General features: G+C 50.0%; 2 protein-coding genes and 1 long non-coding RNA gene across 4 annotated transcripts in view; 2 read left to right on the top strand and 1 right to left on the bottom strand.

Moving 5' to 3' along the window:
- Scn4b (sodium voltage-gated channel beta subunit 4) overlaps positions 1–4,690 on the top strand; it is a 13,329-nt gene extending 8,639 nt beyond the window's left edge. The window contains exons 2-5 of the mRNA XM_028866426.2: positions 1–147; positions 899–1,127; positions 2,698–2,827; positions 3,878–4,690. The exon at positions 1–147 is cut by the window's left edge and continues 26 nt beyond it. Coding sequence (XP_028722259.1) covers positions 1–147; positions 899–1,127; positions 2,698–2,827; positions 3,878–3,971 — 600 coding nt within the window. The 3' untranslated portion in view covers positions 3,972–4,690. The remainder of the gene's footprint in view (positions 148–898; positions 1,128–2,697; positions 2,828–3,877) is intronic.
- A 15,171-nt stretch (positions 4,691–19,861) lies between these two features.
- LOC119088326 lies at positions 19,862–20,924 on the top strand. Its single transcript, XR_005091963.1, has 3 exons — positions 19,862–19,989; positions 20,177–20,306; positions 20,400–20,924. It is a non-coding gene; the product is annotated as an uncharacterized LOC119088326 (long non-coding RNA).
- Positions 20,925–22,111: 1,187 nt separating this feature from the next.
- On the bottom strand, positions 22,112–55,246 carry Tmprss4 (transmembrane serine protease 4). 2 transcript variants are annotated; one of them, XM_037207542.1, is made up of 13 exons: positions 54,916–55,246; positions 40,000–40,033; positions 35,439–35,552; positions 33,728–33,880; positions 32,723–32,852; positions 30,095–30,196; positions 28,610–28,644; positions 26,880–27,039; positions 25,710–25,876; positions 24,754–24,852; positions 24,403–24,545; positions 23,112–23,261; positions 22,112–22,673 (listed from the first exon to the last, which is right to left on the bottom strand). In XM_037207542.1, the coding sequence occupies exons 1-13, from the start codon at positions 54,916–54,918 to the stop codon at positions 22,662–22,664; spliced, it is 1,302 nt and encodes a 433-aa protein (XP_037063437.1). In that variant the 5' UTR covers positions 54,919–55,246; the 3' UTR covers positions 22,112–22,661. The 2 variants fall into 2 exon arrangements, with proteins under 2 accessions (XP_037063437.1, XP_037063438.1); XM_037207543.1 differs by lacking the exons at positions 35,439–35,552; positions 40,000–40,033; positions 54,916–55,246 and having other exon boundaries at positions 32,723–32,820; positions 33,728–33,791.
- Positions 55,247–70,050: the final 14,804 nt, after the last annotated feature.

Genomic DNA, 70,050 nt, shown 5'->3' with positions numbered 1-70,050 from the left:
CCGTTGGAGGTGTCTGTGGGAAAGGCTACCACCATTTACGCTATCAACGGCTCAGCGATCCTGCTGCCCTGCACCTTCTCCAGCTGTTTTGGCTTCGAGAATCTCTACTTCAGATGGTCCTACAATAACACCGAGACGCACAGGATTGTGAGTGGGATGCTCATGTCCCCCTGCCCCCTTGTCTGTTTCTTACTGGTGGATGCCTTCAAGCCCTGGCTCTGGTCCCTTCTGAGATAAGCTCCACCATGAGGATCCCAAGAACCTACCCTTTGTTGCTCTTTCTGTTAGAGTCCAGGCAGGAAGATTGTTCCCATGGTGATGCCAGAATTTGGGGTCTGTTGGTAATTTTGGCTAGACTTGGTTGTCCTGTCCAGAGGAAAACTTGCGACTTGTATATTTGCAGAAGATTTAATAGTTTAGCAATCAGGAGGAAGAAACTGTTGGAACGAGCAATGGCCGAGGGCTGTGCTTGGAAGGGCAGAAGAGGGAGCCAGAAAGGGTGAGCCGATCGCAGATGTGGGTGGAGTTCTTTGCAGCCTGCAGGGGTTCTTCTCCCAGGGTAACTGGGGAAGTCCCAAAAGTGCAGCCTTAGAGGGTGCCCATGGAGAGAGCTGTGGCATTAATCCAGGTCCTGGCTGAAGGACAAAGGTTCAGTGGGGTAGAGGGTATAGTGTAAGTAAAGGCTGGGTGGGATATGCAGAGAGAAGTGTGTGTGTGTGTGTGTGTGTGTGTGTGTGTGTGTAAGGACACAGGTTTGAACGAGGCAGAATTCAGGTCAGGCAGAGCTATGGCCACTGGCAGAGAGAACGGAGGAAAATGAGGGGTCTTTCTGGGCACGGACAGGGTTGACGCTCAAGGGAGGGTGACATTTGACCACGCCGATCTTTTCCTGCCCCAGCTCATAGACGGCATTGTGAAGAATGAGAAGTCTGACCCAAAGGTGAAGGTGAAGAGTGATGACCGCATTACCCTGGAGGGCTCCACGAAGGAGAAGATGAACAACATCTCCATCCTGCTGAGTGACCTGGAGTTCAGTGATACGGGCAAATACACCTGCTTCGTGAGGAACCCCAAAGAGAAGGACCTCAACAGCTCTGCCACCATCTTCCTCCAAGTGGTTGATAAACGTATGGAGTGGGGCGGGGTGAGGGTGGTAGGGTAGGAAGGACGGGGGGTGCCCATCTCAGTGTGGCATCGAAATGGCAAAATGGGCCATGCTGGTGATTTCTGTCTCTTCACAATTGCAAGAGTTACGGGAGTTACATATGGAAGCCAGAACAAGTCAGCTATGGAGTGGCTTGGGAATGGCACTGACCGTCTTTGAGCCCTGATATCCTAGTCCATAAAATGGACATATGGCTGCCTTCTGCCAGGGTGGCTGTGAAGGCCAGAGGAGCTAGTTGGGAGTGGTCAGCAGCATTAGGCTCTCTCCATGTAGGTGATTTTTGCCTCTTTGTGGACTGTGTTAGCAAGTGTTGGGTGGCCGTCAGGTGTTGTAGTATAAAGGATGCTGTGACTAGTACACAGTATTCTTTTTTTTTTTTTTTGAGAAGTGTGTAGTTCAGACAAGCAGATGATAGCCCCAGATGGATAGCAGTGGTACAGATGCTTCCCAAAGAGATAGAATGAGGTGTGGTCCTTCCCCGGTGGAACTGGATACAGGCAGGTCAATTAAACAGTGAATGGACTGAAGATAAGCAGCCAGGTAGCACCCGCCTCTACTCCATGGAGGTGGTCAGAGAAGCAAAAGGGGATAAATAGGTGAGAAGCTAGATTGGGCACCTAGCAGCTGAGGGTCCTAGAAGATAATGCCTTCTGCATGCCCCTACCCCATGACCATATCAAGGAGCCCCTGGAGATGGGCGAGCAGGAGTTGAATTTGGGCTATTCCAAGGGCAGAGCCTGAGGTCATCCAGCCGGTCTTTCCTGAGTCTGGGGTGACATCTGCAAAGAAAGTCACCTCTTCTGTATGTTTAGATTCCTTCACTCTGCTCTGTGCTTGGCCTTGGCAGGAGGAGAAGGAAAGGGGACCAGCAGTGACGGAGTGTTTCTGGGTGCCAGGCTGTGAGTTAGGCGACTCGTTTTAGCTCAGTGGCCCCTCCCAGGTGGCACCTGTCTATGTATAGGGTTTTTCAGCCATCCTTTTACATGGTGGAGGTGATTCGGGGTGCTGAGGGTCCAGTGTGACCAGGATGGGAGCTTTGCCTGCCCACCTCCCCACACCCTGTCCCCAGCTGAGGGAGTGATGCCCTTAAATGAAGAGTGGTGCCGCGTAGATAAGAACAGGGGAAGCCAGGGGGCTTACGGGGTGCCTAGGGAGGCTTGGCTGGGAACCGTGACAGAGAGGGGAATGTCTGAAGGCAGTGGGGGAGAGAGCAGAGATAGCTGAGGAACAAGTTTGTGACTTAAAGCTGGGAGCTGTGGGTCGCATTCTGATTTATTCCCCAACTCGTGTGTGTGTGTGTGTGTGTGTGTGTGTGTGTGTGTGTGTGTGTGTGTGTGTGTGTGTGTGTAGAGGTGCTGGGAAGGGTGAAAGGAACAGGCCCCATGGTGTGCAGAGCCGGAAAGGCACCGTGTTCTGGCCTCTCCTGTCTTGGCTGACCTGAGAGGGTCGTGGCCTGGAGGTAGGGCTGCCAGCTTCGGACTGTGTGTGGCGGCTTTACAGCTTCTCCCCTGCCTGCTCTGCCCCTCCTCCAGTGGAAGAAGTGGACAACACGGTGACGCTCATCATCCTGGCCGTGGTGGGTGGGGTCATTGGACTTCTGGTCTGCATCCTGCTGCTGAAGAAGCTCATCACCTTCATCCTCAAGAAGACCCGAGAGAAGAAGTGAGTGGACTCTCCGTCACTCCCACGCTCCATCATCCTGGCGTCCTGTCCCTCCACCTACCCCTGCCCCCGCCCGCCTGCGGTGCCAACTCCGTCTCTTCCTTCTCCACCCGCTTCTGATGCCAGCGCTGTCGTCCTCTGCTATCCCGACAGCCCTTGCCCCAATCCGGCTCGCTCCTGACCTCTCCATCTGCTCCTCCCCACCCAGTCCTCTTTCCTCTCCCTGTCCCATCAGTCTCTCTTCCACCATGCGTGCACGCTGAAGCCTACCGTAGGATTTAGGAAGCCTGTTTATTTTCTGAGTTAGACTTCCCGCTCTAGCTTTCTTTTCTTTTATCACAGAAAACGTGAGTTCATGTGTAGAGACTCTAGAATGGAAAGACGCTTTGGGGGAGATGAAAAATTCTGAGAATTCAAACAGGAGAGGCAGAAGCAAGGCCTGACAGCCGAGCACGGTGTGGCTCATGCCTGCAATCCCGGTAGTTGAGAGTCAGGCTTAGAAGGATCTCCTTGAGTTCAAGGCCAGCCTAGTCTACACCGTGAGGCCTTGTTTCAAAAGCCAAAGCTTTAGCTAAACTACACTATAATCTGAAATGGGGACTTGGCCTCCCACGAGGTCCTAGGGTAAGTTCAGTTATCAAAATAGACATCCAGGGTCAGGGATGTAGCTAAGTGGTGTAGTGCTTGCCTAGCATGTGTGAGGTCTTGGGTGGAAGATCTCCGCTGGAAGGAGGAGAAAGATGGGCAGGTGTAGAGGGTATGAGTCCAGGCACAGAATTTTCTGGAACAGTGTCAGGCTAGCTTTAAAGCAGCAGGTGAGGGATCTTGCAAAGTCAGAGCAAGAAAAAGTCATTACAAGGGGAGAGGCATTAGAAAGCTCTGTTCTAGGGAAGACAGGCAATGAGGTGGGCTACCCTGGAACAGAACAAAAAAACAAAAGGCCAGGGAGGGGGCACAGGACTGGGTACAGGGAGCCACGCCCCCACCCCTCCATCTCTTGTGCCTCTCACCAGCTTCTCCCCCCCCCCCCCCCACTTTCCTCCTCTCCAGGAAGGAATGTCTAGTGAGTTCCTCCGGGAACGACAACACAGAGAATGGTCTACCCGGCTCCAAGGCAGAGGAGAAGCCACCCACAAAAGTGTGAGGTCCTGCGGGGCCAAGCAGCGCAGGGAGCCTCACTTCCTGACGGCGGCGACACTGATGCTGGGGTCCCGTGTGTGGAACCCACCAACCGAGACGAGACGAGTGTGCTGCTTGGCCCAAACTGTCTCTTTCTGAGCAGGAAGGACCTGATCCTGCCCCGCCCAGCCTATGCTACCTTTCCCTCCCCAGCCAGGGCTTCCCAGGGGCAAGGGCTGGCTGGGGAAGGAAGCCTGCAGAGGTTGAAGAATGGGAAAGGAAGGGCTGGAGCAGCGTGGGAGAGCTGGCCCCTGGCACCCGGGAAAATGGGGTCTCCTTTAGACTTCCCACCGCTGTGAACCCTCACGTTCCCCTCACATTTTCTCCTGATCCTTCACCAGGATATTGAGGTGATCAGAGGGCTGCTCCCAAAGCTGGGGTTCAGAGATGGGTGGAGGGTGGGCCCTTGAGATGTTGGGAATGTGCTAGAACTCTGGGGGTGGGGCCAGTTCTGAGATGCAAGCTGGGCTTTGAAGGATATCAGGCTTCTGGAAGTTCCTTCCCAGGGAACTTTCTCTTTCCCCCACCCTGGAATACCTGCCCGCACTGTCCCAGCTCCCTGTCCAGCTTCCTGCTCTCAATTTGTAGACTCCTCAGCTAGGACTGGATGCCCTGGCCTTCAAGTGTCCCAGTCTATCTAGCCTGTCTTTGCTCTCTGAGCTGCCGCTGCTGAGGAGGCTTGGCTGGCGGGGGGTGGGGGGTTGGGGGAGTTGGGGGTGGGGGCGGGGGGGGGGCGCCCTCCATCCTTCCTGGAACACTGGAGTGCTATAGGCATCTTTTCCGGCTTTGCTCTGTGAGTTCCAGGGGTGGGAGAATGGTGTCTCCAACCTCCCAGCCTTTGGAATGTCTATCCCGGCCCTCCGCGACTGACAGCCCTTGTCCTTGGCATGGCTGGACCATGCCACCCCGGCACTCCTGGAGCTCAGTTCTTCCCACTTCTCCCCTTCTCTTAAAATAGCTAGTGTTGCCACCTTACTTGAGGGATGGCTTCTTAGGACCTCCCATCCTGTACCTTTGCTCCCCCGATGTCCCTCCAGCATGCCTGACCTTTCCCTGCCCCTCGGTCCCTCCACCCCCAGCCCTGGGCCTGCCTTTGCCTCAGGGACCCTTGTTTCCAAATGAGAAGGCCCTTGGCTTCTCCAGTCACTTTCTGCCCAGCTGGGCCAGCTCCTCTGCCAGCCTGAGGTTGAGGAGGAGCAGGGAGAGGGCACTTTCGCCTCCTCTCCACTTCCTGCAGAGCCGGTTAGCACACCCCTCGCGTGTGGGGCTAGATTGTGCCTTAGCTCCGTGAGTCCTGGTTCTCACCCCATTTCCCTTTGGCTCACACTTCCTGACTTAATTGCACAGTCTGGTGTGACAGTGGTGGAGGTCCCCAGCGCCCCTCCCCGAGGTCATGGAGGAGGCCATGAAGCTGGGAGTTGTGTTAACAATGGCCCTATGGCTGAGGGCAGTCTTGGAGACACCTGTGGGGTATCTCATATCCTTGTCTTTGACATGGAGATGGGATGGTATCAGATGTGGGACCCTCAGATGGGCTTGATTTTGGGGGGCCCCTGTGATATATGAGATGTGATAACAGGAGGTACCCCAACTCCCTCTTCCTCATCAGGTTTCTGATACTCTTGGGTCCCCGGAAGATGAAGACCTCTTTCCAGGGAGTGTGAGGACTTCTACCCAGGAGTAGCTGAAGGCTTACCCCAAATTGGAAGTGGGAGTGTAAGGGACAATAGGGCCTGTAGGGCGCCTGTGGCTATGACTAGTGTCTCTTGCCCAAGCCAAGGAGCTCACAGGTCCTGGCCTCCTCTCCTCCTGTCCTCCTTTACCCAGGACTCATTGTGGCTGGGGTAAAAGTTGCCCTTCTCCTGCTTCTTATTCATTTATTTGAGACAGAGTCTCATGTAGCCCAGGCTGGCCTCCGACTTCCTACATAGCCAAGACTGGCCTTGAACTCCCGATCTTCTGCCTCCATCACCCAGTGCTGGGATGACAGGTGTGACCCCACACCCGGCTCAGAGTAACCAGGCTCTGAGATCAAACACGGCACCAGAGCCTCCGGCCGTTCAGGAAACTTCCGGCTGCCTTCATGTAAAACTGCTTTCTTCCCCGACACTGGAAGAGGCGAAGTGCTGTGGGCTCTTCTTGCTTTTTCCGTGAGAGGAAGCCAAGGCATAGGGAACGGGAGAGGAAGGGTGTCACCCTGCCCCTCTCCCTGTCACGGCGGGCTTACAGGCGGCCCTTGCAGCTTCTCCCATCTACCCAAAGGGTGAAATAATACCTACCTCACAGGACTGTGGTGAGGCTTGGCGAGGTTTTATTGTTTTGTTTTGTTTTCGCTTGGCTTGGAAAGGCATTGGGAAACAAGGTTTATAACTGGAGGCGGTCCCACGTCTGTCATGTCCTCATCCCTCTAACACGCACACACCTCACACTCTTCCTCTTCCCGTTGTTACCGTCGGAACCGTGGCTCCAACTGATGCTAAGCATCTTGTCCACGGCATTGGTTTTTGTTTTTTTTTTGATGGAGGTGATTGCGACTATGGAGGTAATTTTCTATGGTTGTTATCCCAATGCCTGCCATTCTACTGGCATTGAATGGATAGGGATTAAGAGCACAAAACTTGGTCCTCTTCACAAGGGATGTCCGGTCCTAGTGCTAGCTTCACGCCTGTGCAGACATTGCCACGGATTGCATTAGAAATGTACGCTCACAAAGCCATTTCCCCCAGCCAGCCCCTCATGCAGGCTTGCTTTCAGTAGTGATCTCAGGGTGGCTGAGGCTGTTCCCTGCACCACTGGGCTACAGAACCTCTTACGCAGTTGACTTTGGGAAACCCGGATCCACGCTGGCAACGACGTCAGTGAGACCAAAGATGAAGCACAAGTCCCCCCTCATCCTTGACCTCCAAATAGACATGTGCATTCGAGGGTCCAGATCCCTCTGTGTAGAAACTGAGCAGAAGGCGACTGGAACCAGCCTGCCGTGCTGGAGGGCCCGCGAGAGGGATGGACTGGGAGGGGGCCAGAATTTCACACACCTGGCTGACCAGCTTTTGTGGAGCCTGGGAGGCAAGAGCATCCTTCAGATGGTGGGATTCGAGGGTGCACTCGTACGGAGTGGTTGTGGCCTGCGGTGTGTGGCAAGGTGTGCCTGGTCCGGCTGCAGAGGTGTGACTGAGTGGGTGGGCTGTGCATGCAAGGGGTGATGTGAGATGGGGGGGAGAGGGGCACTCTGCACTTTCCACAGCCTGAGCTGGAGGCTGGGGAAGGGTAAGAGACAGAAATGAACAGCCGTGCTCCTGGGTTCCACTGGGTGACTCCATCTCAGGGTCACAGTCAACTGCCATTGGAGGGCTGGGCAGGGATGCCAAGAAGAAGGATTTGTGGGGAGGTCCTCTAGCTTGCTGCACTTTACTCTGTCCCAGATTGGAGTCCCTGTTCTCCCATCCCCCACTGGGTATGCAGTGCTTCTGACTATCATATGCATGGTTTGTTCCTCTGGCTTGGATGGCAGTACCCATAGTCAATTTTCCTATATAACTTCATAGATCAAACAATATAGTGATGGGCTGTGGGTGCCTCAGGTCCACGGTGTCTCTATGAGGCCCCGACGTGCACAAGCCCACCGCTGACTTGTGTTTAAGCACAGATTGAATTCGATTAGGTTGTCTTGCCTCTACAACACGTTTTTGCATTGTAGAATTGGATTTAGCTTCGCTTTGGATGAAATAAAAATTATTTTTTAATTAATTTGGGACTTGAGATTTTTATTTTGGGTTGCCTCGGAGTTGAGCTCCAGCTTCATTTCCCCCAGCTGACCAGTTTACCTTCTCTGGCCTTTAGTCTACTTGTGTTGAAAATGTTACTTGCTCGGGTCAGATGGTACGTGTCAAATGCCCCGGGATTTCTGACCTACCTGAGACATTTGTGTTGTTTTAATCCTGGTCCTTTGGAAAGGAGTCCCTTTAACACTGGGATTCATGCCAGACTCTGTGAGCCGATGGCCTTAGAAACAATTCTGGAGCCACAGGACAGCATCCATCTGAAGTAGATTTTTACCTGGCTATAAAAGCTAACTGGGGGTGGGTGGGTGTTGCTAACATGTTGGTCTTGCAAGCATAAGGACCCCACTTAGGGTCCCAGAACACTCATCAACAAAAAAGGCCAGGTGTGGTGGTGCATTCTCACAATCCCAGCACCCAGGGGTTAGAGACAAGTGGACCCCTGGGGCTCACTGGCCAGCAAGCTCTAGGCCAGCGAGAGACCCTGTCTAGAAAAAAAAAAAAGATGCATGGCACCAAGGAACAACAGGCATTTGCCTTCTAGCCTCCACATGTGTGCTTGCACCCCTCCACACGTGTGCATCTGCACACGTACATACACACATATACACATGCATATGTGCACACACACAGGATTAACCATCGTGAGAGTACCTGTCTGGTATGTGCAAGGCCCAGCTTCAATCCGCATCCCACCCAAAAGATTTAACTGCCACAGTCATCGTTATGGTTTAGATAGAAAATGTCACCATAAACATATATTGAGTGCAGCGTTCAGAGGAGGGACTTTGGGAAGGAACTGGATCATGAGGGCTCTGACCCCATCAGTGGATTAATCCCTTAATGGGTTCATGGCTTGATGGAATTATTGGGAGGGGGTGGAGACCAGGAGGTGGGGCCCAGAGGAAGCGGGACAGTGGGGTGTGTCCTGGAATGCCCTACCTCATCTTTGACTGTTCCTTCCCTTCCTGGCCACCGCCATAAGGTATGTGGCTTTCCTATCATGCCCTTCTACCTACCATGATGTTTCTACCTTGTCATGGGTGAAAAACTCCAACACCTGAGCCAAAGGAAATTCTTCTCCCCTTAAGTTGATTGGCTCAAGTATTTTTGTCACAGCAACAAAAACTGACCAATACAAGCAACCGCCAGTGCAGTGTCCTGAAGACGCCAGCTCAGCCCTCTGTGCCTCAGTTCCCTTGCTTGCCGAGAGGGAGGGATTATGTCTATTTGGTGAGGAGCCTGTGAGATTATGAATAAGGCCACATGTAAGAAGCACTTCAGAAATGACCAAGTGTTGGCTGTAAAAATATAAGGAATGTCGGAGCCAGGAGACAGCTCTGCAAAGCGTCCAGGAAGAGCCTGAAGCTAAGGTCCCACCGAGGCCAAGCCAGCCAGAAGGGAGGCGAGCAGAGAAGAGGCCGAACTTACACCTCTTGCTCCTGGTCGGCAGGGGCGGTCAACTGTGTGAGGCAGAACTCATGTTAGGAAGTGACATGGTGACTGGTGTGGTTATGACAACAGTCCAAAACCAAGCTCATGATATCACCTCATTCTGAGGTGTTCATCCCCACTGTTTCCCACTCACCCAGTCCTCTAGGACAAAATGTCCGACTCCACCATGACACCTATTTTTCTCTCATTAACTCCTTAACTGCCCCCCTCCCCCACCCCTTTTGCAGGAACCCTCAGCTCTATGCCAAAAACATATTATGGATTCAGCTTCCCTTGGCATTGCCAGTCTTACAGTCACAGCCCAGGTAACAGCTTTTCATGTTCTTCCTTGTCTCCTATGAATGCCCACATATTGCCATTCATTCTAGTTGTGAACAATGTGAACAATTTCTGGTCCCATGCCAGCTCTGGGGATTTTTTTCCTCTAATACCCTCTAATTTGAAGTTGTTTCATACATGTTGCCTCATATAACCGTCATGGGGCTCTCACGATGTAGACACAACTACCCCCACCTTGCTGGTGAGGGAGGTGAGGGAGCCGAGGCACAGAGGGCTGAGCTGGCTTCTCAGGTTGGTTTTCTCAGCTTCAGGCATCCTTTACAGGTAGCCAAGTACTTCAGCGATTCCTATGGAGCTCTCTTCCTGTGATACTCTCATCTCTGTCTCTCTGTCTGCTGAACTTCATCTGCTTTGGCTTTGCTGACCTCCAGCTCTATCTCTGTGGTGGTTTAAATGAGAATGGCCCCATAGGTTCATCTGTTTGAATACTTGGTCCCCAGTTGGTGGACCTATTAGGAAAGGGTTAGGAGGTGCCTTGTTGGAGGAAGTGTGTTCATGGGGATGGGCTTTGAAACTTCAAAGGCCCACACCAGGCCCAGTCAGCTCTTTCTAACTCTAACTTTTGGATCAAGATAAAAGCTCTCAGCTACTGCTCTGGTGCATGCCTGGCTGATGCCATGCTCCCCGCCATGATGGTCATGGACTCACCCTCTGAAACTACAAACCCTAATAAACGATTTCTTCTATAAGTTGCCTTGGTCTTGGTGCTTTGTCACAGCAATTGAAAAGTGACTAGGACAGAAGTTCTCCTTATTTCCTGGAGGTTGTGGGACTCGGCCACAGAACACCCCCTGCACATGGCGATGATAAAACTCCCTTCCTCTGTTCTCCTCTCTCAGGCCTCACTGACTTGGGTTGTTCCATCTGTGTGTTAAAGATGTTGAGGTATTTCCCTAGTGTTTCAGTTGCTTCAGGGAGGTGGGGAAGCAGATCCCTTCCTTTCCCATCGCTCTATTCTTGTTGGAAGAAACTCATGAAAATATACATTCTTATAAAAACTCATTCAGAGGTGTTTTTAGACATTTTATTTTGTTATCATCCAAAGCAAGAAATAACATAAATGTCTTTGGACTGGTAAGTATATGTAACATGTTGTCTTGTGTTCCTATAACAAAACACCAGATGCTGACTAATATATAAAGAAAAGTGTCTTATTTAGCTCACAGTTCTGGAGGTCAGAGAGTATGACACTGGGATGTGCTGGATTCTGGCCAGGGCTTTCTGGTAGATGGCATTACAATGGTCAAAATATGTGTTGAAGAGACAAGCAGTGTGTGAAGAGAGGTTCGGGGGAGAAGCTAGTCTGGTTTAGAACAACCCACTCTTGAGGCACTCCCAAGCAGTATTATTAATCCATTCCTGAGGATGGAGCCTCCATGGCCTAATTACCTCCCGTGAGGCCCAACTGAAGTTCTATCACACTCCAACACTCCAACACTAGGGACGAAGTTTCCAGAACATGGACCTCTGGGGGACAAGTCAGCACTGGGTAAGCGTACTGTCACAGATGCTCACAATGAACATCCCTCAGGGAGAAACAGTGCCAGGGGCTGGCAAGGGCTGATCTCAAACAACAGTAAGCTAAGAGAAGGAGTTTGGATTCCAAGAGGGTCTCTACTTCATCAGTTGTGACCACTGTCTCACTCGGGTGAGGGACGTGGCTATCTAAGGAGGCTGTGTGTGTATGGAGAGGGTATAGGGGAAATTATTTTACACTCTGCTCAGTTTTTCTGTAAATCTAAAACTTCTCTAAAAACTAAAGTCTTAAAAAAATGGTGCTGATGCCGGGCGTGGTGGCGCACGCCTTTAATCCCAGCACTCGGGAGGCAGAGCCAGGCGGATCTCTGTGAGTTCGAGGCCAGCCTGGGCTACCAAGTGAGCTCCAGGAAAGGCGCAAAGCTACACAGAGAAACGCTGTCTCGAAAAAACCAAAAAAAAAAAAAAATGGTGCTGTATCATTCACTTTCTCACTGGGACAGAATTACTGACAAAAAACATCTGAAGGAAGGAAGGAAGGAAGGAAGGAAGGAAGGAAGGAAGGAAGGAAGGAAGGAAGGAAGGAAAAAAGGAAAGGTAGCTTGGCTCACAGTTCTAAGGGATACAGTCCCCTGCGTCAGGGAAGGCAAGGAAGCAGGAGCAAGGGACAGCTGGTCACACTGCATCCGCAGTCAGAAAGCTGAGTGTGATGGATGTTTCCCTTCAGCCTGCTTTTTCCTTTCATTCAGTCCTAGACTTCCATGTCAGGGGATGATGCTGCCCACGTTCAGGGTGGCTCTTCCCTCCTCCAGGAACCTAATCTTGATAACCAGGCAGAGACATTCCCAAGACTTGTTTCCATGGTGATCCTAAATTCCATCAAGCTGACAATGAAGTTTAACCGTCACCTATTACACAGTTCCGTTTCTATAATGTTCTAGAAAAGCAAACTACAGAGCCAGATGGATAACAGAACAGTGAGTGCCATGGGCTACAGATAGGGAAGAACTGGCGTGGAGACTTTTCGGGGGGGGGGGGGGGGGGGGGGGGTGGAGCCACTGGTGGCTGCTTGCCCATACGTGTTTGTCAACACTGGCAGAAGTGTGCACCGAAATAGTGACTATCATTGTAAGTGGATTATTACTTTGGGAAAACTATGAGGAATCCAGTGACATCACCCTCCGGCTCAGAACTTTCCAGTCTAACTTACTAGCCTAGCTCTGGCCCCAGTGCCTCTGATATTTTCCTTTTCTGATGCTATCCTGATGACTCATTCTTTTTCAGCCTTCCCTGGATACCTATGTTCTTTCTCTACGAGAATGACCTTCTACAGAAGTGCAAACAGATGATGCCAGTTTGAGGTCTTTGGGTCATTACAGGGATGCCCTCAAATGGGATTAAGGTACCTCTGCACCCTCCTCTTCCTCTTCTGCTATGTGTTTCTGTGTGATATGCTGCCTTACCATAGGCCCAAAGCGAAAAAACGGATTATGGACTTCCAAAATTGTGGGCCAAAAACTTCTTTTCTCTTTATAAGTTAATTACCTCAGGTATTATAATATAGTGATAAAAAACTGACCAATACAGTTGGTGTATTCTACCCAGCTCATTTATTTTCTCCTTATTTTTTATTAAGAAATTAAAATTACATTTGTGTGTGTGTCCGTCCAACTGAACTTATGTGTGGAAGTCAGAGGACAATTTGTGAGAGTCAGTTCTCTTATCACACCATATGGGTCCTGTTTTGTGTTAAAATAGCAAAATACCCAAGGTTGGATATTTTATAAAATAAAGAGGTTCATTTCAGTCATTGGATATTTTATAAAATAAAGAGGTTCATTTTAGCCTGGACGGTTCAACATGATGCCAGTGCCTTATTCAGGGACCACTGGCTTCCTTACAACATAGCAAGAATTAGGAAGGGGGTCAGCTCTGCACAAAGGGAGAGGTCGAGTGGCAAGACAGGAAGCGATTCAGAGACTGAACTTATTCCTTTTATACAAACTCCTTGTGGGAACTATCTGAGATGCCTTGAGAACTCCACCCTCAAGGGTGAGGGTTCCATATGCCCTCCACGGACCTGCCCTCTGTGGTCTAATTTCCTTCTACTAGGCTCCACCTTCTAAAGGCCTCGTAACAGACCAGGACCAAGTCTGCGACGCAAGGACGTTCAAGATTAAATTTATAGCAACTTCCCTCAAGGTTGGTTATCCCATTATCAATGGGTGAGGTTAACATTTATTATGATTATTGGTAACTTTCCAACCACCATTCTCAGTAAACAATGAATCCATTCTCTCTGTCCTTAGTGTTCCTTCCTCCTCCTTATTTTGAGATTGCTTGATTTTTTTGTTTTTTTTTTTAAACTGTTTCTTCTTTTATTGTTTTGGAAGTAAAAGACTTTTTCCCATTCTTTTGATAGTTAACCTTTGGCCACTTAGAGTGCACACATTCTATGGACCATAACTTGAGTCAATATTTAATATTTGAATATTGACTATTTGAATAACTTAAGAATGATAGATTATTTTAACTCCAGCTATCCCTCTGACACACATACTATTGCTATTCTATAGTTCAGTGGGCTTTTGGAAATTGATCCATGACCTTGCCTCCATTCCCTGGGGATTCTGCCTCTTGGTGCAGACCCAGGATCCCCCTAGTTCTTTCCCACCATCCCTTACAACCTTTCCTTCTAGCCCATCTCCATTCCTTTGTGTCAATGATGACCCACAGAAACACTTTATACCACTGTGGCCTCAGTGGCCACACTAGGTTGGGGCTCATATCACTGTGGCCACAGTGGACTCAGATCAGTGCCTTGATCAAGCCTCATCATCAAATCTTCTTCCTGACGTAGATGGGAATTAACATGAGACCCATGTGTGAACAATGAGCAGAGAAAGAGAGACTTTACAGTGCTCAGTCCTAAATGGGATGCCCCAAAGCCCAGGGATCTATGTAGAAGAAGAGGCAGAAAGATTCTAAGAGTCGGAGACCATGGATGACTCCAAGGACAGTGTCCTCTACACACAACAGGACCGATGCTTATAGGCATTCACAGAGACCGTGGAAACACACACACGAGACCTGCATATGTTCAAGTCAGATGGGGTCCCAGCTTGGAAAAAAGGATGTACACATGAGGTCCCACCCCTAACCAAGAAACTATCTGCAATTGATATCCACTGGCAAAGGGGAAAATGGAGTGCCGCTGGGTATATAAAGCACAATTTAGGGCAGGCCCCAGGAATAGTTGGCCAATACAAAACAGACTCCATTTGTGTGTGTGTGTTTTATTTTGACATTTTTACTGTTTTTTTTGTTTGTTTGTTTTTTGCTTATTTTGATTTTTGTTTTTGTGGGAGAGAGAGAGACAGACAGAGAGAGAGAGAGAGAGAGAGCATAAAGTTGGGTGGGTAAAGAGGTGGGGAGGATTTGGGAGGAGTTTGGGGAAGGGAAAACATGATCAAATATATTCTATGAAAACCTTTTTGAATGAAAATGGCCCTCATAGGCTAATCGAGAGTGGCACTATTTGAAAGGATTAGGGTGTGTGACCTTGTTGGAGGGAATGTGTCACTGGGGTTGGGTTTTGAGGTTTCAGATGCTCAAGTCAGGCCCAGTGTCTCTCTCTTCCTACTGCTGCCTGTGGATCCAGATGTAGAACTCTCGGCTCCTTCTCCAGCATCATGTCTGCCTGTGCGCCACCATGCTTCCCAGCATGACGCCATGGACTAAACCTCTAAACCTGTAAGGCAGCTCTAATTAAATGTTTTCCTTTATTCGAGTTGCTGTGGCCACGGTATCTCTTCACAGCAATAGAAACCCTAAGACAATAATACTTAGAAAGTATACTTCTATGTGATAGACACTACTCTAAGTGTATTGATTCATTTAACACTCACACAACCCTACAAGACATCATTTACTTAGTATTCTTATCTTCATGTTGTGGATATAGAAAAGGAAAACATTAAGGCACTGTTGTAGAATATTATTTTAAGATGTGTTACATTTGTTTATGCTGTGGAACATTTGTTTAATCATGTAAAGATGTGTTGTATTCCTTTATGTTGCGTTTGTTTAACTCTGTGAAGCTGTGTTACTTTGCCTGTATAAAACACCTGATTGGTCTAATAAAAAGCTGAATGGCCAATAGTGAGGCAGGAGAAGGGATAGGCGGGGCTGGTAGGCAGAAAGAATAAATAGGAAGAGCAATCCAGGGAGAGGGAGAAGAAGGAATGAGAAAAGGAGGAGAGGAGGACTCCAGGGGCCAGCCACATGACCACACAGCCAGACATGAAATAAGAAGGAAAGTTGGGAGCTGGGTGGTGGGCCCCCAAAAGAGTAATGAGTAAAATAAACAACTACAAGGCACAATAAGTTAAGAGCCTTACCTGAGGTTAGACCGGTACACGAGCATTCTGACTACAGAGCTCATGCTATCAGCTACCACACTCTTGGGCTACCACCACAATCACTGAAGACTTTGCTAGTAGCAGGGATTGAACCTGGGGCTCATGCATGCTAGGCAAATGCTCCATCATGTAACTGTAACTCTAGCTCTCCTTTCTTCAACCTTTGCTTTCAGACAAGGTCTCTCTATGCGTCTCAGGATAGTCTCTCAGACAAGCTCACTCTGTAGCCCAAGCTAGCCCTGAACCTGTTGTCCTCTTGCCTCAGTGTCCTAAGTAATTAGGACTACAGGCTTGTGCCGTCAGGCCTGGCTTTTATAAAGTGTAAACTGCACACACCAAATGACTGTTGTAGCCATTTAAAAACATGCTATGCGGTGGTGTGCTGTCAGCATCCCCGCCAGTCACCCAGGGAACTGTTGATCTTGTGAAACTAAAACTCTGAGCCAGGTGTGGAGACTCACACCTTTAATCCCAGCACTCGGGAGGCAGAGGCAGGAGGATCTTTGTGAGTTGGAGGCCAGCCTGGGACAAGCCAGGGCTACACAGAGAAATCCTGTGCGCGCGCGCGCACACACACACACACACACACACACACACACACACACACAATCCACCACCACCAACAAACTAAAACTCTGTGCTCAGTAGATAACTCTTCACTGCTTCCCCCTTCCAAGCCCATTGTTTTGATCATGTATCGCATGTAAGTGGAATCAAACAAGATGCGTCTTATAGCAGGCTTATTTCACTTAGCACAATGTCCTTGGTTCAGCTGTGCGGTCTTCATCCCGTGGGTGACAGCAGGCAGAGAGGAAGGAAGGGAGGACAATGGGAGAAACATGTGTGGGAACCACACTTGACCCACTCTGGCTTCCCCACTCAGCAGCCAGCAGATCGGGTTTCCCTGTCTCTGTTTGCTTCTGCCCACACTGAGAAGTAATTGCCTTCTTAAGATCTACTCACCCCAAGGTATGGTGTAGCTATTTCCTTCAGATTGAAACATCCTCTTCTGGAGAGAGGATGGGGCTGAAAAGAACCCAGAAGCTGGAGAACTGTGTCACCCCCAGGAAGCTCACAGCACAGCTTAGGAAGTTGTGGGACTCCTGAGTCCCCTTGCTGTGGTTATACAGGGGGTGAGCAATTGGGGGGGGGGGTTCAGTGCAGCTGCCTGCAGCTGTACAGGGAATTTAGTGTTGCAGCTTTAGTCAGTGGCCACCCATGCTGCATGGATGTTTTGGTGGTCCACTGCCTTTAAGCCACCACGTGACCCTACCAAATTCTTAGAGTTTACCAAGCTAGACTTGGTGGAATCATTTCTTTGATCTATTTTTGGGGCCATATATCTTTCTATCTATCTATCTATCTATCTATCTATCTATCTATCTATCTATCATCTATCTATCTACCTACCTATATGTGTGTTATATGTATACATCATATATACAATATAAGATATTGTTTTATATATAAATTATATATAGTTATTGAAATGAATGATAAATGGCACTGGTTACCATATGGAAAAGTCATGGTCATGACAGAACCCAGCATTAGTTTTAGAGCTTTATTAGGAGGAAGAGGGGTGCGGGAGAAGAACCAGACCTGGGAAAGGAGCACTTGTGGAGGGCAGAGAGAAAGATGGTGGCGGGGGAGAGAGAGCAGAGCAGAGAGAGAGAGAGAGAGAGAGAGAGAGAGAGAGGGTGGGGTCTGTGTCCAGCTTTTTAAGGGTTCCCGGTGAATACGCACAGGTGGACTTACAGAGCTATACCACGAATGCACTGATTGCATGACCACGCCGCGCAGACGTAGTTGCCAGCGCACACTGATGACATAAGACACAAGACCCTTTGCTTAACCCCTGAACTGCGCATGTGCGGTCATGCAGCTGGAGTCAGGGCAGAATTCTAACAGTTATAAATTAATATAATTGTATACTATTATACAATATGTGATATATTATGAATAGATATTTGTTCACTTATCCCCTGAGAAATGTACCCAATGAAGAATAGACAGAACACAAATGGTTTGGGTAGGAGCAGTCGCATGGATTCTGTGATTTACAAGCCTTTCTGCCAAGACCGATGCACCTGAGGGTGGAGCATCTCAGGCTTCCTTTGCACGTGGTATGGGACGGCATGCCTTTTTGATGTAGTGGCAGTTGTGTGTCCCCTGCTGTGGGCAATAAGCTATCCTAAGGTGGGGCATCCTGGGGCTGGGATGGGGTGGTCCAGGATGGCCGTCTCCCTCTATGTAATGTAGGGTGGTATTCTAAGACGCTGTCCTCTGGGCATGGCATGACCATGGCTGTCTTGAAATGGAAAGAGCTGTGATGACTTCCTCATAGGCTTGGGCCCACTAATATTCCATCATAAAGAGGCGGTAGGGCATGAGTAGTTTGAGAGAGTACAGTAGATACACGAGGCCGAATCCCTCTCTAAGATGAACTGTTGCTGATAGTTGAAGGGGAGACGTTTTCTTTAGTGGTAGGCCTGCTCATAAGTTGCCCTTACTGCTATGGGTAAGCTCTTACCTGTGCTAGACTAGGGTGGAAACATTTCTTTTGTTTATTGTTGATGCCTTATCTGAGTTCAATAAATGACGGATACAGCAATCTCCTAGAGCAGTTGTTTTGACCTGGGATTCTGAATCCATTGTGGCAACAGTTGTGTGACTTTGCTGTGGGTCATCAGACATGCAGCTGAGGGTGGGCTGTCTGTTCAGGAGAATTTGCCTGAATGAGAAGAATTGAGAGCAAAAGAGGCGATGATGTTATTGTCTTCACTAGCCTCATATTTGACAGAATAAGTGGAGGGTGAGGTGGAGGCATCACCCTGCTGTTTCTTACAGCTGGTGGGGGGGCAAGGAAAAGGTAATCTAAATTAGATCTATGCTGTAGCTTTTCCTGGAATCCCCAAACTTGAAACTCATGAGAAGCATCAGACAGCCGGGGACAGGGAGTGGCAAGAGTGAGGTAGAAATGATAGAAGCTACCCTATAGGTCCAATCACTAGGACAGAGGAGGAGAAAGCTCACTTTTCAACGTGCAGATGGGGACCTTCATAATGGCCTAGTATGGGAAGCCACGATGATCAGAGAATGTGACGCATCTGAGTTGTTTGGATTGGGAAGGACTTGTAAACAGGAAATGAAAGCGCCTTCACAGCCGGCTGGCTCATGAGCCTGTGGGACATGAGCCTGGGGTGAATGAGATCAGTCTGAGTGTTGTGGAAGCAGAAACAGTAGCATAACTACCCATTGCCCTTTAGACAGAGGCTGAATGATCTGGAATTAGTCTCTGATGGACTGGTTCTTATGAGCCATTAGGGACACAGGGTTAATGCGAGCCGAGATCCCCACAAATATCAAGGTCTGGGAGACAGCAAAGGAAAGGTAGGCATTACTGAGGGGCCTTGGTATGGATGAGCCATACCAAGCTCTCACTGAGCCAGATAGAAGCGGCCAGACGAAGCTAAGCAGCAGGGGTCTTAGGACCGGCGTGGGGCCGGGTGGTCCTGCTGAACCCCGTGGTGGGTCTTTACAATGCAGGCGCTGACAGATCTGAACGATTTAGACCGGCGTGTAAGTTGGGTTGATAAGGTCGAGTCATCAGGAACGTACGAACAAATAAGGAAAGCAGACCGTGGGGCCTGCCTGGGTCACCTGAATGCAAACGTGACAGGATTTGTGTTGAGCCTGGGCTAGGGGGGTGGGGATGACAGGAAGCTAAACACTATCCAGGTGAGCCCCAGAAAGGGTTTTAAACCTTGAACAGTACTTCACTAAAGGTGTGTGTGTGGTGGGTAGTGAATGAGGGCTGGACAGATAGCTCAGCTGGGGAGCCAGCACTGGTGACAGAAAGAACATGGCTTGGACACCCTGGGCTGGCCAAGCAGTGTAAGTCAGCCTTGTGGAACTCATTGGATACAGATGGATGCATAACGGCCCCACAGCGGAGGGGGGTGTGTGTGTGTAGCGGACACGGCAACGGACCCAGGATAAGGAGATGAAATGACTCGTTGAAAATTATGGTGGATTATTGTGGTTTGAATAAGAATGCCCCCCCCTCCCACTCCACGCTCTTATATTTGAATGCTTAGTCATCAGGGAGTGGCATTAACTTGAGAAAGATTATGAGTTGTGGCCTTGTTGGAATGGTTGGAGGAAGTGTGTCACTGGGGTGGGCTTTGGGATTTCAAAAGCCCAAACCAGGCCTAGTCTTTCTCTTTCTCTTCCTGTTGCCTGCAGATCGGATGTAAAATTTTCAGCTGCTTCTCCAGCACCCTGTCTGCCTGCACACCACTGTACTCCCCGTCATGACGATAATGGACTAAACTTCTGAAACCGTAAGCCAGCCCCAGTTAAATGCTTTCTTTTGTAGGAGTTGCGGTGGTCACAGTGTCTCCTCATAGCAATAGAATGCCGACTAAGATGATCATGGAGAGCTGGAGGAGATAGTGTTCCTCCATCCATACTGCTGTACCCAACACGGCTCATTGACATGACAACAGATGTAAGTGGTGACATCTTTCATGTGGCCTTGGGGCTTGCTAACGTTTTATTTTAACTGTGCCCTTGGCTGCTGACTCTCAAGACCAATTGGCACTTGTTTGGAACAGATGGTAGTGGGCCTTCAGAGCGGCTGTCTATCTTCTATAAAAAGTTTCATTATATAATGTGAAACCTTGAATATCTTACAGATTTGGAAAGGCATCTGGAAGAACCATAAAAAAAAAAAGCAGCAATTAAGGAGCTTGAGTGAAGACACTGTGGGCGGAAGAGGCACACCCAAAAGCCGTAAGGTTACTGAAGACAGTCTTAGTGCAAGAGGTTGGTTACTGCCCTATAAGTCATTGGCTGGGGAAGCCTCTGAGGCCCCTTAAGTCGTAAATGGCATTGCCACTGTGGTTGGTTGCCTTCCAGAACTGGATGGCAAGTTCTTATTGTTGAAGACGCCAAACACTTTGGCTGAAGGACAGAGAGAAGTGAGGATGGGCCTGATCTGGAAACTCACTCCCTGACTGCCAGGGGGGGGATTGTCGACAGTCCTGCCATTATTGACCCTGCAGGCTACGCTACCAAGATGCCGGGTAAGACGGGGTGCGACAGTGATGCAGCCTTTATGGGTGTGGCTCACTGCTTGCACAGGAGAGCACTCACTTTTAGTACTTTGTAAGTCAGGACAAAAACTTGTGGCCAGAGAAGCTCCTGGCTCTAAGGTCTGGGGAAGCTATTGCTGCTGTTAAATGCGTATGATGCGCCTATCAAATTGCTTTCTAAACATTTATGCTTATATCCATAGATTACTGTTGCTGTCAGCCTTAGTTATGGAGGGGAATTTCTTTTTTGCTGTGGGCGGTGGTTATTATGGAAACGTAAAACTAGCTGTTAAGAATAAGTGACAGGCTGGGCGGTGGTGGCGGCGCATGTCTTTAATCCCAGCACTCAGGAGGCAGAGGCAGGTGAATCTCTGTGAGTTCAAGGCCAGCCTGGGCTACAGAGTGAGTTCCAGGATAGCCAGGGCTACACAGAGAAACCCTGTCTTGAAAAAAAGAGTAAGTGACAATTGCTGTGGTCCAGTGAGGTGGCATAAAATCATCACCTGTCCTGGTTAGATTTTGTCAGTTGGACACAAGCTAGAGTCAAGTGGGAAGGAACCTCAACTGAGAAAACACCTCTATCCATCAGTATTGCCCATATGCAAGACTGCAGGGCGCCGTCGTCTTAATTGCTAGTTGATCGGGAAAGACCCCGTCTACTGTGGGTGGTGCCGCTCCTGTTCTGAGCCGTGTAAGGGAGTGAGATAAATGATCTGTGAGGATCAATCCAGTAACCAGCATGCTTACTTCTGCTTCAGTTCCTGCCTCCGAGTCCCTGCCATGGCTTCCCTCAGGGGTGGACTGTGATCTGCGAGGTACAAGATGAAATAACCATTTCCTTCCCAATGCTTTCGGTCATGGTGTTATATCACAGCAATGGAATCCTTAACTAAGACACCACCCACCTAGATCAGCCCTTCTGAGGCTCTGGGGACATCGTTGAAGAGGAGGTTAAGACAGACAGACAAACAAAAGAGCAGGAGGAAGGGGCAGAGTGTTGTCTGTATTTCCTCTGAATTGAAATACTTGTTCCTGGAAAGAGGGGGCGGTGCGCTCATAAGATATAGAAAGCTAATGAAAGGTGTAGTTTATGAAGCCTACAAGGTACAAGAAGCTCAGAGAGTCATAACACCTATGAGGCCCTTTCCAAGTATATACAAGCAATCACCAATTGCCAGGAAAGGTGGATACACAGGACAGACAGAGCATCCGTGCATCTGTCTGAATGCTGTGCAGAGAACTTCATTGAAGCCTCATTCATGTATTACATCTATGCTGGGAATGGGCTTTTTTTTTTGGGATACAACTGCCTTCCAGTCACCCATGCATCTGCAAGCCACCCCAATAAACTCATTGGATCAGCAACCTAGACTCCTGTGGAATCATTTCTTTGGTTTGTCCTTGGTGCCCTATTTGTGTCAAAGGGACATTTGTTCACATTTTCCGGGGAACAGTCACACAACACTGGGCCAAAGACTAGAGGTGTGATGGTCTTAGTTGGATTCTTATCAAGCTGTCCAGGAAGTCTATGCCAAAGATTTCTCATGGCTGTTTAATGATGGCAACCACAGTGGTCAGAAGTAACAGTAACACAGCACCACAGTAACTTGGCCAATCCCTCTTACATTGTCAACCCATCTTATATCTGTACAGCTCACGTTAGAACTGACCGATTTCCTACCGCAGTGGTTTTAGGAATGGGCAAAGAAGACAAAGGCCTTTCATATCCCTTTCTTCTTGACTCAGCCCTTAGTGACCTGGACTCTCAGGAGAGAGCCGACTTCCACTCCTTGAGCAGAAGGGAGAGCCTCCTTGGCTGGATAATACATCTGAGAACTGATTCAATGGTCTGGCTTCCCTCAGTGGAATACATGTCTCCCTGGGGTTGTGGGAGAAACATGGGTGGCTGAGCTAGCGCACCCTACTTCCTTCTGGGCACTCTGCAATGTGTGTCTGGGTCCTTGGTCGCTGCAGGAAATAGCAGAGTCGTGGTCAAGGAGGCTCTTGCCCTTGTGTCTGACTTTGAGGGGTCAGGCAGTGGGCAGGTCTGAAGGCAAGGAGCTTTTAGATGTGGCGGACAGCAGTGTTACATCTCAGACTAGAATGAAAAAAAGACAACAGCAAAGAGAAAGTCAGATGACCCGAAAATGACAAGCAGTGACAAGGTCAACATTATCTTCCTTTCCTAAGATCATTTTGCTCTCCCGCTTTCCCCTCCAGGGGCCAGGAAATTTTAGAACCTGGTCCACACTCTTAGCATCTTCTCCGTGGAATGGGTCCAGCATTGCTCTAGTTGTAGAGAATGATAAAGCTCGGGGTTCTGCACCCTAAGGTACTTGTATTTCACAGATATTGTTAACCTAAGGAATCTCAGCTTTAATAGAGAGATTTCAGGCTGTCAGCTTGCTGGGAGGGAAATGTATTTGGGATGTAAAAGGTTGTCAGAGCTATTTAAATCAAATCTAAGGAGGATGCATGCCCTCGGGGTAGACGTATGGAGGGAAGATTAGAATCCCCATGGGGTTACAACACTCACCTTCCGCACATTGTAGACCCAATTGAGATAGGCATTGACCTTGGTGTATACTCCGGGGGTACTTGGGCTCCCACAGCCATGGCCCCAGCTCACGATGCCTACTACTTGCCACTGGTTAGAGTGGTACATCAAAGGCCCGCCACTGTCACCCTGTGAAAAGCCAGAACAGGAGCTTGGGAAGGACAGGCCAGGCTAAGGGTGGCCTTCTTCTTCTTCTTCCTCCTGTCCCTGAATTGGCCCATGCATTCCCCTGCATTCTCCATGGCTCTGTGCATGCTGACTTCTCTACCCTCCTTCTTGCTCATATTATTCAGCGGCCTTTACTCTTAGGGGGAAAAAATGGCCCATCTGTGGGCAACTAAGTTGAGGGCAAGCTGCCTGCCTTATGAGAGGGTCATAAGTCACACTAGCAAATAGAATTTTGTTTAGTCCGGCAGTTCCTACATCTATTGAACCACCAACGGAGTGCCTGGTTATGTTTGGGTCTGATCCGGATAACCGAGGTTCAATTAACTGGGAAGAAGATCCTCACCCCACAGGGAGTTTATGATCAAATAGGTTGGCAGAGCCAATAAATGAGCAGATGACAAAATGAAGTGGTGAAAAACACACTCACTGCCTCTCTCTGGGCTCAGTAACTCTGTAGCCTGATTGCCTGCTTGCATATTCTCTCTGTGGCCACCATGAGTTCCTGGAGGGCAGACACTGTCTCTGAATCTGCTGTTCACGGGCCCCCAAGAGATGGCTCAGAAACAGCTAGCTCTTGACTGAGTGTTTTAGCTTCTGGAGATGGGAGTAGATTGAGAGATTTGAATAACAATGGCTCCAAAGATTCTCCAGCGGTATGGGGTGGTAAGAAGGTATGCAGGAACTGCTTAGAAGTCCTGGTGGCCATGGAGACAGGAGAGGGGACATGTACCAAAGCTCACCTAGCACGAGATGGTTTTCCAGGTGTAGCAGTGTAGGGGTGGTCACAGAGGACATAGACCTGGTCATTGTCCTCAAAGGGATCACAGATGATGGGAAGGGAGGGCAGGTGGAGAAGGTCGTCTTACCGTCTTTATATGTGAGATATACATTCAGATTCTCCTGCTCACCCAGCTCCGTCTATCCATCTACCCACCCATCCATTCTTCTATCTTTATCAGACTGTGTCCCTGCCTTGCTTTACCACACACAGACCGCCACAATCTGCAAGGCTTCGTGTGGGCACGCAGTTGGTAGATTTTCACATCTCTCCGGGACCTCCACCCCGACTCAGAGAACTCCCCGCGGTCTCGGGAGGACCCACCTGGCAGGTGTCCACGCCACCTTGTGGGACACCTGCGCACAGCATCTCCTCGGTGACTTCCCCCTGGTAGGCATCCTCTGCGTTGCACCGTGTGCTGTCAATGACCTGGACTGACGCCTGCAGCAGTACGTCAGACATCTCCCCTGGGAGGTTGAAAACATTATTTCCTTGTTCTTGCCTTTACCCTCAGCCCAGACTAACTCTCGGGGCCACCAACATTCTTTGATGCCTGGAATTCTGATACATGGTCAGCCAGGGTGGTCTTCTCTAAAGGTCTTTCTTATGACTGATGGGAGGGGGTAATAAGATACCCTCAGGCACGGTCTCTGAGGTCCAGAGTCCAAGACTCACCTCCATTTTGCTCTGTAAAGCCCCAGCCAATGACCCAGAGTGGTGTGGCTGGGATGAGCTCTTCATCATAGAAGGGCAGGCAGATGGGCCTGACGGTGTCTGTCAGGAACAGAGAGGGAGAGGGAGACCCTATGTTAGGGTTGGTTTTTCATTTTCTATATTTTGTGCTTTTCCATTTTGGTGGTCTTGCTGGTCTATGTGAGACTAGATTAGCTAATTCTTAGAGAGAACGGACCACTTGTCAGTGAGGCCCTTAATATCTAAACTAGTTAATACAGAGCCCGCACTCTCGACCTCACTCACCATCGCCCCAACTCTCACAAGCCAAGCCAGTGTTTTTCTCTACCCTAAATCACCCCAGGTGTAGATCCTGAACCTCTAGAGACCAATCTCTGCAGTGTAGACAACTATCCTTGTTTTCCAGTTCCAAGCATGCTCAAACTTGCCTACCCAACCTCCCTCCTGCAGTCTGGAGCCGCAGACACCACTTGGGCTGTCTGTCCCCTGCCCCACCTCCGCCCTTTTGATCTTCTGATACACGCACATGCACACACACAAACGCACACAAAGAAAAACCCAGGAAATACTAAGTTCCTTGTTCCTGGAGGAGCAGAAGCAGACACACAGTGACCTTTGGCAGGGCCCTGAGCACTGATCGGGGTAAGACACGGACTAGGCAGTTCTTTTAAAAAGGCCCTAACAACTCCAAAATCAGAAGACCGGGATCTTCGAAATGGAGCGAACAGACTTGAAAGAATCTCTGCCAGGGAAAGGTGTGAACATTAGCTGACAGCCAAGACAGGTCCCAAGGCACCGGAGACGTCGAGAGGATACATTAGTTGGACACCCGCGGGCAAGCTGAGGTCTTGAGAAGGAACGTGATGTGTCCAAGGCTGCTTAGCAGAGTGGGAGTAAGGATAATCCGAGGGGTTCTGTTCCCAGGGACCACCTCTCACCTGAGAATGTGAGCGGCGACTGCAGCTTGACAAGGGCGATGTCCTTCTCTTTGGGGTGCAGGGCATTGTGCTCGGTGACGAAGATCTTGGCCACGGGCAAGGATGGGAAGTGGCTCAGTTTGTTTGAGCCGACCCTCACCTTCCAGTTGGACACATCAAGATACTTCCTAGGGATGGGGATGGCTAGATCAGGTGGGAGCCAATCACACTGAGGCTTTGCCTGGGGCTAGGTCTCCAAGTCTGTTGATGCTCTGGGAGATCATAGGATGGGCACAGAGGTAGTGGAGAAGGGCAGTCTAAGGAGCCATCTTCCTGAAGCCAGATTATAAAAGGAGATATGGTTCTTTTCTTCATTAAAAGGGCCCAAGGAAACTTCTCCCTGGAGGCCTTGGGAAGAGGCTGCCTCATTCCTGGGCCTTGGAGTCCTGCCAGTCTCCCCTCCACCCTTGGTCTTGTCTATGCTACTTGAATTGTGGTCCATTGAGCCATGGGCTAATGTTCATTCTTCTCCAGGCCAGGCCCTGTCTGTGCACAGGGAACTTTCCCCAGGAGTGGGCTTAGAGCTCCTGGCAGTCTCAAAAAGGTGAAAAACCCTTGGCTGGACCGAGGCACCTTGAAGGTGACAACAGGGTCTCTGTGATGCTCAGGATCTGAAGGGGGGTGGTTCTTGGTACTCACTGGATGCTGAATGAAATGGATGAATGAGAGTGAAGAGGGCCTGAGTGTCACCCTTCCCCAAGGCCTGGCCAGCTCCCTCTCTGCTGGACCAAATGATAATCTATACTTGGTTCAGTTTCTGGACCATAGGCAGTGACTCTCCACCCTGGGAGCCATTTTCTGGAAGAAGACTGGCAAGGCAGGGTCACGTTCTTGGGAGCACAGGTGTGTGGGGAGAACTTCTGTAGCAGGAGTAGAACGGGCTCACTGTGGGGCGAGGGCCCTGGGTACCTGAAGCTTTTCACCCAACAGAGTCCAACCTTGGAGATCAGCACTCTCGGTGCAGATCCCTAGCACCTAACAAGGACACCGTGGCCAGTGTCTCGTCTTATTGCTGCACCCCAGCAATGGTTTCCAGGGGAAACTGGAGGCCATGGTCAGGAAAGAAGCCAGGAGGCTGGCTCCCTCCACGTCCTCTATCCCTCCTGGCCTCCTCATAGCTAGGAGTCTTACCTGAAGCAATGAGCTGCTGTGAGGATCCAGCTGGGATCCAGGATGCTCCCACCACAGACATGCTGCCTGTCGTACTGGATGCTGACCTGCCATGGCCAGGAATCCACAGAGGCCTCCACCCCGCCCACCACGCGAGGAGTCTTCAGGCTCTTTCCACATTCTGGACCCGGGGGGAGAAAGGGGAGAAGGGGGAAGTCAGGTTTCTGGGGAGCCCCTCCCCACCAAAAGCCCTGAGCAGGGCCCCCAGGAATGGTGCTGGATGGGGAGCATCCACCCACGCCAGTTCTGAATCATTCACCGGGAGAAAACAAGCATGACGTCACAGGTTTCCCTGAAACCCCCCCCCCCTCCACCTTGCGTGTGTTTGGAAATTTAGATTTTTGAACATGGGTGTGTCCATTGTGTTTGCAGTTTATCATCTTCAAAACAAACAAGGGTGCAGAGTCATGAATTCCGAAAACCCTGACCAAACAGAACAGTCCCTAGATGCTTGCCACTGAGTAAACAAATAGTTACAAGTTACTTTGGTATCAGGAACTTAGATTAAAAGTTCTAGAAACTGGGTTTCTTCCCTTTGTTAAGGGAGGTTGTCTATTGGCCATCCTGTCTTCTTCTGACCTACCTTTCACATCTGACCTTTGAACTTGAGTTAAAATCTTCAATGTCAGGGCTGGAGAGATGGCTCAGTGGCTAAGGGTGCCTCCTTCTCTTCCGTAGGCCTGAGTTTGGCTCCCAGCACCCACAACAGGCAGCTCACAACTGCTTGTAACCCCAGCTCCAGGGGATCTGACGACCTCTACTGGTCTCCAAAGGTGTTGCATGCACATGCTCATACCCACCCCATAATTAAAAAAAAATCTAAAAACTTAAAAACAAAACAAATCTCCAGTGCCATCTCTTTACCCTGTTCCGTGCCTCTCTGGTCTTGCGGACACTCTATGCCATGGTGATCTTTCCAAGGGGAAGCCTCCCACTGCCTCTCTCTTACCTAGCCCTGTTCCTGCCAAATGCTATCTGGTCCAACCCTGCTTTCAACTTGCCCCCTTGCTCACTCACTCAGAGCTTCTTGGCTGGCAGGATGGGGGTCTAGATTATTCTGGACTGCTTCCCACAGTCTTTAGATAAAGCTCTGTCCAGCTAGTGCCCTGCTTGGAAGTCCCTGGAACACTTGGGCTATGGTTTGAGTTTGCCTCCCCAAAGGTGGCAGCTTAGCCCTGAAGTGGGGGTGATTAGGTGGTGGGTTCTTTAAGAGGCAGGGCCTAGTGGCCCTTAGGTTGTCAGAGTAACCGCCCTCTCACGGGGGTAAGCAGTTTTCTGGGCTCCTTGAGCTCCTGTGAGAACTTAGGACCAGACAGAATCCACCCTGAATTGCTGTCTGGTTCCTTCTTCCATCCACCTTCCATGAAGATCCACTAGCCAGCGTCAGGGCCCCACTTGAAGACAAACCAAGGTGGTTTTCTGGTCTTAGACCTAAAACTGTAAGCTAAGTAAAAATCTCCTTTACACTGTTATCCCACCTCCAATATTTCATTATGGTAATAAAAATCTAATATGCTCAAGTCATGGGCCATGAGCAGATGGTGGAAGGGAGTTCTTAGCATCAACTGCTTGAAGAAATGCTAAGCCCAAACAGTGGGGCTTAGAGACCAGGAGAGCCATGAAGACGAAGGCCTTTCCTCCTGCCCATAGCTGGCCTAGGCCCCACACCCTAGGAGATGGAGTGTACTCACCAAGGCAGCTCAGGGAAACCAGGGAAAGGCAGGGCCTGAAAGAGAGACACAGGTTGGAACTCAGCCCTTGCGACACTGCTGATTCAACCTGGTCCCCCAGTACTGGGGAACCCCAGAACCTTCATCATGGGCCTGTGGAGAACTGCATTAATACTCAGTAGGGTTCTATTTGATTCAACACCCCCATTGCTGTGCCTGCACCCATCATGTATGAAGCTGTGGCCAGTGCAAAGGCAGCCTGGGGCAGGAAGGGAGCAGTACTGGCTGTGGTGGAATACTTAACTTTGTGAAAGTGTGTTACATTTGCTTATGCTGCATTTGTTTGATTATGTCAGGCTGTGTTGCTGTTTCACCTTGCCTGCCTAAGGCACCTGACTGGTCTAATAAAAAGGTGAACGACCAATAGCTAATCAGGAGAGGGATAGGCGGGGCTGGTGGGCAGGGAGAATAAATAGGAGGAGAAGTATGTGTGTGTACAGATATGTGTATGTATGAGAGAGAGAGAGAGAGAGAGAGAGAGAGAGAGAGAGAGAGAGAGAGAGAGAGAACAGGAGAACAAAGGAGAAGGAAAGAGAGAGACACCTGGGGCCAGAAGCTAGGCAGCCACCAGCCAGAAGTGAGAATCAGTGGAAGTAAGATATACAGGAAGAAAGGAAGAGGAAGAGAGAGAGAGAGAGAGAGAGAGAGAGAGAGAGAGAGAGAGAGAGGAAGGAAGGATGGAAGGAAGGAAGGAAGGAAGGAAGAAGGAAAGAAAGGTAAAAAACCCTGAGACAAAACATAGATGAAGAGAAACAGGTTAAGTTATAAGAGCTAGTCGGACAAGCCTAAGCTAGGCTGAGCATCTGTAACTAATAGGAAGTCTGCGTGTCATGATTTGGGAGCGGGTGGGTGGCCTAAAAGAAAGAAGCCTGCTACAATCGGCCACACTGCAGCCCTTTCAAACAGAACAGGATTTTGGTGGAATCACAGATAGTCACTCTACCAAGATCTACTGTGACTGTGGCAAGCATCTGTCCTGTGTCCTGAATGCTAAGAAGACAGCTGCCCATGGAGCCTCTGCTGCCTCAGGGCAGGTTTTGTTTGGAATCAGCTGTGCTCCAACCAGGTGGTGAAGCAAGGCCTGGGAGCCTTCTTTGGAGCATCAGAAGGTGCTGCTCTGGCCTGAGGGTGTGGTGGAGAAGGACAAAGTGATGTTCAGGCTCTTGCCTACCAGGCAACTCATTAAGGAACAGTCTTGACTGTTCAGGCAGATAGAAGGTCATTGTTCATTCCTCTGCTTTTGAGGGGGACAACACACATTGTATCCAAACAACAACAACAACAACGAGTCAACAGAGAATACCCTCTTAATCCATGACCCTGGATGTTTAATGGGCTGCTTAGCTAGTTCTTCCTGTTGTCTGGCTCGCGTTCCTCTTGCTGCAGCCATGAGCGGCTTTCCGTGGTAGTTGGCTTCTGTAGGTCAGAAGGTGTCCGCTCACTTACCCACTGACGTTCTTCACCTGAAGCTCCTGGCTGTTTCCTGTGACTTGAGCTACAGTGAGATTCTGGTCTGGGCCAATCTCCACGGCTCTGAAAGTGGGTCGGCTGTGTAGGGAGAGCACTGTGAGTTGGGGCAGAGGCTGGAACCCCGTGGTAGGGAGAGCCCCCCCTCCCCCATTCCCCCGGAGAGAGGGAGGCGGGGCGACACAGGTGGGCTGGTTTAGTGGGCGGGGCTGGCTTTGCCGGGTCACAGGAACATTCCCAAGGCAAGGCAGAACTCAGCCCAAGACAGGCTGCTGTGGTTTTGCTTTCTGGGGCAGGGACTCCTGGTCCAGAACCCAGGGTGCTGTAGAAAGGCTAGAGGTCCGCTTTCCTCACACCCAGCTCTGTTCCTGTCTCAGATGCCCCATCTCTTTATGTTCACATCAGTGGGAGCAAAGAAGCAAAAGGACCCAGATGAACTCCGGTCTTAGCTCGGAGGGAACTGGAAGGTGGATGTCTGGTTTTCCAGACAAGGGGACCTGGTTTGTCTTCCATAGTGTTTTCAAGACAGGAGAAGCCTGGATCCATTTTCTCATAGGAGTCCGGGTGGAGCTTTCTGAAACTCGAACTGCCCGCTCCCTTCCCCTCTGCTAATCCATGTTTGCCTTCTTTTCTTTCAAACCCTGGATTTAAACCTTCCTCCTCCAGGAAGCCTTCCCTAACCGCTCTGCTCTCTGGCCCTTTCTTCACCAAACACACCCCTTCCAAATTGCTCCTCCCGGTACAAACTTTGCACAGAGATCTGGGGTCAATCCACATCCCAGGCTGGCTGGTCCACCCTCAGGTAGGAATTCAAGCACATTCTGGGATGACCAGAGCCTGCTATCCTCAAGACCTAAGTTCTCGTGTGCTGGCTCTGACACCAGTTTGGTGTACGACCTTGGGCAGGTCACTTTTGTTCTGTGGGTCTCTCTGAGTCCTGATTTTTCTCCTCTATAAAATGATGCATGCACCAGGGGTTCTTCCTACCCTGGACTACCTATGGGTTTGTGTTCCTAGGTAAGAAAGGCTCCTTTCCAATCCAGGCAAAGGAAAAATTGAGAGACTTGAGCCGAGAGCTTAGTCCAGGGAGAGAGGATGCTGGCGGTGAACATACCCAGGACAGCGATACAGCCTGATGAGTAATTTAATGAACTTTGATATCATATAGCCCCAGAGGCCTGGGAGCTCAGTGCCTCAGTGCTCTCCAGAAAGGCAGAAATTCCGGGAGGCTACCACCTTAAGAACCTCAGGAAACCCCCCAGGTTTCATAACGGCGACTCTGCAGTCTGCAGTGTGCAGTCCAGCTGATGCTGCAGTTGGCTGGACTGCAGTGGAGGAGGGGCTGGCTGTGGCACAGAGGGGCAGCAGGTGCCGGGCATGCCTCCTGCTGTCCTTCCAAAGGAAGGGGAGGGGTGTCCCTTTGGGGAGGGTGGTGTTGGGAGCTCCACCCAGAGAGCAGAAACTATAACCAGGAACCAGCGGGGACAGAGGCCTGATGAGTTCATTCTGGCTGCCCAAAGCATCTCTTGGACAAAACCTTGAGGCTGCCTTAGGGATCTCTGGAGAGAACTCTGTGATTAACTGGTAGTGTCTGTCTAGTCGTCATCGTTTCTGTCTTGTCTCTGGGCTCCGTCTCTGAGGAAGTTCAGCTTGCCAGGAAGAATGGAATCCCTCTTTGCAGAGGAACACCTGGCTCCTGGAGGGATCAATTCTCACTTCTTCCTTCACTGATGGAGCCTTTTGAGGAGAGAGAATTCCCGATCTACAAGCAGACACTAGAGAACTTGTGGTGTCCAGGATCAGGGATGTGGGCAGATTCTAGCTCTCTACCTCCCAGCTTCTGCCTAAGCAAGCTACTTACTCTTTCAGAACCTACTTGTAACACACATTTAATAATAACTGCGCTTTGAGCTTTCTGCCAAGATCAAATGAATATAAATATATGTAATGCTAATTACCCTGCATGTACCTCCACTCCAGATTTGGACCTGCTTCTGTGGTTCACTGAGAGAGCTGGGGCTGCTGCTGCCGGAGGAGCCCCAACAGAATCAGGCGAGTCCTTGCTATTTTTGTTTTCCAGTGCTGGGAATGGAACCCAGGGCTTGGCATGTGACAGGCAAGCTCTCTACCACGGAGCCACACCCCCACTCTTCCTTTCTGCTAAATTTTAACCAAGAGGACTTTGCATATGCAAATTAGTGTTATGGTCAGGGACTTTGTACAAAAGGACAAAGGAGCGAGCGAGAACTGGGGAGAAAAGAACTCCATCCTCCTCTAGTGAGATGGGCATTACTTCCTCTGGCTGAGGTCAGGAGAAGCTGAGGCCGGGGGATTAACCTTCGTGCAACTTGTAAGTGAAAGTGCTGGGACTCCAACACAGTTCTATAAGAATCCCATGCCTATAGTTTTAGGGAAGAGGGAGGAAGAGGGGAAGAGGAGAAAAGAGAAAGGAAGGGAGGGAGGGAGTGGGGGAGAGAAGGAGGAAGGAAGGAAGGAAGGAAGGGAGGAAGGAAGGAAGGAAGGAAGGAAGGAAAGACAGAAGGCAGGCAAAGGAGAGCAGAGGCTGCTGGGGTAAGGTGATAGCCTCCTACAGCCTTGGTTGGATACCTGTCATAGCCCATCTGTCTGCAGGCCGTCTCAGCCAGTGCTTCTGTGAAGGTGTCAAAACAGGCAGAGGCCCAGGTCCCTGTGGCCACATCCAGCACCTGCAGGGTTGATCGGTCCTTGGAGAGGCGGACTGGGAGGGAAGGAGCCTGGGTCAGCGGGTGGGTGGGGCCTCTCTAGACCAGCCCCCCCTCCATTGCTCCCAACCCAGAACTGATGACCCGGTCAACATCAAGTGAAGTTCTTCCAGTTGACCAGAGCCTGATTTGGATGGCAGCTAGGGGGAACCCTGACCAGCTGTCTAGAGACAAGGATTGACAGCCTCTCTTTTTGCTCGTAGAGGTATCAGTTTTGATAGGCAGTGACATCATGGCTCTGCCATGGCCCACACAGCTTGCCCAGTTTGGGGAAACATCTCAGCCAGGGACCTGGTAGCTTCTGCATGGAAGGTCAGAGAAGGTGTTAAGTGAGAACTTCCATCGGTGTTAGCGTGGCAGGAGCCCATGGGTATCTGACTAAGTAACAGTCAATACACAGGAAGTCACTCAGCCCCGGACCCAAAGGGTCTCATTACCTGTCTTCTGGGCGCTGTGTTAGTGGCTCAGTCCCAGCTAGCCAATCCCGATTTTCACACTTGAAACATTTGTTCCTCCAGGGGCCTCCCCTGCCCTGTTCCCTAGCATGTTTCAGTTAACACAATGAAGGGAAGGGTGACTAGCTGGTTAAGTGACATGGTGACCATGTTTGTAGTGTCACTGAGATATCAAAGAGGAACCCAGCAGGTACAGCCAGCACAGCATTGGCTATACTTTCCTGTCCCCTCAGGGCCATTGGTTAACCCTTTCTGAATGTGTGTCCTGTCCGGTGCTGGGACCTGAAGGTAGATGTGCCACGATCTTGCTCCTGGGGACCTTCTCCTGCAGGACTAGACACTGACGAAGAAGTGGGCAGAGGCCACCACCAAGCATCCTTCCCCCATCGCTCCTGCCCTTCAGTCCCTGGACTCACCGGCCACTCCAGGCTTCTCAGTGAAGTTCGTGACACAGTGTTCCTCATCCTCCCCCGAGGCACAGTCAAGGTGGCCATCACACACCTGCCCCCTCGGAATGAAGGTCAGGGGACTTCCACAGATGAAGTAGTGTTTATCCAGAGCCACCTTGACTGGAAGGCACACGAGGGAAGGGCAGAAGAGGGCTGGGGTCAAGCGGGCAGAGAGAGGCTGCTTTTTCTAAAAGTCACGTTGGCTGGAGACAGGCAGCCAGTTTTAAAAATAAATTATTTATTGTGTGTGGCTGTGTGGCTCTGACTGGAGGTCAGAGGGCAACCTTTGGGGGTTGTTTTCAAGTGTTCTGTTACAACAATAGAAAGCTGCCCAACACAATCACATCAGGTTGGGTCAGCCAACATCCAGAAGAAATGATTTGGGGTTTTATACATCTACAATCACCCCAGGCTCTCAAGGATCGAGGCAGTGCCTGAACTGTGGACACCCATTGTTACTACAATGAAGATGTGCTCAGCTGGAAAACTGGGGTCCTGTGCCAGCCTCTGCGGACTCTGAGCCTCAGTGTCCAAGTGTAGAATAAAGGGTTAAAGCAGAGACTCTCTGCGTGTCATCAATGGGTGGTATCTGCTGCTAGTATAAATGTCCTCCCAGCCCTAAGTATAGGCTCTCCAAAGACCAGCCGTGCCGGGGTCGTACAGGCACTACATACCTTGGGTCCCGGCTCTGCCTGCTACACGCTTTTGGTTTTCTTTTTTTTTTTTTTTTTTTTTTGGTTTTTCGAGACAGGGTTTCTCTGTGTAGCTTTGCGCCTTTTCCTGGAACTCACTTGGTAGCCCAGGCTGGCCTCGAACTCACAGAGATCCGCCTGCCTCTGCCTCCCAAGTGCTGGGATTAAAGGCGTGCGCCACCACCGCCCGGCTCGCTTTTGGTTTTCAAATCCAGGTTCTTCACATAAGGAAGCTCATTATTGCTCATGATGCTTAAAGACATTCCATAGTGTGTGGGGGTGTGTCAATGGCCTTCTTCATGGACACACGGGTTCAAATGATAGAGCCAAGATCCCATCCCTGCTTCCTAATCTTATCTCCTATTCCCTGCTGTGAAAGCTGTGGTCAGTCCCTGCTGTAACTGTGGGAATCACTGTCACAGAGTGGCCTGCCCCAGATCACATCAGGGCTAATGCCCTGGCTGAAATGAAGACTGAGCTGAGGTGAGCAGAGGGTTCCGTCTGCCTGGGCCTCTTCCCTGGTCTCTCTTGTCCCTCCTCTCTTTATAGGCAGACATGTTCTCTAACCTGCCAGACAGCAGGGTTGCACAGACACTCTGTTCAGCCCTCCCCACCCTGCCCCTCCACCAGCTGTCAGTTTGCAGAAGATGGGAAGGAGGCGGCTGGGGGTGGGCACCTCTGCAACTGCCTGTGTGGGCTGGGAATGGGTGCCACGTGTAGAGCAACCATCTGGAAGAGAAGCCATCTGGGAGAGCTGGGGGATGCGCTCACCTTCCCCTTTTGCTTAGAAGGCTCCCTTCAAGGCAGGGGTGGATACAGGAGGCATGAGGATTCATCCCCCCCCCCAAAGCTCTGTGCAGATCACTTGCCTATGACTGTGGGCGTGGGAGGATGGGTAAGGGCTGTGGCTTACTGAGGGGGTGAGGGAGGATACTGTCACATATCGGGGTGAGTGGGGTGAAAGTCGTGTGGGGGCTGTAACTTACTGAGGAAGGCTGCAATCACGATGGCCAACACGCTCAGCAGCACTGCGATGATGGGGATCCCCACCTTTTTGAAGGTCTCCAGGGGCCTGCGGGGCTTGCGAAAGGCAGTGATGTCTGCAGAGAGAAGGAGACAGACGGGAGGGGTGTGCAGTCAGCACTCGGAGCCCATCCCTGCCAAGGTCCCTAGTCTGCATCGGGATGGCCCGGGCATGGCTTTGGTTGGTGGGGATTGTCCCTGCAGGCAAGGCTGAGATTTAGGAACACGTACTCACCCACCTCCCCGCCCTTGCCCAGATTTACTTATCCTTCGTAAGCACTCCTCAGTTGAGCTGGCAGCCGGTGCCACCTCCCCTTGTCTTGCCCTTAGCCTGTACAAGAGGATGTCATTCTTGCCTTATCTGACCTGTCCCTGCCCTGGGAGGGGTCCAAGCTCATCAAGCATGTACTTGGGCACCTACCATGATATATATGATATATTATCATTTATCCTTCCCTGTTCTTGTATATATTTTTAATTGATACATAATTGTATTTATTGGGTATAGTATAACATTTTAACACATGTATGTAATACATAATGATAAAAAATCAGGGTAATTATTATGTTTATCATGTAAGACTTTTGTGTGTGTGTGTGTGTGTGTGTGTGTGTGTGTGTGTGTGTGTGTGCTGAGAACATCCAGAATTCTCCCACTGGCTCTTTTAGAACACCAAATGTCATCGACTTCATTTCCCCTCTCGCACCCCTGCACCCCATGCCCAGTGCTACAGAAGATTAGAATTTACTCCTCTTATCCATTTGCTTCACTGATAATTTTTTTTTTTTTAAAAAGCAGGAGATCAAGATCATGTAGCTCAGGCTAGCCTCATGCTCTAGATGTAGACCAGGATGACCTTGAACTTCTGATCCTGCTGGTGCTGGAATTAGAGGTACACACCACTACTGGTTTCTGCAGAGTGGGGGATGGAACCCAGGGCTCTATGCTAGGCAAGCGCTCTACTGACTGAGCCACACCCCCAGTCCTCTGCCTTAATTTTTTGCCTCTCCGCACAGTGAGCATGTAGCAGAGGCCTGATATTTACTTGTGAGTAGATGTATTGTGATGTTCCCATCTCCATGTTAGTCCAATACACAACGAGTCCCCAGCATGGTCCATGTCTTTAAGGAGATTAGAGTCTGGGGAAGAGGTAAACAGGACACAAATGCAGACCACCATGTGAAAGAAAGTATGTGCTGGATGAGAGACATCACCTGGGGATGCTGGGGAGGCTTCCTGAGCAATACAGGAAGAGACAGGGAACAGAGGCTCTGGGCTAGTTGAGACACAGGCATGGAGGGTATGTGTGTGCTGTGAGTGTCTAAGGTCCTGGAGAATGAGGTGGGTCAAAGCCTGTTGGGAGGCAGGACAACAAAGTCATTTTGTGGGACTTGAAAACCATGCTAAGGTTTGGCATTTGTCCTGAAAGCAGTGAGGCGCCATTGAAAGTTTTGAACAAGAGAGAGTACGTGCCTGGGCTGTTATCTAGTGAGAGCATTCACTCTTTATCTGGGAGAAGAGGGCTGGCGTGAGTTTGGGACCAGGGAGTTTACATGGGAGACTATCCTTGTCTAAAATTTGTAAAACAAACAAACAAACAATTACACATCCATTTCAGATGGTGTCATAGTTTGAATCTGAAACATCACAACAGACAGGGTCATAAGTTTGGATGTTAGGTCCCCAAATCGTGGTACTATTTTGGAAACTTCTAGAAACTTAGGGAGGTAAGTCTTAGCAGGAGGAAGTAGATCCCCAAGGCTGTATCTCTGGGAGTCTTTTTTTTTTTTTTTTGCCTACTTTTTATTTCCTTTAGGTAGCCCATTTTCTGTAACATCCTGTGAATTGCTCTGCCACACCCTTCCCCACCATGATGCGCCGAGAGATTCTGGAACTATTTCAAAAGGAACTCTGTCTCCATGCAGTTGTTTGTATCAGGTATATTGGTCACAGGGGCACAAAAGAACAAATACACATGGCTACCGAGGAGATGAAGTCCGACAAGGTTGTGAAAAGTCCTGTCGGCATCAGAGATAGGCTCTGGCTTTTCAGGTGCCTTTCAGGCAATGAACTTAGGAGGTGTTTTGGGGGGCCTTCATCCCCAGGGGAGCTGGGCATTAAACACAGCAGCTCCAGAAACCTAGAAAGCAGTAGGCGGGCTCTCTTGCCCTCACCCCCACATGGCTTATTCCCTCACCTCGTTCTCACCTCTTCCACATCTCCTTCGTGTGAGCCCGTTCTAGAACTTCCCACGTAGCCATCCCACGCTTCCCATCCCCCTTCCTCGCTTGGTTTTCCCTCAAAGCACTTACCTCTGACCTACTTTCCGACATCTTCTGTTTTCTCCCTCCTCCCACCCCTCCCCAAAGTGGAGAGGAAGCTGCCATGAAGACTATCTTTTGTGCTCTCCTGCGTCTCCAGTGCCCAGAGCAGAGCCTGTCCCACAGCAGATGCCCAATGAGTGTCCATGATGGGAAGCGATCAGTTCTTGGCTCTGTTCTCTTAAGTGCACCCTGTCGGTCCTACCCCCAGCTCTCACTTTATTCTGCCTCAAGCAATGCTAGGCATATGTCTTCTGCTCATTGGAAGCCGAGGCTGGTGTCTGTCAGAGGCCTGTGCCCCATAAACGACAGTATCAGTGACTGTCAATAAGAAAGCTCAAACTTTGTGCTTCCCTAATAGGGAGTTTTAACTGCACAGTGGCCCTGCAGTGGGGATGTGAATATGACGTGGTGTTGCCTGTACATTGTTAGGACCTGGCACAAAGCAGCTTATCAGTAATGCTAGGTAGTTCTGTTTTTAAAGTTCCCACACTAGCTCTTCAGAAATTGTTCTGTTCCTGTGGCCACCAACACATCAGTATTTTGTTCAATTATTCATGCCTGATTTGTTTCTTGGACACCTGCTTCTGGGAACATGAGGCTGATTTGTTTTCTTGGATAGCGAACAATCTCTTGGAAGGGGTCACTTGCCCCGTGTCCTGGCCCAAAGTGTGTCCTGGCTGTTCTCAGGGAAGACCTGCCTCCCTCTTTAGGAAGGGATGTGGTTTCACACTTAGCTCAAGTTCACAGACAGCCTCCCCCCTTATGATTGTTCCTTCTGTCTGTGTGTCCTGCCCACTGCTTCTAGACAAGCTTCCAGGAAGGTGGCTTTTACCCTGTCCCTTCCCTCTTAAGTGACAATTGGGGGCTCCTCTCACACTGGCTTTTGGACCTCACTTCACGACTCTCAACCTTCTAAGCAGTGTATTTAGCCTCGTTCTCTGAGCCAAATGGACTTCACTGCTAATTCTCAGCAGCCAGCCCCTGCCCCAGCCCCCAGTCACACGGGCAGGTTGACTTTCTGGTGTTGAATGACCTGGATGTTACTCATGACTTCTGACACTCAGGAGCTCAGATTCCTTCTCTCCTCCCTCCCTCCATCCCTCCTTCACCCCCGCTGTTGCTAGTTGACTTGCCTAGCTAGCCTAGTTGATACAGCCTGGTTGATACAGCCTGGTTGATACAGCCTGGTTGATACAGCCTGGTTTGTTTATACAGCCTGGTTGATACAGCCTGGTTGATACAGCCTGGTTGATACAGCCTGGTTGATACAGCCTGGTTGATACAGTCTGGTTGATACAGCCTGGTTGATACAGTCTGGTTGATACAGCCTGGTTTATACAGCCTGGTTTGTTTATACAGCCTGGTTGATATGGCCTGGTTTGTTTATACAGCCTGTTTGATACGGCCTGGTTGATACAGCACAGGTCTTTTCTTTCAGCTTCCTGTTTGGAGCTGATTCAGCTGCCTTCTGATTTGGCAGTTCTTAGATTTGTTCACTGGCTAAGGCACACACAGGAAGAGCCACGGGCAGCCTGGTACTCTTTGGGGACCTCATGGTCTACTGTTACATTAAACTCTAAAGTACAAAGGAGGTACAGTTTCCACTAGCTGAGTTATTGTTTCTGGTCATTATTAACTTGTGACTCAAATAAGATGTTCACCTGAGGGGGATTGGCCCATGGTCTTCCGGATTTGTTCCCATTAATTTGTTCCCTGTTCATTTATTTGTCTTGCTGATGTATAGGCTATCGGGAGTAGGCGTCAGTGATTTAAGAAAATATAATAGGAGGGGGTAAAACCCTTAAGATTGGGGATTTTCTGTTATTCACTCATTCGTCTCCTTTAATCAGGCATTCACAGCCGTTTCCTTTCCTACAGGGAAGCACCAGTGCCCCTCATTCTTGATAGCATGAACTCCGTGAGGCGGGAGACTTGTCTGTACCACTGCGGCAGCCCAGTTCTGTGCAGCTCAGGGCCTGGCGCGAAGAATAGACCGGGGGGTTGTCCCTGTTCCTGGCCTTTTGGGCCTGCTGGTCATATTTCCTCAGACCCAGGCTTTCTTTCTTTTTAAGAACAAATCCTGGAACTTAGGAGAACTTATGCTTTTTGTTGGACGATGGCTGGACAGTGGATTGACGTCGTGCATAGCATTTGGCACTACAGTGTCTGAGATTGAAAGGCCCGGGGACCTGAGCTTACCGTGGCTGTTCAGGGGTTGGTCACTGTTCGGATCCTGTAATTGAAGGAAAAATGGCGAGTTGAGTGAGGGGACCTCTGAGACCCAGACCAGCAGTGCCTGCTTCCCAACTGTAAGCATTCCTTGTGTGTGTGTGTGTGTGTGTGTGTGTGTGTGTGTGTGTGTGTGTGTGTGTGATTACATCCCACAGCAGATCTACTGAGCCATCAAGTCATGAATCAGCCTGTGTTTCGTATCCGTAGACATGGCCGAAGCGTGGCTAGTTTATACCCCACCAGCCAGTACTTCACGTAATGGATGGCTGAACTGGTTGAGGTATCTGCCGCAGGGCAGCATTATTGGGAAATGGTGAAAGTCAGGAAGTGGAGCCTCATTGGAGGACTTAGATCACGGAGGCAAGTCCCTAGAAAGGGCGTCTTGCCCTGAGCTTTCCCTGTGCTCTTTTCCTTGTCCAAGTATCCTAAGAGGTAAGCTGGTCTCCACTACCCACCCCCTCTTGCCTAAGCACGTGCGGCCAGCTAAGCTCTCTGAATCTGTGAGCCAAGTCACTCTTCCCTCCTTCAAGTTGCTCTGTCAGACACTTTCTCACAAGAGCATGATAGGAACCAATCCAAAGCTAGCGCTAAATGCGACGCCATGGATGAACTTCATGACATAATGAAGAAAGAAAGAACTAAACACGGGAAAGTGTGTATTGTTGAATGACATCATCACGGAATCAGGAGGTAAAGTTTAGGGGTGCTAGCAGTCAGAGCAGTGGTTACTACTGGGGAAGTGGGGTGGTTATAGGAAGAAGAACAATGGAATGTTCTGGAATATTGAGAAACTTCTAGAACTTGCTGTGGCTGTTGGCTACATGGTGTTCATGTGTGTTAGACACTCCCTGGGAGGTGTGTTCACGGAGTCGTTTGCTGCATGTGGATTACACCTAATAAAACAGGCAAGCTCAAACAGAAGTCTGCCAGGATACCAGGGCATTCCTGAGAGTGGGGTCGCGGTTCTGCTGTGACACATGTACACAAACATGTGCACAAACATGCGCACAGGCATTTCCTGCATTTGGCCACTCGCTTCCCATGTGCACTCAATGTACACACAGCTGTAGAGACTCAAACAATGGGAGTTGTCTATACAGAGGCTCCTACGCAAAGTATGTTTACTCCTTTTCCTACAGGCAAGGGTCAAAGGGAGGGTGATGCCCAGATTCCCGTTTGTAGGGTGCAAAGGGCCAAGGGAAAACACCCTGAACCTGACTTGACCCCAGGACCAGGGCTTGAAATCACACCAGTCCCTGAGCTTGCCACAGAGTCAGGCTGCAGAATCCCACCAATCCCTGAAGTCCCTGAGCTTGAAATGCCACCAGTCCCTGAGCACAGAATCTCACCAATCCCTGAGCACAAAATGCCACCAAGCCCTGAGCCTGCTCCAGAATCAGACCACCAAAACCCACCAATCCCAAGCTACTCTGGAAAGCTCCGCCCCTCAAGAAATCCTACATAAGAGCTGCACTCTGTTCAGTTTGCTGCTGTTTCTCATCCAAGGCAGCCACCCTCCTGGATCCTTCCTTCCTAACAAATCTCTTGAGTGAGGTTTGTTGTGCAGTGTGACATTTTCAGAGGAGTGAAGCCCAGCTGTAACTTTCTCTGGAGCCAGAGCAGAGACTGTAACCCTTTCGCTGGGGAAACCTTCCTCTAGCGGAGCAGGGTTGTTAACTCAGGGGGACCTGAGCAGAGCTGTAACAACTTTGCTGGGGAAACCACCCCGGCCTGGGCAGAGTTATTATTACATTGGGGAAACCTTTCCTTAGAGCAGAACTGGAAGCTCCCGTGCTTACAGTGACTTTGCAGTATTCCTTGGCTCCTGACTGCCAGGATACCTTTCCATCAGAGCGGTAATGCTTACACCATTCTCTGAACCCTTCTTATCTCTCGAGCATCTCAGAACCTTCTTGATCTTCTTGTCTTGAAGGTCTGGTAGAGGATGGGGAGTCCTTGAGCTCCGTCTGAGCTTTAAGCCTCTACCCAGGGTCTGACTTGCCAATACTGTATGGGTGTCGTGGATGCCCAGTGTCGATGGGAAGAAGCTGCAGGATCTTGTACATTTCTTACTGGGGATTTTTCTGGTCCCACTAGGGGGTGAAAAGGCTTCTTCTAAGCCTGGGTGGGAATCCTAGGCTGGTTACAGGGACATACCCGCTCTCATGTTAAACATGGGGGCCCCAGTGATGGGAGGGGAGCTCCTTCCTGCTTTCCCTCCTTCTACATTCTGCAATCTGCAGTCTGCAGTCTGCTGGAGGGCTTTTACCCTTTGATGTCTCTACGAATGGCTGGTGCAATAGTCCACAGGCTCTGATTCCTACTGATTTTGTGCCTTTGGGCAAGAAATAAAAGGAGCTTTCTGGTGCCTGGCTCACACATGGCCACCTTTTCCTACCTGCCCATCCCCATGCTTCTGTAGCCCTTCTCTGTTTGGACAGCCACATTTCTCTGACTCTGTCTCTTTCTGTTTTTTTTTTTTTTTTAAATTTTATTTAGAGACAAATAAAAATTGTGTTGGTCTCTTTTCTATGTTAAGTATCTGGCTTGTGCCTACAAATGACTGAACTGATTGATCTCTGGGCTCTGGTCGTTCCCAGTCTCTCCTTGGTCATCACCAGGCTGGTTGTTGGAGGGGACAATTTTCAGGATGAAGATGAGAACAGGCCAGGGTACCTGGCCCTGTGAATACTCAATCAGGAGATAACAACACCAACAGCAGTGTTCACACAAACTGGAGAAGTCTTTTCATTGAACTTAGGTCCAGATTAAAAAGTACTGAAACCAAGTGTGTGGTACCCAGGGTGTTAGCCTTAAATGTCTGCCGAAGTAGGTAGATGTATGGGAATGTCCACACTGTGCCAGGCCCAGATCCAAAAAGAAATTGGAGTTAAAGATCAAGAAGCATTCGTACCAGCAGACTGGGAGAGGCACCCAAACAAGTCAACTGAGTGCTACATCCCTTGAAGGGCCTGTGGGGGTGGTGGTGGACTACCCCAGGTAATAAGCCAGAAACCCCCCCCCCACAGGGTTAGGGGAAGCCTTCAGAGGATGGAGACAGAGTAAGGGTCAAGGGAAAAGGTCAGAACAGTTAGGGAGGCTTCTTTGGAGAGCTCACATCTGAACTGTGACTTGAATGATGGAAAGGGGCCAGCAGTCAGGAGCAAGTGTGAGCAAGTGATGGAGGAGCTACCTAGAAGCAGGCAAGTTTGGAGGGGAGGCAAGGGTATGAGGGAAAGAGAAGATTCTGTGTGTCTTTGAAAGATTGACACTGACTTTGCCTGTGGGCTGGGTGCCTTTGGGCTTTGGTTTAACAGGGTAGGGTGTCTGTTGGAATGTGGAAGGCTAGAGGAGGGAGCTGGATACAAAGAGCATCTATTCAGCGGGCCCTTCCCATCAGTTCATTCTTTTTCACGGACTCTACCTGTGTACACACGCCTGCATTAGTTAAGGTAGGTAGGACGAGTTTCTTTTGTTTTTTACTAATTCAGCAGGCATTGACTGTACCCATGATGGGCAAGGGATTATGCTGGAAGCCCAGACACAGAGTGAACAAAGGAAATGTGCAATCTACACCTCTCTGGCCTTTGGCTGCTCATCATGAGCTGAAGTGGCCTGATATCTCATGGTGGGCAATGCTTCCAAGTGCTGGCTACTTAGTGGATATACAAAACATTCAGTACTCATTTGTAACAAATCCAGGAACAAGCAAGTGAATTCAAAGCTGCAAGTTGTGGTTTTAAGGGACTAATACTGTCCTGTTGATCATTGTATCCAAACTCTCTCTGACAGTGCATGGGATAGGGTGAGTATTGAATAGTGTTGGATGAGTAAATTAATGATCCTATCTTAGCTTTAAGACTTGTCTTGGGTCAGCCTTTAAGAAATCAGCCCATAAATACAGTCACACAATAAAATATCATACTGAAGTCAAAATAAACGAACTACAAGTTATATCAAATAAAAGTGAAACATAAACAACTGAATAACAAGGATCAAGTCCCAACAGGTTCCATGCAGCTCAGAATCCTTTTCATGAAGAAGCAAAGGAATGATGGACACGGGACTCCCATGATGGACATGGGTGGGTGGTGCTCACCTCAGCAGAGTGCATTTAACATGGTTCCTTAGATACTAAATATATGCAGTGCAGCCAATTTGTGTTGAATTAACAAGCAAAGGAGACTTGCCCATCTACCTCAGCAGGGGCATGGGTGTGCATGTGAGGGACAAGGGAGGAATCTCATGATTCTATAGGTTACTGCTAAGCCCCAGTGTTTGTACAGATTTATGGAAGCTTACTGTATTCTTAAACCAAGTAACTAGCTAACCAGTTACTAATGTGGATCAGTACTGTGTGGATCAGTAGTGAAATGTTATCATGAATCAAAGGCATGGTCTAGCCAACGTTGTGCACCCAATGTTCTAAGAGAGACTAAAAGGCTGCCACCTGCCTGTGCTTTGAGGAGCTCGGCTCTTGTCCTCATGGCACCATGCTGTAGCCTCTACATCTCCCACTTCGTGGCTCATTCTCTGCCCTTTCCTGAAGGCTCTGGACAAGAATCTATGACAGAAAGAGGTTGGAAATGTAAGGCTGTCAAACTTCCAGCAAACAGAGATGTTGCAGTTCATGGGTATCAGGGCCAGTGGTCAATACATGTGTTTTAGGGCCCTGAGTGGTAACTGGGGACCATCAGTATTGGAGACATTCGGAGAAGAATGGAAAGGAGAACAGAAGGATGCTTCTATCCCCTCTCAGCTCAGGATAAGTCCTGAACTGGGGAAAGGATGGGCCTGAGACATTCGGGGACCACGTGGAACTCTAAGATCCCACCATATCCCACCACTGGCAGGTCCAGTAGTGTTCAAGGATGCAGAGCTGAAAGGGCCTCTAGAAACCGTTCTGGGCTACTGTCCCTGAAAGCAGACAGAGGAACAATGTTGCCCTAGAGTCATAGAAGAGGGAATGCTGAAAAGCAAACAAAGACCAGTCGTGGTTCCTTCTTCATTGCTAGAAATACCTTTGATTATGCTCAGCTTGAACTTAACCTCTTGAACTGGTGACCGTTACCTCAGCACAGTCCCCTATAGCCAGTCCTTCCCCTTTCTGTCAGAGCTGTTGGCTGGGCCAGGCCACCTGCCTTGTTGATCCAGACTGTACAGAGCTCTGGCTCGTGGGTCTGATTCAGCCCATGTCCGACTTAGGGCTCCTCTGGAACAAAGCTTTTGCTGGCTGGAGTACAATTGAAGTTTGAGAATGCTCAGACACTCGGTTCCCAGGATGGAGGTAGAATGGGTGGATGGTTGATGGTTGAAAAACACTTGCCATTACCTGGTTAGCTCAGAGCATCTTCCTGCTTTGTTTTTTAGTCGGTCACTAACAAGGGAACAGCCTTAATCCAGAACCCACCTGTGAAGGCTGAATCTTGTTTTATTGCTTGCAACATCTTCCTTTCAAAGGTGCTATTATATTTAATCTTTGGGAAACCCAGAGACATCCCCACTTTACAGAATTGAAAGCCAAAGTTCACATCCACAAAGTGGCTTCTGTGGTTTCTAAGCAAGTGAAGGGCAGACCCAGCTCTCCAGGCTGGGCTTCTAGACTCGGGGGACTACTCTGTTTTCATTTCCGGGCAGTTTCAAGGGCCTGTGTGGTTAAGTGTCTTTGGGAGTGGTGCACCCTATTGAGTCTCTCCCCTTCTGCAATGTGGTCTTGTTGCCTGTGCTTAGCCAACAGTCAACACGCAGAGATCACCCTCAGGAGCTCCACAGCCCTTCCGAGGTTGGGAGGCATAGGGACCTGGAATTGCTTCTTGACTTTGCCAAAGCATCTATGAGTGGTGATAGGAGCCGCCTCTCAGAAAGCAAGTAGACAGCAGGGCCCTGGTGCCCAGGAGGGCCTCTGCTAATGTTCCCATCAATTCTTCCATCTTCTACCACATTTGCCCGTTCTCAGCTGTGGTTCCTCCCTCCCTCCATGTTTTAAATCCTGGAGAAGTTCCTAGGCTTAGCTGAGCTCCAAAAGTCAAATGGTTCATTTTGCCTCTAGCCAGAGACAATGACCCCAGATATCAGGCAGCATTTTTATTTTATTTTTTTAAATTTTCGAGACACAGTTTCTCTATGTAGCCCTAGCTATCCTGGAACTTGCCTTGTAGACCAGGCTGGCCTCAAACTCACAGAGATCTGCCTGCCTCTGCCTCCTGAATTCTGGGATTAAAGGCATGTGCCACTACCACTCAGTTTTGTTTGTTGTTGTTTGTTGAGTTTTTGTTTTTAAATTCTACAGAGAAGCCACAAAGAGATAGCCAAGGGAGTGTGACTTCTGACTTGCTGTACATTTAGGATGCTCTGTCAGGCCACTGAGCACCGTGACGGTGAGGCACTTGATTATTTCACATTGGAAGGGCCAGTGTTCCACAACGAATAACAAAGAGGCCCAAGGAACAGAGCCGACCAGCTCTTTTGCCCTGCTAACCTCTCTGCCCCCCCCCCCCCAGACATTGCCTTGCTCTTGAGAAGAGGTTAGCAGAGCTGGAGATGAGGAAGACGAACCACAGAACCCAAAGGCTGTTTGTCTGGCTTTGCTCTTCTCTGTGGCGGCTTCGGGATCCCATGAGGCGGGCTCTGGCTTTCCTTGGTCTCAGAGGGAAACCTTGGAGCTAAAGATGCTGCTGTTGCCAGGTGATGGGTACACAGACCCTCTGAGGCTCTCAGCTTCTGTAGTTAGGATGCTGAGGCCAATGACAGGTTGACAGGGGCACCCCAGGGAAAGGGTGGGGACTGCTTTGTGAGTGAGCCAAGAGACCCGAGGCTGCTGGCAGTTAGCAAGAAGAGCGAGTCTTGGCCACAGCTAGCTCAGGTGTTCAGGGGGCTCTCTAGGTGGCCTTAAGCCACTTTGATCCCTGAATCTGCATCTAACCCTCTGTCCCACTGCGAACAGGCCTCTGTTTCCCAGCTGCTGCTGCTAGGCAGGCAGTTTGATGCCTTTATCAGGCTGGACACAAGACCCTGTCTCTTAGGTGCCTCCACAATGTCAGGTAAGGTGACAAGAAGGGGTTGTGGAGGGGCGCTTCATCATGGGGCCAGGGAGGGGTTTGCTGTGATGCAGCCGTTTAAGGTGCACACAGGGTTTCAGCGGCAGCAACCGTGCTGGCTTCTGAGAAGTCCCTGGCCTTGCGACCCTGTTTTCAGGATGTCCATCCAGCAAAACAGGCTAGGCACCAGCTTTCACGTATAGGAGCAGCAGTCTGTATCATGGGTGCCGGTGTAGGTGTCCTCACGGCCTGCCTTTAATCTAACCTCAGCCCTGCTGCTACATTAGAAACCACTGTGCCTTGTAATAAACCACATAGGTGTTGACCTGCTGGCAATTTGAGTCCGGAACCGCACCCCCCCATTCCAAGGTATAATAGCTACAGGGCAAGGCCTGGGGCGGGCGGGAGGTGTCAGGTGACCCAGCTTTATCCTGCTGCCAGCCCGCTGTACAGCTCTGTCATTTAAGAATCAACCTTTGTGTTACAGCAAGGCTCTTAACTGCAGGTAGGGCTGGGGTTGGGGGGAGGGTAAAGAGGCAAGGATCCCTATGTCGTGGATGAAGGCGTGGTGCAGGGCTTGCAAGCTCTCTGCCCTGAACGTTTGGGTCAGGACAGTAAGAAGGCCAGGAGTGAGGCACTAGTACAGGCCTCTTAGGTGGCGTTGACTGGGGACAGCCCGGCTTCCGGGGGAGGCGCTGTGCTCCAGGCGGCACACTACTGTGAGCTCTCTCTTGCATGTTTGGGGAAGACCCAGGGGAAGCAGTCTGTTCTCGCCGACATTTCTGAATTCTTGACTCTTCTATTTTGCCCAGGTCCACACAGAGTTCTTGTGCTCACTTTCTCCTTCTGGCAGGGTCAGATCATAAGGCGGCGGCTCAGGCGCTTGCCTGCTGGGGAGGACTGATGGATACTAGAGCTTACATGAGTTCTCCAAACACTGTATTTCCCAGAACCAGGTAGCTGCCACCTGCAATGCAGTCTGGTGGTTATAAAAGAATTCCACAGAGTTGATGCTGTCTCTAAAAACCATACTGCCTTGACTTGTCCTGGCTTGTCCCTTAAACACGAAAGGGTGGGAGATGGTGGTAAGGAGAAAGGGGATTTGCTATAGAAGGCCCGGCTCCTCTGCTGAGCCCCGAAGAGTCCTTGGACAATTCTCAGTGTCTCCTGGACCCAGCTTCCCCCTTTGCAATGTGGGTATAAATCTAACTTCCTGACTGTGAGGAAGACTCCGCAGAAACGCCCCACCTGCTGGGTGCTGGGTGCCTTCCCATACCCACGGGACTTCATCTGGTCCTCTCCTGATCCCATTGTTGTTTATGGTCCCCTTGGTTGATCTTTGTGGTCTGAAGGGTCTCAGAGGCTCTGGTGGGGGGGGGGGTGTCCTCGGTGACTATTCTTCCCAAGCAGATGTGCTGGTCTGGTTTCTTCTGTGCTATCACACGGTATTCGGGTTCAGCAAGGTTTCTCTCCAAGGGCAGAAGGGAGCAGTCTGCTTTGTTCTGGATGCCTCAGGGACAACCACCTCTGTATACAAGTTTAGCTGCTGCTGCTGCTGATCTGCCCGCAAAAGACTTGGTGACTCTTTGATGGCTTTCCTGGGAACTCTGAACTCAAGAGCCTATAAATAGCATTCTGGTGGTGCTTCCGGGACCTCTCTGCATTATTACTTCGATGTTGCATAACCTGGCATTCTTCTCTCATTCTCCTGCCCACTCACATAACTCTGCAAGGGCTTTGGAAGTTTCTCCTTGCTGTGATGCCACTGCGAGAAGAGGCATTTTGGCAGTGGACGGAGCACAGGCCGAGACATCCTGCCACCTGGGTCTGAAGCCCACCTCTGTACACAAGTTGTTTGACCACTGAGAGCCTCAACTGTGTGTGTGTGTGTGTGTGTGTGTGTGTGTAAGAGAGAGAGAGAGACAGACAGAGACAGAGACAGAGACAGACAGAGACTAGTTTTCAATAAGTATTCCTCTTAATGAGTCCCAAATATGCATGCTCATGGCTGGAGCAGAGTGCAGTAACTGTTAATTGCAACAATACTATTTTATTCAATCACAAAGTCACTGTTCAGGGGCTGGAGACCCAGCTATAGACAAGGGGCAGAGTTCTTATGCCCGTGAGCAGATAGCCTGTTTTTAATAATTGCTAACAATATTTGAATAGAATCTCGCAAGTACCTGGCATAGTAGATACTTGGAAATTATTCATTATTAACTGGTAAGAGCTTTGTAGAGCATCTGGCATGGATGTGACAGGACCCGACAGCTAATTTGATGGCTTCCTAGGCCTAGGAGTCTGACATGGGGACAGACTATGGCCCAAGGACATCTGCAGAGAGTAGCCAGGGCAGCTAGGGACCTGAGCTGAATGACATCAGTTGCTCTCTGAAGAGGAGGTAGCAGATGAAGGTCAGAGAAGCCAAGACAGACAGAAGGACAGAGCAAACACAGCCATTCAAACTGTCTTAAGGAAGAGGTCGAAGAGGACCCTGAGGACAAATGGGGATACTGCAGGAGCTGTCTTGGCAGAGGGGAGATTGTGACAGCTAGAAGCGCCTCCTAGAAATGGGGAGGGGGTGTCTGTGAGCAGGAGCTGGGCCATGCAGGAGTTTCTCAAGCAGACAGAGGTAGGCCTGGAAGTGGCGTCTACCGTCCTTGGTTACTAGGCAGAGCCCCGTCAGTGCTGGGGATGGGTAGATGGGACAGGAGTGGGTGAGGCCACAGTCCTTCCAAACGCTGCCACTCTGGTTTTTCTATTTTGCTTATGGGAATCTGCATTGGGTTTCAGTGGGGCTCTGAAAGCAGAACGCACCAGGCCTCATAAGCCCTTCCTCAGGAGTCTGTGATCTGGAACTGCTGGCTGCTGGCTGGCAGCTTCTATTGCCTGAGACTTGTCTGCGGCCTGATTCACTTCTTGAAACTTGCTAGGTAGCCTAGGCTGGTCTCAAATTCATGGCAATCCATCTGCCTCAGCTTCCAGAATGCTGGGATTACAGGTGTGCACCGCCATGTCAGGCTTGGCTTTAAATCACTTTTCTCTCCTTAATGGTCTCGCGGCAATATGGGTCATTTTTTTCCTGAGCAGACTGGCTGTGAAACTTTGTCCCAGCCTTCTCCAAGATTCGAGTTGATCATGCCCAGGGGCTTCCTTCTGTGTGTGTTGCTCCCCTGGGCCCCTACTGCTGTTATCTTTAGCGGGGGGGGGGGGGGGGGGGGGGAACGACACGACACAGGGGCGGGGCTGGAGTCTGCAGAACCCCACGCCCTTCCTCCGTCCTCTGGTGTTAGCGTCTCCACTTCATGCACACTTTGCTATAGAGCCCAGCAGCATGGAGGTAGGGAAATGGGAGGGCCCAGTCCCACAGTAGATCAGGGTACACCATGTGCTGGTCCTAGGGGTCGGCAGCCTGAGGCAGACTGGAGACCTCCAGGGTTTGAAGTCTTAGCTCTGCCTCTTAGAGGCTGAGTGACCCTTTTCAACTCACTTGGCTTCTCTGTGCCTTCTTCTCCTAATTTCCAAGTCTCCGAGAGCGGGTGTCATACTCAGAGGGAGACACCGCACGTCAGGTGACTCTTGACCGGCGGGGGCTGCGTGCACGTCTTAATCAGGTGGGAGATGGGAAGTCAGTTGCTGTGACTCTGTAGGACATCAGGGACTCCAGCTCCTCAGGATAGGCCAGTGGGGATGTCCCCGGTGTCAGCGTGGCAGTGGGACAAAGGGGCCCCAGTTGCTTCCTTGATGAAGGCGCTATGGTTGCTCCCTTCTTGTTGGCATCTGTGCGTGAAGGAGGGCCGCGTTCTGCCTGGGATGAGGGCAGCCGTTTAGCCTGTCCCTGCTCCTTCCATGCAGCCTTGCAACCCAGAGTCTAGATCTTGCGTCTTCTCCCAACCTTCCAGGGTCGTTTTAGAACCTAGTCTATGGTGGACACTTAGGTTCCCAGATAAGTAGTGGAGAAACCAGTGCAGGCAGGCTGGAGCGGGAGAAATTAAGGCCTCAGCCAGGGCACTAAGCATGGGCCATCTCTGCCCCACCAGCCGGGGGTGCAGCATACCCCCTGACCGAAGACCCCTCCGCACCCTGGAGAGGCCACTTCATTTTGTCACCCACTTCCTCCAGAAAGTGTTCTTTCACCTGCCACCTAAGAATTTCCATTTGCACGTGGCTTACACTAGAAGCTGGAAAGCATCCTGGGAGCCGGCAGGAGGAGAGGGTGTTGCAGTTTTGAAATCTGTTTACCGGTTTCTCTGCTGCAATCCTGATGTTTAATCAGAGTGGCAGGCTGGGCGGTGTAGCTAAATACATGCAGGGGGATTGCCACACTGTCTCTGTCGGACTCTCCCTTTTCCTGTTGCCGGGGTTTCCTAGCAGGCTCAGGCCTGTTCTCTCACCCTCAGCTCCTGTTCGCAGGGGCAGAAATGCTTTTATTTCTGGTAGGATTGGGCACTTTTAAAAGTTGGATTTGGTGAACTTTGCTTTCCGTCACCTAGATTAGAATCTGGTTACAAGGGATTCAGTTTTTGGATCATTTTTCTGTCATTCATTCACTTCTCACTCACTCATGCACTGACAGACTGACTGACTGACTGACAGACAGACTGACTGACTGACACTCACGCCTCAGGTACATTTACATAGGGCCTGTCCCATTCCAGGTGTGTGCTGTCTGAGGTTAAGAAGATGGAGACAGGCTGGAAGCTCATATTCTGGTGGCGGTCGGCTGAAGTCTATTCCAGGCACAGGGAGTTCACTGTCTTAGGAGTCGCTGGGAAGTTGCAGTGCCTTATTAAGGCTGATGTTTGCATCTGGGCAAGATGGAAGGCTGAACAGAATAAGTACTTGGGAATCTGAGGCTTATGAAGATTCTCAGGCCTGAGGATGAGGGCCTCCAGCAGTCCGTGGGCTTTGGGGAGCTGGTCTGGAGTTTCTGAGCCCCTCGTGGGGTCTGTTTTCTCATCTCTCCCATCATTTCCTCCTCAGTTCCAGTGGCTCCTCACCCTGCAGCTCTCATTCCTGTCCCGTCTTCTCTCACCCTATGAATCCTGGTTCTCTGGGCTCTCTATCCAGCCTCACAGCGGTGTCTCAGTGAATTATCTCCGGTGGTGTGACTGCCCGATGACCCGACATCTCTAGATGTATCTGCGCTCATCTCCCAGTGCATTTCTAGGGCCATCTGATACTGATGAGGCAGGCTCTGCTACTGTACAAGGAACAATACTGTGGACTTGTGGGGGGGGGCACGGTCCTTTGGAGGGAGACCACTCAGTTGATGACCACTGAGGCCTTTCTCTAGACTTGGCTTCTGAGCAATGGATCGGGGGAGACACTGAGGCTGAGTTCTCTGATAAAGGGATCAGACAGCATGTACCCTATAATCTTTCTGCTCCCTAAACATCGTGCTTCAGCCGTAGCATGCAGCCCCTTGTTCTTACCCATCTCATGCAATTCCCTCTATATAGACATCAATCCTGACTTCTCTGTCTGAAGAGAGCTGGCTCATCCTTCCAGAAGTCCAAAGCAAGCACTTTTTCTTCTGGGATAGCGTCCAGCCACCCTGGAGAGATCTGCCCTTTTGGCTCAGGAGTACCTTGTAATCTCTCTTTTGTGGGTGCCTCTGAGGCAGCTCCTAGACATTGTCTCAACACCCCCACCCCTTGCCAAACATCTGGCCAGTGGCCAGGGTGGATTATTTAAAAGTAGCTGGCTACCTGGAGCCACATTAATGTCAGGTTCTCTTCCCCCGGGTAGAGAGGGAGCTGCAGAAGCAGACACGGAGAGAGAGCTTTCTCGGTACTTCACCAGGCTCTGTCTACTGCTCAGTTCTCAGTTTGCCAGGAGGACATCACCAGAGTGGAGGGCTTCTGGATTCCGTGCCTCAGTCTGAGGGGGTCCCCCACATGCCACCAGGTCCCTGCTGCCAGCAGGCCGGCCTCTTCCTTTGCCACAGTCCTCCAGCCAAGCCCACCAGATATTTGGGGGCTGTACAGATTGGCAAGAAAAAGAGACAGTGGAGAGCACCTTGAGGGACTGAAACTGACCTTGGGCAGTATCACCTTGCCTTGCTTGGGTATAACACCCTCGTCTTTGGACCATGGTGTGCTTAGGACTTCCTGAGCAGTAATGAGTCCTGGCCAAGACAGCTATCCAGTGCTCCCAACGTCCCTTTTGGTTTCAGCTGCAGAGTACATATGGCACCTGTCCAGGTCAGGCACTCGGCTCTTACTCTGCCCGGGATTGGCGGCCTGCTCTAGCTCTCCCTCCACATTACCAGTTGAATAAACATCGCTTAGAGGCAGCTCCATGTGGGACTTTGACCAGCTCTGACAGGGAGAGGCAGGAGGACAGAGGGGAGGAACAGGGGGAGCTAAGTCTGGCTTTGGATTACCCCGTCCTCTCCTGTAGGCTGGGAGCTAGGCTCATCCTGCCTTCATCAATGGGAAAGAACAGATTGTCACACACACGGGTAGCTTAGTGGTTTTCTCGGGGCCTGAGTCTGGCAATTCTCTTCTGCAGACTAGCTGTCATGTTGCCTGCCTCTGCTTCGTGACCCTTGGCCTGACCCTGCACTCACGGTACCCACCTGCCTTCCCCCTTACCAGCAGCACGCAGCTTTGATTCCTTGCTGGCAATGGGCCAGCGTGAGATGTGGTCCTGTCTATCACTTCCTGGAGAGGGTTCATTGTTAGTGACAGTGCTTACTTTTGCTCAGGCTTCCTGGTGTACAGAGCCTATTCACCCGTGTTGGTTTGCTTATCCTCGCCGCTCACCCTATGTGCGTATCAAGGGTTTCATGGATCACACTGTTTTTTTCTTCTACAGGGATGGGGGATGAGTTGAGACTCAGTGAAATTAGTCTCAGGAGCTCATAGAGAGCTAGCCCCTTGGTCTTGGGTTGTACAACAGGTTTTGTTTCTGTTAGCTGCCTCAGAAATGGTACCCTTGTTAGCAGCTCCTCCAAGAGGCAGCCCAGAGCTCCTCAGTGCCACTCAGCAATGGCTCGCAGTCAGGAGGCTGACACTGTTCCTTTCCTCCCCAATAATCCCCCCTGGGGGCACACCTCTGCACAGGACTGCATCTGACCAGGCATCGGGTAGTCCCAGCTCCGGTCCAGTATAGCCAAGTGGTCCTGCCATTCTGACCTCAGCTGGACACTAGCGTTTTGCTAGACGTTTTACTAGAGGGCCACGGGAAGTACTTGGGGGTCGCATACCCCTTTCTTGGGCATCTACTTTCGCCAACCCTTTCGTTTTAGTGCTTGAGCAATTGCCAAGGATTGGAGAATCAATCCTGCTGGCTCCCACCTTAGGCGTAGCGATTATCTCTTCCCCGTTCTGGTCCTCAGTTGTCCCCCTCAAAAGGACAAGCCAGCAGCAGAAGATGCTGGGGATACTCAGTGGGGGACAGCACGAAGAGACAAAGCAGAAGCCCCCCCCCCCAAACATCCCTGACTGTTTCGGGGCAGCTCTACACTGTTTTCTTTAAAAAGTCCAGGAGTCATTTTTCTCAGGGAGTGTCTGAGGGTCACCATGGCACCAAAGCAGCCCTTGCTTTGAAGAAACCATGGCGAGCTCCAGCAAACATACCCCAGACAGTATGCAAAGAAACAAGCACGATTTAGAAGGACAAAGACAGCCCTGACTTCTGTGCCCATCTTTAAGGATGGCTAATGACGGAGGGAGAGGAGAGCTGATGGGCACAAAGGGCTGGAAGTGGAGGTAACTCAGTTGTGACCTCTTTTTTAACCTGGAAGATGTCACAGCATCCTCAGTGGATGACCCCACAGGCTACTAGAAGAGCCCTTTATGGACAGCTGCCCTCCCCAGCCCGAGGGCTTTAGACTCACCATGCTGCTTTGGTAATCCTCCTAATGTTCTTACAGCCTGGAGCTGAGAACTGCAACCCGAGGCAGCAGGAGGGGTCCTCAAATGAGCCAGTAGGTCAGAAAGCCCCGGTCAGCACTGGTCAGAGGCGGCCCAAGTGCAAGGCTGGCCTTGCTCCGTGGTGGCCAGCATTCTCTTCCTTCAGCAAGCAGCAACCTCCTGCCACTGTGTCTTGGAGTGACTTGGGGACTCTGGGGCTGGTCAGTTCCTACAACTCAACAGGTGAAGTTGCCAAACTGGAATGATTATGAGTCTTGTAACCCGACGACACTCAGTTTAAAGGGCCGGGACAACACCTGGAGTCATTCATAGGCCTTAGGACAGGTGACACACCTAAGGCGTTACCAAAGCCTGCCCACTTGAATGCCTTCCATCCAACCAGGAGGGCGGGAGGGCGGGAGGGAGGGCATTGGCTGGGGCTAGGTGATGGCAAGCAACTTTTTCTTTCTCTTTCCTCTCGTTGCGCGCCTTCTCACTGTGAGGGTGTCTGCTTTTGGGGTTGCAGGAAGTTGGGAGAGTAGATTGCTGGCTTGTGTCAAGCAATAGGATTGGGAAGTTCATGGAGGTCTCTTCCCTAAAGAGAATCTCTTTGGTGAGCTTGCCTATTTTCTGAAGTCTAATTCAAAAAACACTACTTTCGGTCACCCTGCAGCTCCCAACACTGTTTGCTTTGTTGTTGAGGATGTATTTAATTAGGAATAAGAACACCTGAGTAGAAAAGTCACTCTGTCTTTTACCATGAAGCATTATAAGACAAGCATTATAAGACAAGGTCTCTTCCCTAAAGAGACCTCCATGAACTCATTTCCTGGACCCAGAGTGATGCTGTGGGGCTAATGATCTTTCTGCCAGTACCCCTTTCGAATAGTCGACTGTTTGGACATCACCAGTGCGCCACAGCTAGTGTCAGCTCCTCTCCTTCACAGGCTCATTCCTGATTCTTGTCCTGCCACATGGGACGGTTGGAACCACATCCCGCCCCACTCTGGCCAGGGGCTGTACAAAGTGGAACCTTGGGATCAGACCATAAAGCTGGAAGGGAGCTGGTCACTTGAGGACTCTCTGAGGCAAAATCTACCATCACATACAAGTTAAAAATGTAGATTGTGTTCTGTTTCACATCTGATTCTCCCGGGAGAACAGTCAGCTGTGTGCCTTGGCTCTTCCATTTGGCAATGTGCTTCTGTGCGTCATCTCTTTCTCACAATAACCTCATGGAGAACATTTTGTTGTATTTGACCATTGTGGGTGATGAAGATGTTTCAGACAGAAGAAAAGTGGTGGCTGGAGCCTGGGTCCTCTCCTACTGCCAGTCAGGCAAATGGGCTGGTATTCTGACACTACAGAGCACCGGAACGCTCTGGGTGTATAGTTGGGGTTGGATGGCCCATGGCTATGGTCAGTGCTGAGTAGCCTTGGTTCCATCTGAGGCCAACCTATAAGGCTCTCACTCTTCCCCAACCCAGAGCAAAGACTTAGAGCAGGAAGTTTGGAGCAGGTTGAGGTCTTGGAAGGGATGACTTCAGTAGACAGGCCCCTCCTTTTCAAAGAATTTCAGCAGTCAGGCAGTGAGGGGCCAGGAGGCTACTTGCAGCTAGGTCTTCCTTGTTTGGTTCCTGTCTGTGCCAGGATAAACATCTGGCCTATGTTTCAGGCAGCTGCAGGACCGCTGCAGGGCAGGGCTGGTGGCAGGATGATTACTCAGCACTCGGCTCTGGCTTTGGCCCCAGCTCCTCGATGAGCCTGGGAACCAGTGCAGAGGCCTGGGAAGGAGGCTTGCAGGCAGGATTGGGGTGGCTGCTGTGATTCTCAAGGGTGGAAAATGCACAGCTTAGAGATGGAGGCACTGTGGGCTGCAGAAAACAGGCCTGCCTTTCCCAGGTGCCTCATGAAAACAGCTAAGTCATAACTCCATCTTCTGTGGGAGGCCTCAGCCTTTTCTGGGGGTTTGGGTGGGGAACAGGATTTCCTGGAACTCAGACTGGTCTCTAACTCACTGTTTTAGTTCAGGATGACATGAACTTCAGGTCTCCTTGCCTCTAGCTCCTGCATACTGAGAATAAGGTGTGCATCATAACTTTCGGTTTATGTGGTCCTGGAGATCAAACCCAGGGCTTTGCAAGTGTTAGGTAAGCCCTCTCTCTACCAAGAGAACTACGCCCCCCACCTCTCCCTTTAGATTTTTCTGCTTGCTTTTCTCATTTTCTCTCTTACCTTTGGCTCCTTATTTATCCTTCCCTCTCCCTTTCAACAGATTTTCCTCTTCCTTCTCCTTTTTCCTCTCTCCCAAGTATGTCAAGTTCGGAGGCAGAGTCACTGTGAAGCATGAGCTCTTGTGCCCCTCCCTTGTGTGACCCCTTCTAAGGCAGTTGTCCTAATTAGGGTTTCTATTGCTGTGAAGAGACCATGACCACGGCATCTCTTATAAAGAAAACATTTAATTGGGATGGCTCGCTTACAGTTTCAGAGGTTCAGTCCATTATGATCATGGTGGGAAGCATGGTGGCATGCAGGTACACATGGTGTTGGAGCTGAGAGTGCTACATCTTGCAGGCAACAGGAAGTTGACTGTCACACTGAGTGAAGCTTGAGAAAAAGACCTCAAAGCCCACCCCCACAGTGACACACTTCCTCCAACAAGACCACACCTACTCCAACAAGGCCACACCTCCTAATAGTGCCACTCCCTTTGGGGGCCATTTTCTTTCAAACCACCACAGCCATCTAGCGGGTTCCAGCAGTATATTTACGTTGTTATATATATTTTTTGTAGACACCCTCCCCCAAACACCTCTTCAAAGTATCTAAGCTTCAGTGAGTGAAGAGATGCCTTAGTTGAGTACACACCAGTTTTGCAGAGGACCTGAGTTTAGTTCCTAGCACCCATGTTGCGCAGCCCACAACCACCTGTGCTTCCGGCCCCCATGGGCTCCTGCATGTGTACCTTCAACTAGATATGGGTGAGGACTCACACCTTTAATCCCAGCACTTGGGAGGCAGAGGTAGGCAGATTTCCCTGACTTTGAGGGCAGCCTGGTCTATATAGCAAGTCCCAGGACAGCCTGAGCTACACAGTGAGAATCTATCTCAAGGAAACAAAAAATAGCAATAAAAGTAAACTTTTGTATGTGTGTGTGTGTGTGTGTGTGTGTGTGTGTGTGTGTGTGTGTGTGTATGTATCTATGCTTCAGGTTTCACATAACCTGCATCATCTTTGGCCAAGAGCATGGCCCTTGGTAGCCTGGAGTCCTTACCACCTAATCTCAATCACTTTTTGTGACTGTGGGCATTTTGTTTAATTCTGAGTTCTAGCCTCTTCATCTAGATCATCATGAAGGACTGGCCCCATAAGCTTGTTAATGAAGTTAATGAGACAATCCAGGTGATGTATCTGCTCCCTGAAAGAACTGGTGAGTGGAGCTGTTATCCCTGTTCCTGGGAATACAGCTCCTTCGCTAAGTGCAGGGCTGGAGGAGAGGCATCAGGCCCGAGCGCACCTGCCTTGGTCTGTTGCGGGAGATAGGACACACTCATAAATCATGCTAAGTTTAATTCCAGATGACCTGAGAAATCCGTGGGGACACAGAGACTCTTTCTCAGCTTCCACTATCCACTCCCTCTCTGCATTTCTTTCCATCCTTACCCTCTGCCTTCCTTCCCCACGCCTTTGTTCTGCCCCAGTTTATAAAACTACATCTTATTTGATAATTGTTTCCGTCTGCGCATTTGAGTCTTAATATCAGCCGTCACCTATCCATACTCAACTATCAGTCCATTTATACTCATCCACCCACCCACCCAGGAGATGTTTCCTAAGGTGTTATCAGTGTGGCTAGACATTGTGGTTGGGGAACATAGAAAGGATCTCTCTCAAAGAGCTTAGTCAGCCCTCATCCTGTGCTTCCCCTGTTAAAACAGGACCTTCAAACACCCTGTTAGAGCAAGGCTTCCAGGCTCTCTGCTCGAGGCATAACCAAGCAGAGCCCTTGAGAGTTTGGCGGAAACGTAGAATCTTGTACTCCGTCCCCCCACCTACTCACCCCCCACTTACTCACCCCCACCTACTCACCCTCCATCTACTCACCCCCCTACTCACCCCCCCTACTCACCCTCCATCTACTCACCCCCCTACTCACCCCCCATTTACTCACCCCCACCTACTCACCCTCCATCTACTCACCCCCCTACTCACCCCCCACTTACTCACCCCCACCTACTCACCCTCCATCTACTCACCCCCCTACTCACCCCCACTTACTCACCCCACCTACTCATCCCCCACTCACCCCCCTACTCACCCCTCACTTACTCACCCCACCTACTCACCCCCTACTCACCCCCCTACTCACGCCCCACTTACTCACCCCCACCTACTCACCCCCTACTCACCCTCCACCTACTCACCCCCCACACACATACTCACCCCCCCCCCACCTATCCACCTCCTGTAGATGGAAATTTCTCCGGTCCTGCCTTGCCCAGCAGTCCGGAAGAATCTCTCTCACCCACTGTCCCACAGCTGCTTATAAAATAATTACTCAGAGGCTTATATTAATTACAAACTGTATGGCCTATGGCTTCAGCTTCTTGCTAACTAGCTCTTTCATCTTAAATCAACCCATTCCTATTAATCTGTATGTTGCCACGTGGCTGAGGCATTACCAGTCTCCTCAAAGGGGGCTGGTGTCTCCTCCCCACCCTCCTTCCCTCTGTATCTCCACCTGGATTTCCCACCTGGCTGCAAGCTTTCTTGCCATAGGTCAAAACAGCTTTCTTTATTATCCAATGGGAACCACACATATTCACAGCATACAGAAAGACATCCCACAGCACCCCCCATCTACTCACCCCCCCACTCACCCCCACCTATTTACGCCCCATCTACCTCCCCCACATACTCACCCAAGTCCACCTTTCAAGCCCTCTGGGTGAGGAATTACCTGCCCCTGAGAGCTTGCTGCTGCTGGTCCATTTTCAGGCTCAGGGACAGAGCTGCGGTTGGTGGTGGAGTAAACTGAAATCGGAGTTAGAACTTGATCTGCCCTCTGACCCGAAGTCATTTGATATCAGTTCAGTGACAGATCTGTTTGTGTGACCTTATTCACGAAATCAGGTGGGCAAATGCAGTGGGTGGGCAGGAGCCAGCAGTTCCCATGGCACTCATACCCAGTGTGTGATGCCTGGAGCAGGGAGTAAGTGCACGTCCATCCTATGGGATAGCAAGACGAACCTACGCCATGGAACGGGGGGGGGGGGGGGAGTGCAAGTGAGGCTCTCCCTTGACTCCCTGACTTTCTAAGAAATTGTCACTCCAGAACTTGAGGTTCCAGAGACATGGAACCTCAGGCATCTGGCCCAAAGATTCTCTAGTCACCTCTGCTGGTGAGGAGCCGACCTTTCTCTAGTGGCCTCTGCTGATGGAGCAGCCACTCCTGTCCACACATGTCCAAGTTAAGGCTGTGGCCAGGAGTAGGGTGAAGACAAGGAGGGGCCGTCAGAATGACAGGAGGCACAGCTGCTTCAGCCGAGCTACGGAGAGTAAAATATGGTCAATGCATCGTACGTGTTCCTGCACGCCGTGTCCTTAGGCCTCCTCATGATGTCACATTGATTCACTCAATGACATGGATGGGACTGCTGTCTCCATCTTACAAAAGGGCAAGCCGAAGCTTAGAGTCCAGGTCAGTGTGACCTAGGAGGCCCAGGCTTTTCTACTCCACCATGCACGGTTCATGGAGAGGTCTACAGTGGCCTCTGCAGCCCCCTCAGGAACCTCTGAGAAGCCCCTCAGACCCCTGGAGCACCAGAACTCCATGTGAGCATCTCAGGGAAAATGTCCTGGCCAATCCCATGTAACTTGGTACCAGGCTTAGTGAGAGATCGTTCGTTCCCCTAGCCGGCCATCTTCCCCTAAACTAGGCAAAGAACAAATTTCAGATTGCTTCTGAATCCATTCCCTCTTTTCATCTGTCCTTTGAGAATACTTTCCGACTTAGGGTTTCTATTGCTGTGATGAAACACCACGACCAAAAAGCAAGTTGGGGAGGAAAGGGTTTATTTGGTTTACACTTCCACATCGCTGTTTATTATTGAAGGGAGTCAGGACAGGGACTCAAACAAGGCAGGAACTTGGAGGCAGGAGCTGATGTAGAGGCCATGGAGGGATGCTGCTTATGGGCTTTCTCAGTTTGCTTTTTTATAGCACCCAGGACCACCAGCCCAGGGATGGCATCACCCACCACAGGCTGGACCTTCTTCTATTAATCACCAATTAAGAAAATGTGCTACAGACTTGCCTACAGCCAGACCTTATGGAAGCATTTTTTTTTTTTTTTTTTTTTTTGGTTTTCCAAGATAGGATTTCTCTGTGTAACCCTGCCTGTCCTGGAACTTGCTCTGAGCACCAGGCTGGCCTCTAACTCACAGAGATCTTCCTGCTTCTGCCTCCTGAGTCCTGGGATTAAAGGTGTGTGCCACAACCACCTGTTCAGAGGATTCTTCTTCTTCTTCTTCTTCTTCTTCTTCTTCTTCTTCTTCTTCTTCTCCTCCTCCTCCTCCTCCTCCTCCTCCTCCTCCTCCTCCTCCTCCTTCTCCTCCTCCTTTTCCTCCTCCTCCTCCTCCTCCTCCTCCTCCTCCTCCTCCTCCTCTTTTGGTTTTTCAAGACAGGGTTTCTCTGTGTAGCTTTGTGCCTTTCCTGGAACTCGCTTTGGAGACCAGGCTGGCCTTAAACTCACAGAGATCCGCCTGCCTCTGCCTCCCGAGTGCTGGGATTAAAGACATGCGCTACCACCGCCCGGCCAGAGGAATCTTCTTAATGGAGGTCCCCTTCTCTCAGATGAATTTTTATGTCAAGTTGGCATAAAATTATCCAGGGTACTCTTTTTCTTTTCTTCTTTTCTTTCTTTCTTTCTTTCTTTCTTTCTCATTGAGACAGAGTCTTGCTATATACTTGAGAGTAGCTTCAAACTTACTATATAGCTGAAGCTGATCTTAAACTTGTAATCCTCCTGCCTCAGCCTTCAAAGTGCTGAAATTACAGGCATGTCCCACCATTCCTGGCTCGTGTTGTTCAATCTTATCTTGGGCAGCCCAGCACATATGAGACATGGTGGACCACCGGATTGGGAGATTTCACTTTCATGTGTGTTAGTATGCACGTGTGCAGATGTGAGTGCATATGTGTGTGCATGCCTGTGAAGGCCAGAGTGCAAAACTGAGTTCTCCCTTAACCATCTTCTCTCTTATTTTTTTGAAATAGGGTTTCTCACTGAACCTGGAGCTCAGTGATTCAGCTAGACTGGCCGGATAGAGAGCCCCTGGGCCCTCACTGTCTCTGCTGCTCCAGTCCTGGGATTAAAGGCGAGCACTGCCGGGCCTTGCTTTTATGTGGGTTTTGGGGACTGAACTCAGGTCTTCATGCTATTCGACTGAGCCATCTCCCCAGTCAGTTTCTACTTTTTGTTCCACCGTGTTGAGTATCTGAGACTGCAAACAGGAAGGACTTTGTGATTTTTTAAAAAAATATGGTTAGAAAGCAAATTATTTTGTTCGGCTTATTTCCTCATGACCCACACATGTACAGTACACACATGGAATAACCTTCATGCACAGCTTAAATCTGTGCCGTCACAGTCAGCTCCATTGTCTGCCAGCTACGGCACCTTGGGCAAGCTACTTCATCTCTCAGTACCCCTCTTTTTTCCTCTGTAATGTGGGGACAGGAGTAGGTCCTACCTACGGGACTGTTGTGATAAAATGCCTACAGAGATACCTAGAACATATTAAATACAGGCAGCGAGTTGAAAATGAGCATTAAATGGCTCTTTCCCATCAAAATGGACTTTTGATTTGACATGTCTTTGCAATCTGTTTCTTATGTACCTTTGATTCTTTGATTCTTCAATAGTCATGACTTTTACCCAAGTTCCAGCCCCTTGGCCAGTTGTGTGGGTCGGGACAGGGTATGTCTTTATTTTTATTTTTTTGGCTTCAGTTGCCTGGGTGGTTCAGTAGCTCCACAGCTCAACCTGCTGTGGGATTGTATGATGTGACATCCCCACAGGAAGGCAGACAGGAGGAGAGCGTGCCGCATGGGGCTCTGTCCACCGAGTAGAAGGATCTATCTGACTTCTTTCCTATTTGTGGCCGGGGAGAACTGAGAAGACCCTGGTGAGACTCACTGCCCTAGTCTCTGTGGAGCAGCTGCTTCCGCCTGCCGCTGTGGCCTCTCCACATAGTCAGCTCAGCATACGTGGTCCTGGGAGCTATGCCTTTAAACCTGTGTGAGCTCCGTTTGGCTCAGTTGTGTGCTCCTTTTATTCTGCAGAGAGGTCCCACCCTGGCATTTCCAGGCATTTTGCTTTTGCAGAAGGTGGGGATCAGATTTCTGTTCCAACTCTGCTGGAGGGAAGCTGGGGGCAAGCAGGGGCCTGAGCCCAGGGAGTGGATGGTCCAGGTGAGGAGGGACTAACAGGACAACTCGCTGGGTTCTCTCTAGCCCCGCCCCGTATGATGTCAGCAAATCCCGAGTCATAAAATGGACACACTCTGACCTTTTTCAGAGGGACTTTGGAAATGTGTTCTGAAGACATGTGCTCCCTATCTCTTCCAGGCAGCCAACATGCTGCTAGGGGACACAGCCTTGCAGAAACCATGGGGTTGGAAAGAGGCTAAGGGTATTGGTGTTTTATCTGCCATGTGGAGGGGAGAAATAGCCCACTGGTGAAGAAACACCTAGGTGCTTTACAGCCCCAAAGCACCTTCTCAACTTTGACTTTCTAAGCAACCCTAAATCATCAACGAGAGAATAAAGGCTCAGAGAAATTAAATCACTTGTCCAGGGTTCCACAGCTAGAACTGACCCTTTCACATGGCACTAACTCTATTTTCTATTGGCAGCTCAGGGCATCCTTCTCCAGGGTTGTAGATGCCTGGAGTGGATTGAGTAGTGTCCTGTAAAAATTCATGTCCACACAGCTCCTCAGAATGTGACCTTGTTTTGAAGCAGTCTGTGTGGACTTGGTGACTTGAGATGAGGTCAGGCTGAAGCAGGATGAACCTGCTGTCCAACATGTCTGGTTTCCTGTCCGAAAAGAAAGGACACAGACAGGCATGGGGGGAGGGTATATGAAGACACTCAGGAGCTGAAGAAGAGTTGACATCATAACAAACCCGGAGCATCTGTGGCTTCCAGAAGCTGGGAGAGTAAAGGGAAGATCCTCCTATGCTTTGAGGTACCCCCAGAGTTCATGTGTTAGAACAGTGTGGAGGTGGGTACCCCCAGAGTTCACGTGTTAGAACAGTGGTGGAGGTGGGTACCCCCAGAGTTCATGAGTTAGAACAGTGTGGAGATGAGTACCCCCAGAGTTCATGTGTTAGAACAGTGTGGAGGTGAGGTACCCCCAGAGTTCATGTGTTAGAACAGTGGTGGAGGTGGGTACCCCCAGAGTTCATGTGTTAGAACAGTGTGGAGGTGGGCCTTTAGGGGATGATCAGCCCAAGATAGCTTATGAATAAATTAACACTGGTAATGTGGGAATGAGTTGATGGGCTCCTGGCAAGGTAAGCTTGATTCTACCCTCTCTGTCTCTCCTGCATACTTACTTGCCCTTTGTCTTAGTTAGGGTTTCTGTTGCTTTGAAGAGACACCATGACTATGGCAACTCTTATAAAGGAAAACATATAATTGGGTGGCTTGCAGTTCAGAGGGTCAGTCCATTATCATCATGGTGGGGCATGGCGGTGTGCAGGTAGACATGGTGCTGGAGAAGTAGCTGAGAGTGGAGAAGAACTTACATCTTGATCCGCAGGGAGCAGGAAGTGAACTGAGACACTGGGCATGGCTTGAGCATGTATGAGACCTCAAGCCCGCCCCCACGGTGACACATTCTTCCAACAAGGCCATACCTACTCCAACAAAGCCACACCTCCTAATAGTGCCACTCCCTATGAGCTTGTGGAGCCCAATTACATTCAAACTACCACACTCTTCCACTGTGTTCGGATGCAGTTCTGGAGGCCCTTGCCAGATGCTGGCAACGTGCTCCAGGACTTCCTGACATCCAGAGCTGTGACACAGGTGTCTATAGAAGGACTACCCGGTGCTATCCCAGCCAGTGGCACTGTCAGGAGGAGGGAGGGCCTATAAAGAGGTGGGGCTCAGTTGGAAGTCTTCCTGTCCAAAGGGGAAAACTCTTGAAGGGGATATTAGGATCCTACTCCCTTCCCTTTTCCTCCTCCTTTACTTTCTGGACACCATGCAGAGACACTCACGTCATTATACTGCTTTGTCACAGGCTACAGGACCCACCCAGCACGCACAGAAGCTCCTGAGATCATGAACTGAAACAGGCCTTTCTATTTTGTAGTTTGGGCATGGCAGGTCTTTTGTTACAGTGATGGGAAGTAGACCGGCATGCCTGGTTTCAGCAGCGCAAAATGGATGGAGAGAGATTCTCCGCTAGACAGTGTGGAAAGTGCAGCCCTGGACACTGGATGCCACATTTCTGGCCTCCAGATTTGTGAGACAGCTCATTCCTGTCAGTTTAAGCCACTCAGCTGTGGTGCTATGAGCCTGTAGTTCTAGGAAGTGAAAGCAGAACCAATGTGTCTCCTTGTTTCCTTCAGGGTCACTATATTCTATTTCCGCCATGACTGTACATGCAGAGCATCTGAACCCTGGGCAGCCTGTGCTCCGTGCAGACCAGGGTTTCCATCTTTGCCCTGACTATATTTATCATAGCAAACTCACCTGTCTGATCCTGTTTAACTCTGGCTTTTATTCAGTGTAACTTCTACTACCTCAGATGCACCAAGAGAGTGCTTTGTTTGAGTGTGCACATGTGTGCAAGAGCAAACCTGGGCACAGGCTTTTGGCTTTCAGGCTCCTCAGAGAATCTCTCAAGTCTATCTGCAGGGGCTGGTGGTCTCTGGTGGGGGGTAAGGGGTTGTCCCAGGTCTCACTCTTGGCCTTCAATAGCAGGTTAGAACTTGAGCCCTGAAGTCACAGAGCTTTCATGGGGCAAAGGTGTTGGTTTTTCTGCTTTTGTGTGAGGACACCCTCTTGGATGAGGATCTTATCTTGCCCAGTCTGCCACCTATAGGAAAAAACAGAGCAAATAAGCAATGTGATATCCTTCTAGGTGCACGCTCTCTCATTACTGTAGTTTCATATATCGAGCATATTAGAAAAGGCTGAATCACCCAGCAACAGCTGTGTGCATGCTGGAGCACCCCAGAAGCCATGTTGCTCAGTCTAAGAAGCTGAAAGCTTCAGAAAGAGGACCCTGCTGAAACTCTGGAGAGCTTCTGGAGGCAGGCGTACATTAAAAGGCTGCAGAAGGCTGATGCACACCGATGAGGGCAGCTTCTGTAGACACGCGCGCTCAGGGAAAGCGAGGCTTGCATATGCTGGCTGGCTCCCTTCTCCATTCCCCACTTCTATCCAGGTTCCTGCCTACTGAGTAGTGTCAGCTGCCTTCGGAGACGGTCTTTCCCACCTCGGTTGCTGTGCCAGCTGCTTCTGCAGATCTCACAGACCCACCTGAAGTGGGCTTTACGAATAATCTAAGCATCTCTCAGTCCAGTCAAATTGGCAATCAAGACTGACCAGCACGCCAGTTTCTAGTTTGTGCCGTTGGGCCCAGTCTGCACCAGGCAGGGTTCCTTGTTGTTTGTCCATGCACCGAGAGTGGGTGGAGGTGTGCACAGTGCACGCGGCAGGTAAGAAGTGGGTGGAGCCCAAAGTGTGAGAGGGAGAACACATTCAGTTCGAGTGCCAGGCTAGCGGTTCTCTTTGCCCGTTGTGTGCTACTGCAACAGGGCACCCGAGGCTGGCTCATTTTAGAAAGAACAGAAAGTGATCGTCATCTGGAGGCTGAGAACTCCAGTCTCTAGGAGTTGGTCTTTTTGCTGTGTCATTCTGTGGTGGAAAGCGTGTGTACATTAGTTAGTTTTCTCAACACTGTGACCAAGACACCCAAGAGCACAATTTGAAGGAAGGAAGAATGTTTTTTTTTCTCATAATTCTAGGGAGTTTAGTCCATGGTAGCTTGGCCCTGTGTATCTGGGACCATGGTGGCCAGAGTCTTTGGAGGATGAGTCTGTTCATTTCACAGAGACAGAAGCAGAGAGTGAGGAAGGACCTGGGACCAGGTATAACCTTCAAAGGCATGTCCCCAGTGACACAATTTCTCCAGCAAGGCCACATCTCCTAAAGTCTCCACTACTTCCCCAAAGGGCACTCCAGCTGGGGGCCAGACATTCAACATGTGAGCTTATGGGGGCACATTTCTTATTCAAACTATAACAAAGTGGAAGATATGGGGAGGAGAGGGAAAAAGAGGGGGAGAAACTCCTTGTCTGAAAAGAATCTTGTTTAGGGAACCCATTTCCTCCACAAGAAATCCATTCCATTATCGTGACAATCTGTTTTCTCCACCATCACAGGCGAGTCATTTCTCATGAGGCCTTGCCTCCCGGTGCTGACGAAGGATTATAGTCCCAGGACATGCTGGGGGGGGGGGTGACACTTGGGAACCATAGCGGTGTGTGGCTAGAACTATCAAATAATTCCAGGGACCCTCTGCAGGCCTCCCCAGAAGAGACCAGTACCTGGCCCTGAACGGTGCTTCAGCAGTGACTATAAAAATTTAATTTTAAGTGTAGCTCCTGCCATAGAGAAACACAATTAGTCATACGAAGAACACAGTTGGCAATGAGACAGCGAGACCAGGTCCGAGGCATTCGCAGCAGTCCAGGTGAAAGATGATGGAAAAGGATGAAGATGAACGCAGAGCGATGCCCCTCAGCTTCCCTCTCTGCAGCCTGGTCCTGTTCTACGTGCTCAGTCCGCTTGGTTTCATCTCAAGGACCTTGCACATGAAGTCTGTAGGTCCCCTTTTTCTAGACATGGGGACCGAGGGATCTGTCCTAACACCACCAGCCTGTGCTTGGCAGGACAACCCACCACACTAGCTTGGGGCAGTACGCTAGACTGCCGGGCGGTTGAGATTTTGCAGACATCAGCCATGGGGATGACTCAGGCTTCCATCTGGGTGATGGAGTCTGGACCATTAACAGATGAGTTCAGTGGTTGACCCCGTTGGAGAGGAGAAGCTTTTAGACGGCCTGTGTCCAGGCCTTGGCACGTCCTGCAGATGATCATTTATTGATAATGCTGGTGCCTCTGGCTTGACTGAGTGCTTTTGGCCACATAGTGATGCTTGGGGTGGGAGGGTGGTGGCTGCTGGCTTCTGGATACCCCTTGGCCTCCACAGGGCTGCCAGAAGCACAGACACAGTGGTGCCAGGCAAAGGGGGACTCATTTCTCTGCCCTATGTCCTCTGAGTAGGCTTCATCTCCAGCCTGAAAGGCCGTCAGTGAACACCACTCTATGAGGTCGATAGGCAGAGCCATTCTGGGTACTTCTCACATCACCTCCCTTCCCCCACCTTTTCCTTCTGTCTTACCTAGCTGCCTGCAGAACAGTAGGCATGGGGCCAGAATGAAAGATCTTGAGCCTGACATCATCCAGATGTCCCTGGCCCTGCACACTGGCTCTGGGAGAGTTTTCCATTCAGCACAAGTGTGCTGAGTGCCCAGAGTGTGATGGCTGCTGAAGACTGAAGGCTGGGAAGGCACTTTCCCCACCTCTGAGGCTCTTCAACAGGGAGGAGAGGGACCTAACAGAGACGTCACAGGGTGATCCGCTGGTGAATGCTAGGCTGAGAACAAACAGAGGCAGACACCCAGGCAGCTGCCCCAGGAGGGAACATTTGAACTGAGCTTATCAGCATGAGTTGGACTTTGTCAGGTGGGAAACTGGACCTAGTGGAGAGAAACACCCTCAGCCCAGACAGAAGGCTATGCATGTTTGGAGAATTTATGATTAATTCCAAAAGTACCAATTGAGCAACCTCTCTGGGGCAGCTTGTGCTAAGATTAGATAAATAGGGCCGGGAAACCGCTCAGCTGTTAAGAGCACTGGCTGCTCTTTCTGAGGTCCTGGATTTGATCACCAGCACCCACATGGTAGCTCACAACCATCAGTAACTCCAGTTCCTGGGGGGATTTCGTCTACAGGGACCTGATCCCCTCTTTTGGCCTCCGAGGGCACCAGGCACACAGTTGTCAGGGTGTACTGTGAGCATGGGGTTGAAGAAGGAAGGCACTCCCAAGATGAAATTTTAAGGCCTCAGTGGCAGCAGGAAGGTCCAGCCTCTTCTGGTGGAATGAACCCTGAACAGCCGTACAAAGGTGTATTTATTGAAAGTTACACAAAGTATTTCCTCATACCAAGGTCCCTAATAACAATTTACTGTCTTACTGAAGGAGAGCATCACATGCCTCCATGACTCTAGTTCTTTATTTTGTATCGTGTGCAATACACAATAATACAAGAGCCTCAGGTGTGCCTGAGGCATCCTGTGACCAAAGTCATGGGATGGCTGCAAAGCCCCCTTCAGCAAAGCAATCATCATTTTCCACAAGGATTCTTCAAGGTCAAAGTATTTCTAAAAAAACAGCCGTTTTTTAAAATATCTACCTCACACAGTGATTCTGCTAAATTCTCACAGCATTTCCCCCTTTTGTTTAAGCTAATTTAACTATGTTGGAGATTCTGCAGGTGCACAGTGGAGACAGCCTCTTTCGTGCCCTTACATACTCTTATTACATAAGTCAGAATACATTTGAGAGCCAATAAAATTATTATAACAAAGACAAGTATACCAATTGCTAGAATAAGAAATTTATCAAAATGATTCATAGGATGAAATGAAGCTATGGTATCTGCAAGGCGTTCCATGACATCCGTTCCAGACACTCCAGGTGACTTCACTGAAAAGGTTTCCCAAATTTCTTGTTATAAATCATAAACCATTTGAGAAGCATTAGGGTGACTCAACAAATGCATTTTAACCATTTCCCAATCATACTTGCTTTCATTAAACTTTAAAGGTGTAATGCAATAAGCTGTAACATTCCGATCACATTTTAACTTAATTTGCTCCTTTAAGGTCTCTAACTGACCTCCCCAAAGCAACCCAGCTCATGTCAAGTCAGCTATTTCACTCACTGTCACCGTCCGTCTTATTCTG

Source organism: Peromyscus leucopus, chromosome 7, assembly GCF_004664715.2.
Source record: "Peromyscus leucopus breed LL Stock chromosome 7, UCI_PerLeu_2.1, whole genome shotgun sequence".
NCBI classification, from domain to species: Eukaryota; Metazoa; Chordata; class Mammalia; order Rodentia; family Cricetidae; genus Peromyscus; species Peromyscus leucopus.
This window is presented reverse-complemented; position numbering and strand designations above follow the sequence as displayed.

Bases quoted from the DNA above. Each gene is read 5' to 3' on its own strand.
- Tmprss4 (XM_037207542.1), bottom strand. The intron at 24,853-25,709 runs GTGAGAGGTGGT...TGTTCCTGACAG, and splicing joins GTCGCCGCTCACATTCTCAG to ACACCGTCAGGCCCATCTGC. The intron at 24,546-24,753 runs GTGAGTCTTGGA...TCAACCTCCCAG, and splicing joins CTTTACAGAGCAAAATGGAG to GGGAGATGTCTGACGTACTG.